Here is a 62432-nt window from a genome sequence, read left to right as displayed (position 1 = left end):
TAATAGATCTGAGTCCTTAGTTGCAATTTCAGTTAACCACTTCTCACACCACTTTGACTTGACTTTAGTGGTAGAGCACTTCTTGGCTTTGACTTGAAACTTGCGCTTTCAACACAGTCTAATAATTACGTTTGCTTGCAGTTGGCGGTTGTTATGCCGACAGCTTATCTGATGCTGGGTCTCCGACGCCGTTACGCTGCGCCGGCTGCGGTCTTCTCATCTCTCCTACCCGCGTAGAGCAGTCGAGTTTTCACTGTAGCTCTCTCCCCAACGATACACGGACACAGGTCGGTTCTTTTTGAAACAGGCGTTTATTGTCTTGGGCTCATCACCATCCTCGTCCCTCTCACGCCGTGAAAACTATATTTATTGGATGAACACAGACACAGTACAAAGGCAATAGTTACAATACAATTGCAATGGTTACAATAATACAACGGCGCATCAAAATGCATTTACTCAAAGAAATATAATACCTCGTTGGCCGCTTGTCAGGAAAAGAGTTTCTTGAATTCTTGTCCTATGGAATACCTTTGTTTTGACCGTCTGCTACAAGCGCTAGACGTCCATAGATATCAAACTAAACCGGTCGAGCAGCTCGTTGTCCATCAGAGCGCACCTGCTCTCTCTGTCTATTGAACACTTGCAACATGAGGTAGACATTTCCGGTTAAATGTGACGCTCGTGACCTTGTGCTTATCACGTTTTAACTTTTGACCAATGAATTTAGCTTTTTACAACAAATTATTTATGTATCACATTATTTATCTAATTATTACTTTATGCTTGAAAATAAGAAATAAATCATTAATCAATTAACTATAAAATATAGAATAGTTATGCAGCAGCACTTACACATTGCTTTACACAACATTATTTCTTGGCAGATGAAGCTAAATGAAAAATGTATGTGGAATAGGACTTTCCTTTTGAAATTACACTCATTGAATCATTTCAGATGATTAAATGCCTTTGCGCTGGCTCATAAAATACACTCTTTGAATATAGTAATGAATGCTTTGTTTACACGTCAATGCACCTGCGTACCACTGAATACATCCTATTACAATAAACCAATTTCAGCTATTTCAACCTCTAGTCCCATAGTTATAAATACTGTAGAGTATATAAACATCGAAACATAGAGCCTCCAGCCATAACATAACTTATATTATCGGAAGTACAGGCGGTTGACTTTCAGGCAGGGCCCCCTGTAAGAAGAATGATAGAGCGTGAGCTCAGACAGACAACTGCAATAGGCATTCACTCTCCATCAGGTCATTGCTATGACCGATACAGGCTAATACGCTGCTGCGACGGGTTGGTGGGATTCTGAATTGATTGGCAACTTTTATTGGTATTTGGTATTTGTGTTGGCGGTCTTCTTTTTCTGCATATTGGCATTCAGTGTGTGGTGTTCATGACTCAAGGTGCCATGATGTCACAATACTGTCACGGTTGAGTGGTGGGGACAGGACCCAAGTGCAGACAGGTGGATGAGGTTTTAGTCCAGGGGTATTTAACACTTTGATCGTCATGGGTTAAATTCATAATTTACCATCCCTCGCCAGCTCTATTTGTCTATGGAGAAGTTCCCCTTCTTTGCAGGGCTATAACTTTTTAAATTCTATTGCTACATTGCCATTATTATGGCCCATTCAATGTCCTATATGTATTGTTCAGGTTGTAGCAACGTTAAACCTTTTCATTCACATATTCATACTAAAATATGGTCTAAAGTATAAGTATGTTTTTATCGTTTTCTGCAGCTTTCTCCAGAACTTGATTTATAGCTCCAAATGCATTATATTGATGATGAAATACAGTTTGGTAGGAATCTGTGCGAGATAAAAAGTTTCAACTGGACGTGGTTCTAGACATTTCTACGCATCATCTGATGATGACCGGATGGGCGGGGGATCGTTTATAATTCCGTGGGCAACGTTAGATGATTCATCCAGAGTGGGTCATATGTTCATCAGATCAGTTAGTATAGAATACGTTAGAATATAACGCTGAATCTTACCGTGGCTTCCTCGCGCCGCTGGCAGATGAGCGTGGAACAGATTTTTTTCTATTATGGGATGTAGAAATGCCCGATCCATTTCCAGGTTGTATAATAGTATATACGTCCAAATAACGTTGTTTATTGAGTTAGGGCGAGCAATCTATTATCCAGTGTTTCAAGATGGAGTCGCGGGAGCTATAGAGAGTGGCCGGACCACATTTGGATGAGTACTACCGGTTCAAAGGTTAATATCCGGTTGGCGATCTGCCGATCGGCCACCAGATGGCGCTCTTGAACCGCTAGAGAGTTGAGAGGAGATCAGCACTGTGTCTCAGGGCGCTGGAAAGGAAATATGATTTCGATGACAGATTTTTGAAATATTGACATCAAAGACGAGTTACGGCGTCTTCGGCAGAATGAGCATGGCTCTGAATGACGTGAAAACTCGTTCCCGGCGATCATAGTGTTAATTACAAACAAACAAGGAATAAACGTAACATAAACATAAACTCAAACTAACATGCAGGTAACACTTACTAGACGAGGGAACAGACGGAACATGGCATGGCAAGGAATCCAGGAACAAGACGACATCCAGGGAACAGAACATCAAGACGACTAAAGACAGAGACCAGGGGCAAGACAGCGTGATTTTTCTTCGTAGCCTATGTGTGCGAAGACGCTCTCTGATTGGCTAGCGCGTACAGCAAAGACCCTCTCTGATTGGTTTAGCACCGAAGGGTCTCTTCTGCCTTGTACATATATATATTCTCTGCTTCAAAGTGGTTATGCGTTGGCCCTCTTTCGAAGTGGGTTATGCTTAGGGTTAGGGTTAAGGTTAAGGTTAGGGTTAGGGTTAAGGTTAAGGTTAGCGTTAGGGTTAGGGTTAGGCGGAAGAGACCCTTCGGCGCTTAACCAATCACAGAGGGTCTTCGCTGTACGCGGCTAGCCAATCAGAGAGCGTCTTCGCACACATAGGCTATGTTTAAAAATCACGCGGCAAGACAGAACTAATATACACAAGGCTAATTGACAAACGAGACACACAAGGGCTGATTATAACGAGGAACACCTGGGAGGGGGAAATAGACTGACAAAGACTACGAGAACTACAACAATGGCAGACAAGACACACAAGGAACAGAACATGCAGACTATAGACTATGATTAAACAGATAACACAACACAAGACAAGAAGTGTACTTATTAAAACAGACAGGGGAACATGAAGGGCAAGAGGCAGACCGGGAGACAAGGCGAGAGGGAGAGAACACAAAGGAACATGGATAAACTAAACAAACATAAATGTACAAGGAGAGACAGAACAGGTAAGGGTAGTCCAAGTCCATGATTTAGTGAGGGAAGTTGTCCATGAACTGGTGGGGCAAGAAGTCCATGTAAAGGTGAAGGGAGAAGTCCATGAACAGGTGGGGGGAAAGGAGCAGGGCCAGGTGGGATGTGACAAATACTGTCATATTGTTTGGCTGTATTGTGTATGATTCATCTGTGCCTGCCCCCTTATGCTCAGTGAGTTACAGCCATTTATTTGGACATTGTCCTGGGCGTTTCGTTTGCAGTCAATAGTGAAGAGGGAAAATAGCCCTATCCAGATTTCTCTAAATCCAAGCACGCCGTACAGCAGCCCCTGTATATTGTAACAACACCATTCCAAAACGGTCATAATCGACTCTCCTGTTTTAGATACTGTTGAAAGCTAATCTCTATTAGCCAGGAAGTCTATTATTCTCTCTCTGTAAAAAGATTAAAAAAAAAATTGGTGTCCTTGATGTGTCCTTGAGCGAGACAAAGTGGCCCCTTGGGAATGTGTTGAGGGCTGCATAGACTGGTGTGCTTGCCTTGGATCGGGTGTATGATTACTGTAACGGCCTGGAATAAACTGTCTTGTGCTAGATGTTACACCCCACCCCCTCCCCCTGGTGGTTGGGGTCACTGGTGTGGACCTAACTGCACCCAGGATAAGCAGGTTGGCACCTTGCATGGTCGCCTCCACTGTCGGTGTGTGAATGTGTGAGTGAATGGGTGAATGTGAGGCATAAGCTGTAAAGTACTTTGGATAAAAGTTTCTATATTATAAATGCAGTCCATTTACCATTTAACATTAGTAATGCAAAGTCAGTGGGGCCACACTCTAGTCTCTTCAAAGCCCTGAAATAAATTCTGAAACCTACTCTCCAGTTTATTGTACAGACTGAAACATGTATTTTTTATTATTATAATAGTATTATTATTTATATATTTCTTTATGCATATGTTTATACAATAGGTGGAGCAAAAGCACGGGCCGAGTTTTGTCAACAAATACAATAAATGACGGAAACCGTCTGCTATCGGCCTAGGGTTGATCGAGGAGCAGGGCATATAGCAGACGTTTTTAAAATGTGAGAAATAGTTATTACAGCTTTAAGTCAATTAATTTGTTAAGATTGTCTGGAGGTGCATGCATACATTGCAGATGGGGAGGGGAAGGGGCCCCAAAGACACATCATGTGCACAGGGCCTCAAATTCCCTGTCTCCGAGCCCTAGTCCCAGCAATGAGAGGATAGGAAGGCAGATACAGTACAGTCAAAAGAAACAGTGTACTGTATGTATACCAAAGTCTATACACTGGATATGGCAAATATGAAATAAAGAGAACGACAAAGTGAAATTCATGTCAGATTGACATTGAGACACTGGAGCAACAGTTGCTCAGGAGGTAGAGTGGTCATATGGTAACCGAAAGGTTCCCAGTTCAATTCCGTGTGTCAAGACACTTAACCCCTAATTGCTCCCGATGAGCAGGTTGGCACCTTGCATGGTTGCCTCCACCGCCGGTGTGTGAATGTGCGAGTGAATGGGTGAATGTGAGGAACAAAATTTGTAAGCGTTTTGGATAAAAGCTGCTATATAAATGCACCATTACCATTTACATTAAAGTGGCCCCTTGGGAATGTGTTGAGGGCTGCATAGACTGGTGCGCTTGCCTTGGATGATGTGTGTATGATTACTGTAACGGCCTGGAATAAACTGTCTTGTGCTAGATGTTACACCCCACCCCCTCCTCCTGGTGGTTGGGGTCACTGGTGTGGAAGATTGAGGGGTAAACAATGACGTGGGTTTACCTGCACGGTGGCACAGCGATGTCTATAAAAGTCTGGTGCAAGACTAGAGGAACCTGGGTGGACAGAGGAGGTCAGTCATGGGGGTCTCCACAGACGTGTGCCTGTTCTTGGTCTTCAGGTTGCTCTCCTCCTCTTCCTCCTCTTCCTCACCCGTCCCTTCCTCCCGGGCCTGTCAGCTACGGCAGCGGTTCCACCTGAACATGATGCACAGGGCCGGGGACGTGGTTCTGGGGGGGCTGTTCGAGATCCATTTCTTCTCCGCCTTTCCTGAGCTGTCCTTTACTTCAGAGCCACAGCAGCCCACCTGCCACGGGTAAGAGTCTCCCTCCTACAGCGCAGAGAGAGAGAGAGAGCAAAGAGAGGTATTGATTGATTGATTGATTGATTGATTGATTGATTGATTGAAAATTGTATTAACAGATTGCAGAATGGGTACAATACAGTACGGCTCAATACAAACAACTGCTAAGGGGATGCAGACCAGAAAAAGACTTTCGTCTTGTTTACATCAGGGTCCCCCCTTTTCAATTCATCATGACATTTATGACATACACGACATACAGTATTGTTACATCCAGACATTTATGACATACCAGATCTACAAATATACAGTACAGGTATGGTGCTGATCAATCTGGTCAGTTTAAAAGGTATTGTGAAATGTGTTCAAATGTTGTCTTATGATACTATGTTGCTCAGAGCTCTAACTATTTGTTTTTTAAACGGATTACATGGGTCGTGTGACTTGTGTCACAGTACAGAGACAGCGGTTTTAGGATACAATGCCAGTACGATTTCGTTATGAATCGTTTAAGGCGAGACAGCACCCCCAAAAAGAAATTCGACGATATTGAGATTTTGTTATATTTTGCTTCCTAGTTTCTTCTTCTATGAAACTAGTGACAATAAAACATCAATAACACACATTTTGTTGTTTATTTTACTTCATTTTGCCTGATTGCATCCATAAATGTGCACATATTTAATGGGGAAGTGCCTCATTTGCATATATAAACATAAAATTCAGAATACTTGCAATATATTTTATTTTTATTTTATAGTTTATATGTACATAACCATTTTTGCCAATTACAGGGTACTACACTGTTACTACACTGTTTGTTTGTTGTTTGTAGCCTGTGTGTATAGTTCTGTTCAGTTCAATAACATCATTATTATTATGTTATTCAGTTATCAGACATGTGTTTAGGTTGTCTATTACTAATGGTTTGATTGGGTGTTGTGTTTGTAAATAGCTGTTTCAAATAAAAATGAATGGCATTTTACAATACAAAACTTTGAGGTGGTTTTCTGAAAAACTAGTTTTTATGCATTTTACTTACACACAAAGCCTTGGAACTCCATTTCCCTAGTACCTACACACACCAAACTTTCCACATTTCTACACAGTCAGATTATTTTGGACAATATTGCATACTTCTTGATTGCAACTACATCTTCTCATCAAACAATCAGAGAGGGGGGGAAATGGGTCAAGCGACCCCTCCTCTCTCCACAACATGACAACTATTCTTTATTCCTAGCAGTGTTGAAATTGTGAATATTGAGTTGTTTGCTAGCATCTGTTAAGGATTTCAGTGATTTGTGCACGATGATCGACTCTTGACAGACAGCGGTTCGGACCAATCAGTGTCCTTTGAGGAACTACTGGCAGCTTATTCTTTTAACTTTTTTACTGTATGAAGCACATTCTCAGGGGGCTCATACAGAACCAAGCATGTCACTGTAATGTACATGTACCTTATGTGACAAATAAAACACTTGAAACTAGGGATGCTCGATATTGGCTTTTTTACCGATACCGATATACCGATATTGTCCAACTCTTAATTTCCGATACCGATATCAACCGATACCGATATATGCAGGGTTTCCCCCCCCAAAAAATGGAATAATTTCAGGTAATTAACATTACATATCTCTTGTTGTGGAATTAACACAACATTATGCATACTTTTGACAATAAATAAAATCAGAATTTGTTCTTACTTGCTTACCTGGGTAAATAAAGGTTATAGAAATGTACAAAAAATATATATATTATTATTATAATATATATTTTTTTAAACCGATACCGATATTTTCCGATATCACATTTTAATGTCAATATCGGTAGGCCGATAATATCGGACATCCCTACTTGAAACTTGAGCAATCAGTGTCCTAGCTGCTGGCCTTATTTCAAAACCGTTTCAAATTGATTACTTCCCAGATGGTTCTGTGTGACAGTCAGACCAGGTCCCGTTTCATTCTTCAGTCAGAATTTGCCCGTGAACATTATTTTGAATATTTTTCAATGCTGCCATTGCTCTGCTGAGGAGGTTATGATTTCACCCGGGTGGTTTAACAGAGAGTGCAGCATGGTGGGCGTTTGGTTATTACCAGATCATTTAGAATGAATGACTGCTTGATAAAACCAAAGGAAGCAGTACAGGGCAACATTTTATGTCATATTTGATCACCATCACAATGAATATGGTGACAGACTATGGTGAATTTCATTGAAAGAAAATTATATTAGTCATGAATTAATAAGTCGTGAATTAATAGGGGCTGAATAATAAAAACATGTATGAATGCTAAGCTGATTGATTGTACATTATCTATTGAGATCTATAGACAAATGCACTGTATTGGCATTTAAATACTATTTAAATTACTTATGTATGTCTTTTAGTTGTTTTGGAATAAGAATTCTACACGGTTCCTAATGTAATTGTGGGCTATCATTCTTTACAGTGTTTACAGTGATGTTTTGTTGTGTCAGTTTTGACATTCTAGGATTCAGACAGGCCCAGACCATGGCCTTCGCCATTGAGGAGATCAACAGCGACCCCAACCTGCTGCCTAATGTGACTCTCGGATTCAGTCTCTACGATAACTGCGGCAACCTAGCGGAGGGGTTCCGTGCCGCCTTGTCATTGGCCGCTGGCAGAGAGGAGCTATTCCTATTGGACGAGAACTGTTTAGGGCCGCCACCGGCACTGGGGATTGTGGGCGATTCTTCGTCAACAAATTCGATCGCCATCTCCAGTGTCCTAGGTTTGTACAGACTGCCCATGGTAAGTTTCCCTTTTCCCATCGTCCTTTGCTTTTTGAAATGCTTTTTGATGTTACTGAATTCTCAAAAGAATCTTAACCGACCTATCACAAGGTTATCATGTTCAGAATTTTGGAACTCTAGCTATATTTCTTACTTACCAATGATTTTTGTCAATCTGTAAAGGCCTTTCTCAGAACAATCCATGCCGTTCTTCATATTGGATACACATAGCCCCAGCTATACTTCCAGCTGGTTATGCACAAAACTAATGCAAAGTTGGGGCCTGTACAAGCCCTGGAATAAACTGTGGAGTTTCAAGTTTCAAGTTTTGTTTTATTTGTCACATAGAAGGTACTTGTACATTATAGTGAAATGCTTTGTTCTGAGTGACCCTCCTGGGTTTGTGCTTCATACAGTAAAAGATTAAAAGACTAAACACTATACAAAATATACAATATACAAAACTAAAATGTAGGGGAGAACGGGGGACGTTGTCACACTTTTTACTCTAGTGTGAATTGCTCATAATCAAAACATCTTTCAATAGTCATTCCTACATTAAATTGAAGCTTAAGATGTTGGCTTGAAATGAGTATCCCTCTCATTTTCCAACGTATTGTAACAAAAGGTTAATCACCTATCAAAGACACTCTGACACATTGTGACAACCAACCCCATCATGGGGATGGTTGTCACACACTATGGGGTTGGTTGTCACCATGTGTTTTAGAACTTTTAATGGAAAAATCTTAAAAAGAAGACAAGATTTAGATTTCAGATAATGATTGAAGAAGTGCGTCTTTAGTCGACGGCGAAAGATTGGACAGGTTTCGGCTGTCCTAACTGGGGTGGGTAGTTCATTCCACCATTGTGGGGCAAGGACTGAGAATAGACAAGAAGGCAGAACTAAATTTGAAAGTTTAATTGCATTGACAAGTTGACAAATACATAACTTAATGCATCTTAATGAACATAAACAGGAAACACATCTTTAGGCCATCCTATATAACAAAATAAGAACACAATAAATCGGCCTAACAATAATAGCCTACACAACATGTGACAACCAACCCCAAATCAAATGTGACGACCAACCCCAACTGGAATGGCTTGATAGCATCAAGGCTAACAGCCATCTAACAACTAGTTAGCTAGCTACAGTAACAACAATCTAAAAACTATAGCTATCCCTTCACACTTTTTAAGGGTAATAATTGTTTCATTATTATTCATTATCATAAAACTCTTTGCTCAAGCATTTCACTGTGGGGTAATGCAGGCAAATATCTGAAGATAGATATCTGCTACCACCTAGTGGCAAGGGGAAATATTATTATAGAAACATCAGGGATATCCTGACACAAATTGTACTTACCTGCACTATTCTTACCCTGCCTACTTTTATACACTGCCTATCAAATTCATGTGTCGGTTATCACACTTTTTACTTCTTACTGATGACTATTTTTAAACTGAATCATTTTAAACTATTTTTATTATTTGTATTACTGAATCAAACTGTAAACAGAGCTATATTCTTACCCTACCTACTTTCATACACGTCCAATGAAATTCATATGTATGTTAGAGTGATGCTCTGTTGTGAGGAGAAGATGACTTTTGACCTAAATCTAGCAAAGTTGTTTACCATTCCAGTTAGGTACATCGTGCCAAGGTTGATTCTCCTAACTGGGCCATTTTCATCTGCTTGAACAATCTTATCACACTTTTCACTGTAACCTTGCTATTTACACTTTTTATTTTTATGCTCGCTTATGCCTGTATTTTTTACTGTTGTTGTATGTCCGTTCTATTTTATAATTTTTAGACTATTTTTAAACTTAATCATTTTAAACTATTTTATTAATTGTATTGTATGAATAGAGAGCCTATTAGGATGTTAGATCCTAATGTGAAACACTGTGATTTACCATACCTTGCTATGCTCGCTCATGCCTGTATTTTTTACTGTTGTGAAGCACTTTGAACTGCAACCTCTGTATGAAAAGTGCTATACAAATAAAGTTATTATTATTATTATTATTATAAACCAATTGTGTAAAAGCCTAGAAGAAAAATACTGAGGAGCGGAATATTTACAAATGGACATGAAAAACACAAAAAGTCCTCTCACCTCAAATTCAGCTGTTATATGACAATGTAGGTGAACTCTGACCCGAATTCTGGACATTTAAATACCAAAGTATGGGATACAGAATCCTCTGGTGGTGAAATATAATGAATGTGACAACCTACCCGTGTGACAACGTCCCCCGTTCTCCCCTACTAAATAAAAAAAAAAAACGAAATGCAAAAATTTGGTAGAGAGGTAGTGCAAATGTGTATGAATAAATAGATAAAATATGGTGTAATTTAAAAAGTGTTTAAAGTGTCTAAAGTGAATGAATGTTTAAGGTGAATGTTTAAAGTGAGTGTGTGCATGTGGATGTTGTGTGCTGTGAATGTAGAATAGATGAGTGGATGAGTTGGATGAGTGGAGTGGATGGAGTAGATTTTAACATGTATTTCAGGGCTTGAACAGACTAGAGTGTGGCCCCATTGACTTTGCATTACTAAATGGTAAATGGAATGCATCGAAAACCTTCCGATTGCCAGGCGACCCGCTCTACCTCCTGAGCCACTGTCGCCCCACTAATGCAGGTATCCAGTGTGAAGAACAGCATGGATTGAGCTGAGAAAGGACTCTAGCCCTTCTGCCCCCTTAGCAAAGATTTTGTGTTTTTTGCCTATATTCATTTGTGTTTCTGTGTACAACGATGTCTGTGTTGATTATTATGTCATGAAATTGCGTCAGATTGGTCATCTTTGATATGTATTCAATATATCAAAGGCTCATCATTAGAATGCCTCTAAAAAAAAGGTTATTCACTTTAGGAGCGGACAAACCTTGGCAATCTTTTCATGTTCTCATTGACTTCAATGTTAAACTAAGAATTCATTCAATTGCCGCTGTGATTATCAAATACACGCTGTTTTAGTATCGCCGGGAGCCTGTTGCTCTGTCAGTATGTCCGTTACCGTTTATGACACACGGTGGCGCAGTTGCACTATGGCTGGTGCAACCAGCTCTTGGCTGGTGGGAGTACCCATCTCTCAGCGCTTCTGCCGCTTTGAAAGCTCACTGGCCGGCTTCGCTCTGTAGAGCCAGATGGCAGGAACGCGGAAGAGGGCTGGCTCTTCCAAAATCAGCGGCGAGCTTTCAGAATGTATCGGGGTCTCATATACTGTATCCCCGCGGGTATAATAGCCAACCAGCAGTGCTTACTAACGTTACTAATAACGCTAATAACTACAGTCATTCATTTGTAAATATGAATACATATTCTTTTTCACACGGACTCTGTGCATGTTTTCGACGCTGCACTCTGGCGTTGAAAACGTGTATAAATGTGAAGTAAATGCAGATGTCTGTGTTTTTTTTTGTCATAAAAAGGGATTTAATATCAAACAAACAGGAATATAAGTGGTTAAGATTTGGAAATAGTTGTACTCGTTTCCATATATATTGAGGTTAGGATGTTAATGCACTTCCTGGAAAGATTTTTTTTTGAAAAAATATTAAAGATTAAGAATTATATGGCCTTGAACTTGATGCAAACATTTCATGCTTACGAATACAACTCTCCTAACTTGTTAGGGGGGCATAAGTGCTAGACCACATCATTGGTGAAGTAGGAAATGGGGCTAGGGATCCAGAATTCTGAACTTAGCTTTTAATTTATAAATGAAAGCAATATCATATTTTCACATGCATATATACTCTGTGTCTTTTGCAGGTGAGTTACTTTGCCACCTGTTCCTGCCTGAGTGATCAGCGCCAGTTCCCGTCTTTCTTCAGAACCATCCCAAGCGACACCTTCCAGGTAAATGTCTTCTAGACTTCTATAAAGGGGGCACTTCACCCAAAAACAACAGCAAATTATTTTGCACACAATCTCGCACATATCCCAAGGCTCTAAACTGTTTGGCACATGTTCATTTAGTTTCACAGTCATTGCAGGTTGATGAGTTTGAATACCTCCTCCCGTGCTGTCACCAGAGGACACTGAATCCTTGTGTTGTGTTAATTGCGGCTCAATGAAATCACGTAGATGAAAGAATAGACATAAGGATTGCAATAGGGATTGCAATTCTTTTATCTACATCATTTCAGCAGTTTAGTGCAGGTGTAGCATCTATCTATGTGCCATTGGAATTGCGCTTTGTGTGCCATTACTGGAGGTGTTGTAGCAAATGTTTCGTAGAATTTAACTAAAAGTCAGTTAAATTTAAGGCACTAATCTACTTTCCACATCATCTCCTTGCAGGTGCGAGCGATGCTCCAGATTCTGAGACGGTTCGGTTGGACCTGGGTGGGTCTGCTGATCAGTGACGATGACTACGGAATCTACGCTGCCAGATCTTTCAAATCTGACCTGGCTGAGTCCGGTTGGGGTTGTCTGGCCTACCTAGAGATTCTGCCCATGGGCAGTAACCCAGCAGAATATCACAGGATCGTCGGCGTAATGAAGAGATCCACGGCTCGTGTCGTCATTGTGTTCGCACATGAGACCCAGATCATTTACCTCATGGACGAGGTTAGCGCTAATATACATGGTGGTTTAGAAAGTAAAAAGGATTAATTCCATTGTGAGAAGCAAGCACAGCATGTGTTTATGGTAACTGCAGTCATTCCTTCCCATGTCAAGATATGCATGTGATTGCAATAACATTACCTTAAAAGATCTTATAGACAAAATGGTTAAAACATGTAAAAAGCTTTTAAATCATAAAAAAGTTAATAAATAAGAAAAATCCCAAGTTGATAGGAGTGGAATTGATACTCAACATTCATACCCATCCAGATATAAAGATCCACCGCACAATAGGAACATAAATGCCAAAGCTTTGCCACCGTTTATATTATTTCAGTATTTTATCTTTTATTTGATTTGTTGTACCCCCCTTATTGTCCACAGGTGTTGCAGCAGAATGTGACAGGTCTACAGTGGTTGGCCAGTGAGGCCTGGACAGCAGCTACGGTGCTCCAGACCCCTCGTCTGATGCCCTACTTGGGAGGCACCCTGGGCATTGCCATCCGCCGTGGAGAGATACCAGGACTGAGAGAGTTCCTACTAAGAATCCGTCCTGAAATCAACCATAACTACAGCCATGGAAACAGTATAGTGAGAGTTTTGTTTCACCTGATAGAAATCAGTGTTTACAGCCTCCTCGTTGATCGTTATCACCTTCCATGAAGTCTCTGTGTTGTGTTTATTTGTTGTTGTTGAGGCAATCGTTCGGTGGAATTCTGTCCTCCCACGCACTGGCTGTAACACTGTTTCCCCCCCCCGTTAATGCATCCGGACAAAAATTTAACTGGAGTCGTCGTCTCATATCAGAAACGTACTTACTTACTTAGGCCCATCGCTCCCAATGGAGCATAGGCCATCTACGACTATTCTCCATCCAACACGGCTTTGGGCTGTCCTTTCTGCCTCCCCCCAGCTGGTTCCTTGTCTCTTGAGCTCTGCCTCAGTGTCCCGCCTCCAGGTGTTCTTAGGCTGCCCTCTCTTCCGCTTCCCCTGGGGATTCCAAGTCAGGGCCTGGCGTGTAGTACTGGTTGCCGGTTTCCTCAAAGTGTGGCCTATCCATCCCCACTTTCGTCTCAGGATCTGCTTCTCTACTGGTTCCTGTCTTCCTCAGCCATAGTTCCTCATTCTTGATTTTGTTTGCCACCTGATCCCAAAGATGCGTTTCAGACAGCTGTTTATAAAGGTCTGTATCTTCTGCAATGTTCTTTTCATCATTCTCCAAGTCTCTGAACCGTAGAGAAGGACGAATTTTACATTTGAATTGAAGAGCCGCACTTTGGTTGTCATGGCGATGTCCTTGGAGCACCAGATGTTCCTCAGAATGATGAAGGCTGCTCTGGCTTTGCCTACTCTGGCTGTGATGTTGCTTTCTGTGCTGCCCTTCTTATCCAAGATGCTGCCTAGGTAAGTGAAGGAGTTGACTTCCTGTATGGATTCATCACCTACTGTGACTTGTTGGTAGAGGTGTTGATCCTTATTAGTTTGGTTTTCTTCCTGTTTATTCTCAACCCAGTCTCAAGTCTTTTCAGTATCAGGCGCCCCCAAAATTGGCCATTTTAGTTTTAGTTTTTACTTTATACTTATACCACATGCATGAGCCTGGTCTCTTTTGAAAGATGACATTCTGAAGTTTCTGATACAATAAGGAAAACTCACCTTTAGTGCTAATGAAATAGAGTAACATAGGTCTGAAGTTGAGTTGTAGAAAAACGTGTTACTCAAGTTTTTCTGTAGTAGTTAGTAGTCCAGAAGTAGTATTTCCCCAGAAATTCGTGAGGCTTAAAAAACTTGTCCAAATGTCATAAAGATCCGTTCAGAAATGAGTGATTAGGAGTGATTTTGGTAAACTGTGTACAAAAGAAAAGCTCAGTTTTCTCATAGACTTCAATTCATTCTGCGGTTTTTCTCTTCCTGTTTTCGCTCATAACTTTTCACCTAGATCCCTGATTCGTACATCCCCAGGTGGGGTATCATTGGAAAGCCACACCAAAGCTACAACCCTGTACTTTGCGCAAGCCTCAAATATCGGCATGTAACTCGAGAACCGCTGAACGGATTTTGTCACCTGAAAGGGCTATGGACAGGCAACAAATGGCGCTTTAATATTGTATTAAACGCGAGCCACTAGATGTCGCCAAAGTGCCGGTAGGCAAATCGTCCTCAAAAGGGCCCACATGTGCCCTTGCAGCTTAAGAGGTTAAAGATTCTCATCTTTTTGCTTGTTTCCATTCTGCAGGTGAAGCAGTTTTGGGAGAACACGTTCCAGTGTAGATTTGCACCTCCACCATCAGAGTGGGTGGGTGCCAGGGGAAGCTTATGTACCGGACAGGAGGATGTAGTGAATGAAAATATTGGCTATTTGGACGTGTCAGATCTCAGATCAGAGTATAATGTGTACAAGGCTGTGTATGCCCTGGCCTACGCACTCCATGGCATGCTGCAGTGTGAATTAGGAAGAGGGCCTTTCAGCGGGCAGAGCTGTGCCAGTCTGCAGAGGATGGAGCCATGGCAGGTGTGGTATCACTTTACACTCACATCACATGGGCATGTTTTCATGATGAAAAGAAAATAAAAGTGAATGACGCTAAGCTAGGCTAACGGTGCAGGCGTTCCCGAAGCCTAATGCATGCACAGAGACGACAAAGGTATGCATCTTCTTGTCTAACTCCAGGGAAGATGTTAAATAAGCTAATTTCCCAAAATGTTGGAGTATTCCTTTAAGCTTGTAAATTCTGGAAGAGCATGCATCGTAAAACAGTGAGGTGGAATTAAGGTGTATATAAATGTATCTAAAATGCCCTTCAATAATTCATCTAAAATTGCAATATTCCACGTCTTAATTAGACTATTGCTTACTCCAATGATGACCTTACTCTGGTTAAGGTAATTAGAAAATGCTGTTTGCATGGCATTTCTTATTTAGATAAGGCAAGCTATAACACTGAAGAAGGAATACATATTTCCGAAACATGTTTGTTTCAGGCTGCCATTAAATTTTGAACCTGAGAGTGCTGGTCTGGCTTCACTGCTTCTTTTATATAATACTTAATGGGATTTCAGCACCCAGTGTCGTATCTTGAGAGCGCGGTCTAACTTGACATTTTATTTAGATATTAAACATATAATAAAAAAACTTTATTTATATAGCACCTTTCATACAAGAATTGCAACTCAAAGTGCTCCACATCAGTAAAAAAAGACTTAGGCATAAAATTTGCACAAAACTGGCAGATCAAGAGCAATTCATAAAGTGCAGACATAAAATTAGGCATAAATAAGCATAAAATAGGCTGCTGGGTAGTGCAGTGGACTAAGCACTCACCTACCACCTCAGAGACTCTGGGATCGAATCCAGTTGTCAGCGGTATACCTCAGATTTTGTCAGTCATCCCTACTAACACAATTGGAAGTGTTAGCGGGTGGGAAGCCGGTGGGTATGTGTCCTGGTCGTTGTAAACTGCGACTCCTACTGGTCGTTCAGCCTGCCTGTTCAGCAGGGAGGTGATCTGGGGGAAATAGTGTTAAGCTCTGCAAGCATTCCGTTCCCCCAGTGAAACACCTCACTGTCAGGTTAAAAGAAGCGGCTGGTGATGTATCGGAGGAGGCATGTGGTAGAATGAATGAATGAATGAAAACTTTATTTAACAGATTGCAGAATGGGTACAATACAGTACGGCTCAATACATACAATTGTTAAGGGGATGCAGACCTGAGAAAGACGTTTGTCTTGTTTCCATCAGGGTCCCCCATTTTCAATTCATATAGACATTTATGACATACATAACATACATGACATTTATGGCATAGGGTAATTCTACAAGTTCTACACCCTACCCACCCAGTGGGGCAATGTGCGCAATGACCAGGAAGGGAATTGGCATAACGACTAAATTGGGATGGGTGAAAAATACATTAGTAGAATTAAGCATGGTAATTCTGTGAGCATAGTTTTCATGTCTTTCTGCCCCCTATTCTCTGTCTCCCACATGTACAGCTTGTGTATTACTTGGACAGGGTCAACTTCACCACATCATTCGGTGACCAAGTGTCATTTGACGAAAACGGTGATGCTCTGCCAATCTATGACATCATGAACTGGGCTTGGCTTCCCGATGGACGTACAAAGGTTCAGAATGTGGGCGTGGTTAAGAAATTAGCGTCCACAGGTGAAGAACTCACACTCGACGAAGACAGAATCTTCTGGAACTTTGAATTAAAAAAGGTAAATTCGGTTTACTTCAGTTACATAATGTTGTTTGCCTGTTGAAAAAATAATCATATCACGATAATAGTGTAGAGATGTCATTTATAATTCATACTTTCCCCTGTAGCCTCCTCGGTCAGTGTGCAGTGAGAGCTGCCCCCCAGGAACCCGCATGGCCAGAAGGAAGGGGGAGCCTGTCTGCTGCTTCGACTGCATCTCTTGTTCTGAGGGAGAGATCAGCAATGAGACTGGTTGGTATATTGGTATTGTGATTATATTTGTCCTCTTTAACTCATTCACGGCCAACCACGACTATATTCGGGTTATCTCGCCAACCGTTGAGCGTCGGGACCCCCGAAAACCTGAGTATACTCGGGTTTTCATCGTTTTTTCTTTTAGTCGATTTTTTTATTCTATGCAGTCTCACGGACCTCGGTGTATCATTGGGACTCATTCTGAGACGCAGAGAGTGCAATACCGGCCAAATCCTGCTAGGTGGCAGTATCGCCTACCCTTTGAAACCTTATTTCACACTGTGTGTTACATTGTATATGGTCCGGGCGGAGAATGTAGATCAAGCCAAGTGAATCGCTTCATCCGAGCACTTTGTAACACGTTCAGCACACTGCATGCATATTTTGTGCCAGTTCATGTCAGGGCAATTGGAATATTCTTTTTGGGATACCTCCTAGTAAAGGTAAGGACTATATGACATCGATCCTACTTTGATCCAACAATGATTCCACATCGATCGCAACGATCAACGATGGAAGTATTAAAAAAAAATGCTGTTGCTGACGATCAGAGCATCAAACAACGATGCATTCATGATCAAACATAATACCTATTATATACCTTTGATTTGGAAATAGTAATGTGTCCAGGCAAGCAACGTGAACGCCTTTAGCAAAATTCACATAGCGCTTCATAACGCAGCTTCCAAGAATTAGCCAGGATCACTCTGAAACTATACAATATTCACCACGGGATAACACGCAAACGTATACATGAAAAAGTTAACTCTTTTTTACATGTTGGATGAGAGATAGTGACTGTCAAATGAGCCATAGTATTGTCTCCATAGCTATAATATAGAATATAGATATAGCCCTGCAAACATCGTGACGTACACTGAAAATCCCAATCTTTTAAAGCGTGGCCCATTGACTACAAGGATGGATAAAACGGCTGCCGCTGAAAGTGTTAAGGATACCGTATACTGCAGGCTACATATCCAGTATTTTAAGCACCCTTCTCTGTCAGACTCCACAGGGTGTAGCAGTTGTCCAGAGGACTTCTGGTCCAGTCCCCAACGTGACCGATGTGTCCCTAAGGTTGCAGAGTTCCTCTCCTACCACGAGCCTCTGGGTATCTCCTTAACAACAGCATCATTGATAGGTACACTCATCTGCTGCATTGTCTTTGGAATCTTCATCCGTCATCGCAGCACTCCTGTGGTACGCGCCAACAACTCAGAACTCAGCTTCCTGCTTCTGACGTCACTCAAACTATGCTTCCTGTGCTCCTTGCTGTTCATTGGTCGGCCTAGGCTGTGGACATGCCAGCTGAGACATGCAGCATTTGGGATCAGCTTTGTGCTGTGTGTCTCCTGTATCCTGGTGAAGACCATGGTGGTTCTGGCTGTGTTCAAGGCCTCCAAGCCTGGGGGTGGAACCAGTCTAAAGTGGTTTGGTGCTGGACAGCAGAGAGGGACAGTTCTGGCTCTCACTTCCATCCAGGCTTTGGTTTGCATAGCCTGGCTGGTATCTTCTTCACCAACTCCTCATCAAAACACACAGTACCACAGTAATAAGATTGTCTATGAGTGTGTGATAGGGTCCAGAGTCGGTTTTGCAGTGTTGCTGGGTTATATTGGCTTCCTGGCTATTCTCAGCTTCCTGCTGGCATTCCTGGCAAGGAATCTTCCTGATAACTTCAACGAGGCCAAGTTCATCACCTTCAGTATGCTGATCTTCTCTGCTGTGTGGGTGGCCTTCATCCCAGCTTATATCAGCTCCCCAGGAAAATATGCAGATGTGGTGGAGGTTTTTGCCATCCTGGCCTCCAGCTTTGGCCTGTTGGTGGCGCTGTTTGGACCAAAGTGTTACATTATCTTACTGAGACCGGAGAGAAACACTAAGAAGAATATTATGGGGCGCGGCAGCAAGACATAGAAGCGGCCTTGGTATCAAATTGTACACAGATTTTGACAATAAGCTAAAAGGGAAATTGTGTCTCTTCTGGTCTTTGATCTGATTATGTGAGTCAAAGTGAAAGTAAAGCTACAACACCTAATTTAGACAGTGATCATGTTACTATGTGCAGAGATCATGGCCAGCAGTTATCCAGCATTATTTATTATTTTAGATTAGATTATATTCACATTTATTGTCATTATCCAGCACAAGTACTGTACAACGAAAATAAGTTTGGCATCCAACCAGAGTGCAAATGTAGCAGTAAAGTGCAACAGCAATATACAATGTACAGGTGATTAAACTGGGTACAAAATATACAAATTAGTACTACTGAGTGTAGTGCTAATCAGGTGTATGTACAGAGTTGTAGTATAATATGTACAGTGATACAGGTATGGTAGTAGCAGTGGCGTCGCGTGGGTAAAATAACAGGGGAAGCCAAAAAAAAATTATTAAAAAAAAAATTATTCAATATTTTTATTAATACTTTTTTTTTTTTTTTTTTTTTTTTTTTTTTAAGTCAAGCAGTCACCATGTACACTACAGTATGGCTCGGCGGCCAGTCAAACGTTAGTTTTATTTATTTAACAGATTGCAGAATGGGTACAATACAGTACGGCTCAATACACATTTACGATGAATTGAAAATGGGGGACCCTGATGTAAACAAGACGAAAGTCTTTCTCTGGTCTGCATCCCCTTAACAATTGTATGTATTGAGCTGTACTGTACTGTACCCATTCTGCAATCTGTTAATAAAGTTTTCATTCATTCATTCATTCACACACAATTGTATAAGGGGATGCAGACCAGAGAAAGACGTTTGTCTTGTTTACATCAGGGTCATTAATACTGCTGGAGCATTGGTTAATTTTTGGTCCGATTTTTCCTTGCGCGATTTTGCGCGCCGCGTGGGAGCAAATTCGAGACACATATTCGGTTGCAAAAAGGTGTCCCACGGTCTCCTCTATGGCCGTGAATATTTTCACGCGGATCAGAATCACGGCGCGCCCGTGGGACACTTTTCCGTTTCGGCGAGTTTATTCCACGCTTTCTGTTTTCCTTTTCTAAGCATTTTAGGGGCTACATGTGAATCAGTAAAAGTTGCGGGACGCCCAGATGTTTCCACGATAGAAAGCTCGCGTGGATCCCATAATAGGCTCACTTAATACAGCGTTTTTAAAATCACGCGACATTTTCAGGGTCGCGAGCCGACCTTTTCCCCTCGTTTTCGATGATGGAAGTGATTTAGGAAAAGCTTCGGTACGCCGAGAGGTCCCCGTGGATTTAATCTCGCGAGGATCGGGGCAATATTCGGCCCGTGGGAACAGTTACGGGTTAATACAATGTTCAGAGTGCAGAGGGGAAAATATGGCACCTGCCCCGCCTCCAGGTGGAATATTATGCTGAACGTCTTCCTCCCAGCTCCGTTTTAAACTTTTAGGGTGTGGCCCAGTGGCAGTCAGCTCGAATCTGATTGGCTAGGATCGGATTTGGAGTTTGGACTCACTCTATAATGCTGGAAGCCTGGAGAAAGAGACCTACCCACTGCTTCTCTCCTATACTAGCTGCAGTAGTGAGCACAGTCTGACAGTGTGTTAGAGGGAGTGAGAAGGAGAAGAGGGAGACATTAAAAAAAAAAAAAAAAAAAAACACAGATGCACAGATGAAAATGAATGTAAACTATATTAAAAAAAAATTATATTTTAATTTTTTTTTTTTTTTCATATTTCATATTTCATAATTTGATATGAAATTTATAGGGAGGCATGGCTTCCGTTGGCTTCCACAAGGATTCGCCACTGGGTAGTAGTCATACTGTCCAGCAGCATAACTAGTAAGAGTAGGATATGTACAGATATAAATGTAGTATCTACAGATATGTAAAAGGAATATGTCCTGGTAAATACATACAGGTGTGGATAGATAGATATATGCAGTGAGAATAAATATATATATATATGGTATATACAGCATTTAGGAGGCGTCCCTCAACAAAAACAAGACAATTTCCCCTGAGCGAATTAAAAAAGAAAAAGTCATTATCTCATCTCAGCTTATTTATTGCCCTGAGGTCGCCGCCTTCAAATGTTAATAACTTTCACTTTTGCTATGACAACGGTTTGCTCTGGATTAAGCAGTAGGCCTTGCTGTTTACACACACCTGCAACTGTCACGCAGCTTTTCATTTGACTGTTCTGCTTCATGTATGCCCCTTTGTAATTTTATTTGGTTGTTTGATGTGTGTTTTAATTATTGAGAAACCATTATTGAAAATGTGTCAAGTATAATCATTCTAAATGAAGAAGATGAACCTTAAATAAAAACATCCACAGAGCTTTTAAAAAGATGCAGAATAAAAGTATTGCTTTTTCCCCCAAACAATGATTGATTCATATTTTTTTATTTGCGGGTCCAAAATGAATGTTGTTTTTTACTTGTTGCATGCATGTATCCCCTCCCTACTTCCAATTTCCCCACATGGAATGTACCTGATTGGATAATGATGGCGCTCTAGTGTGACATCAAGTGGCTGAATGTTATCTATAGCACCTCTAAGTGTGGTGTGTGGACACAATAGTTGACTAATGAATTGATAGCTCCGTGTTCAGGAGACTCAGGCATATAAAAGGCTATTGTCTATGTCTCCAGCACCCCCACAGCCGTAGCTACAACCACTTCATGATTTCAGAATACCGGATGTGTTGCGGTGGTCTATTGGGCTACACGGGGGGGGGGGGGCTGCACAACATCTCAAACCTGCCATCTTTAAATAGCCTCGCGACTACTAAACATTAGCATTCACATTATTTGTTTGCAGCGAGAACAAAGTGCAATAAACAAAAAAAGATGCATTCACAATATTCTGCCTCATTTATTTATGAAACAAAACCAACAGCAACACAATTTTTACCACCAAGAACAAAGAGTTTAGTCTCACAAAAAGATCGCAAATGTGTTTGTTAGCTTATGTGCTAATGTGACTGGGATTTCCCATTATAACCGTTAGCATTGCGGCTAACGTACATTAGCTAATAAGGCACTGGTTTCATAGCTGCATGAGCACTGCACGGTGCACCCCTGGGCATAAGTGCCTACTTCAGTGATATATCTGTAGACCTGCTTGTATGTATTATGGGTGAATGTTCCTTGTGTGTGTGTGGGGGGGGGGGGGTTATATAATTTAGCTTCTTGGAGAATCCCACATACAAGCCCCTAGAGGGTTTTTAGGCAATTCTCATTCACATTTCTTTGTGGATTATATTGTATTATATGTAATTGTTTTTGTATACGTGTAAATAAACTAAATAAAGAATGATGTTGTAGGGTGGATTTTCCCTAACTAATCAAACGTGTAGTCCACGCTCCACACTATTTCAGAGTAGGTCTGAACAATACATTGTCATATTGTGAGCACATGAATTAGTGACATCGCTGGAGGGCACAATGCAGTGTAAATATATATTATATGATCATTTTTGCTGATTAACATTAAACAAAACTTGCAAGTGTTGCATTTTCCATGTCAACTCTGGGGAAAAGATAAGTCTGGTCTGACAAATGATGACATTTGGTCAGCTGGTTACATTAAACTGGACTTGAAGAAGTCTTTATTCGTAGCACACATTGCAAGAAGTAGTCATGCAGCGACACACACACATGCGCTGAGCGACACATAGGGACACACAAATGCCTTTTGCTAATTTCTTCTCTGCGCTTGAACCATCCCGTCGCCATTCCCCCCAAAGGGCAGCTGGGAGCAGACACTGGTTGCGGCGTGGGGCCGCGCCCGGGGACCACTCCAAGAGCTTCTGTCTGTCTTCGTCAGGGTCGCGACAGCGCTAGCGATCTGTTCTGCATGTTTTTCCACTGGGGTTTATCTCTTTTTCCGGAGGGGAAACCCTTGCGAGCACGGGGGGAGAACACGCAAACTCCACACAGAAAGGCCTGGGAGATGCCCCACCTGGCTACCTGGCAACCCAGCAACCTGGTCCCCAAGCGGGAATCGAACCCAGGACCTTCTAGCTGTGAGGCGACACCTCAGCGATGCCACGGCACCACGGCACCGTCCTCGTTAGACGACACTCATCGTGGACCTTCTGCTTAGAATTCACCAAAGAATTTGAGTGCAAAGTGGCAGAATGCATTAAAATAGCAGCATAAACAACAATAATACAATACAATAATAACAGTGCGGATGTCTAAGTGGCAGAATGTATTAATTATGGTGAAGAGATGTGTTTTTAGCTTACTTTTGAAAATAGAAGCATGACAAACAAATAAAAAAGATGTTTAATTGATTGAAGATAAACATAATATTGTGCTTGATTGCAATGAAAACTATATAAAAACAATATGAGAGATATACGAGAGTACACAACATATTAAACAAAATACCATACAGGCAGTTATATATATATTGCAAGTTCAACATGGTGTGACAGAGTGGAAGCTATATGTGTAAATAATTTTTTTGCATAGCCTAACCATGTCATGATTTCTGGAAATAGAAATAGAAATATATCTGGATGGCACAACGGGTAAGAGGGGGACATTATTTTATGTCTTTTTTTTGGGGGGGGGGGGGGTGAACTGACCTTATGTATGTTTTTATTTTTATTGTTTTACTCAATGGTGAATCTACGCCGCAGGCACTGTATGCCCTCCATGAACAGACAGAGAGGAATGATAAGAGAGGTCAGCAACACAGAGCATCATTAGATGACTCAGTATAGCCTACTTGCACCACCTAGTGGATAAGATAAGAAAACTTGAAAGAGAAATAAAAAGATTTCCCACTGGGGTGTCATGGTGGCTCAGTGATGGAGGGCGCTTCCATGTGCTCTCAGTGATGGAGGATGTGTATTTTTGTATTGTATTTGTATTTATTTATTTATTAACACAGTTAAACAAAAGTAAAAATAAATACATAATAAGTTATAACCATTTTGTGAAGGAGAAGTTAGAAGCCTAGAGGCTTATCGAGAACTTCCCCTATTTTGTAAAATCAAACATACAAAAATACAAAAATATAAATGTTATGAAAATACCAGAATACATTCTAAAGATACGTGTTAATACAAACATACATACACACTGCTGCGGTCAGGCAAGCAATGCCGGAGACTCATGGCAAGCACAGAGACTCAGAAAGAGGTTCTATCCGATGCTCAATGACAATTAACACTATGTAACAAACCATCAAACACACTCACAGCACACACACCCACATGTACACACTCACTTTAAATGGACAGCTCACTGTAGCACCCACTTTACACACTTTAGACACTAACACACTTTATATTTATATATTATTGGCAACTCATTGAACATAGCCATGCCTTGCACCTTACCTGCCACAAGGTGGCACCACAAGCTACCTCATCCCATTTACCTCATCCCATTTATACTGTATTGTAACCTGCATTGTATATTGCACCACAAGCTACCTTATCCCATTTACCTCATCCCACTTATATTGTACTGTAACTACTCTGCATTGTATATTGTACATATGTATATTGAACATTTTTCAAAAAAATATTGAACATCCTTAGCCCAGTGTCGGCCATTCAGTAGGCCTGTATGTCCTTGTCAGTGGTCTGGTCGGCAGCCATGGCAGCATAGTCAAGTCCCAAGTGGATGGCCCCCACCACCGGCTGGGAGAGGCAGTCAGCGACAAAGTTGTCCTTGCCTACGACATGCTGTATGTCCGTGGTAAACTCGGAGATGGCGGAGAGTTGATGCTGCTGGCGCCCCGACCACGGCTCAGTGGCCATGGCGAAGGTGAGTGGCTTGTGGTCCACAAAGGCAGTGAGACGTCGGCCGCCCACCCACTGTTCGTACACTGCCGCCAATGCGTAGTCAGAGGCGTCAGTTGTGAGGGCGATAGGGGCAGTAGGAAATGGGTGCGCCAGTACCGCGCCATTGGCCAGTGCAGTTTTGGCACCCATAAAGGCCTTGTTGTCGGTACCCAGGGACCAGTTCACCTCGGCCTTGGGGTCCTTATAGAAGTTCACCATGCCTAGGAACTCCTGCAGGGACTTCACGGTGCAGAGGCATGGAAAACCGCCGACGGCATCCACCCTGGCAGGGAGCGGAACGGCTCCCTCTGCTGAGACTCGTGCCCAAGGAAATCGATGGACGACTGGGTGAGCTGGAACTTGGCTGGGTTGACAATGAGTCCATGTGCACTGAGCCGCTCGAATAACTGCCAGAGATGAGTCAGGCGCTGCTCTGCAGATGTGCTGTCTACGAGAATGTCATCCAAGTAGGCCTATACAAACAAGAACACCATGTGCCGCAGCACCGACACCATCAGCCATTGGAATGTCTGCGCTGTCCCCCTTGAGGCCGAAGGGCATACGCAGAAACTCGAAAAGTCTAAAAGGATTGATGACTGCTATCTTGGGTACATCCCATCGGTGAAACGATACCTGCATGGTGGTAGCCCCGCACCAAGTCTACCTTGGAAAAGATGGTGGTCCCTGCCAGGTGGGCGGAGAAGTCCTGTATATACGGGATGGGGTACCGGTCCGGGTCGTGGCGTTGTTTAGGCGTGGGAAATTTCAGCCGGGGCGCCACCCGCCGTCAGCCTTAGTGACCATATGCAGGGGGGAGGCCCACGAACGGTGCACAATGCAGAGGCGTTCCATGGTTGCAAATTCCTCCCTGGCAATGGAGAGCTTAGCTGGGTCAAGGCACCGAGCACATGCATAGACCGGGGGACGGCCATATAGTGCTCCACGCCGTGCTTGGCGACTGCTGAGGAAAATGTAGGCGTGGTGAGGATAGGGAACTCAGCGAGGACGCGTTGATGCACATCCCCGGCAGCAAACATGTTGGACAGGCCTAGTGTCCCTGCCTCTCCCAACGTGCACGGGTAGGTACAGTAACAAAGGAGACAGCATCGATTAACAGACAGTTGTCGGTCATAATGTCCACCAGCAGCCTGAGTGCACACAGGAAGTCCGCGCCCAGGAGAGGAACCGACACCGCGGCCATGGCGAACTCCCAGCCGAAACGCCGCCCGCCAAAACACACCTCTACATACCGGGTTCCGTAGGTACGTATAGGCGTGCCATTAGCAGCGTCCATGGGGGGGACCATGGTCCCCAGCCATAGTGTCCACAGCTGTAGCGGACAGGATGCTTCGTTGCGCACCCGAGTCGACCAGTAGCCGTCAGCCAAATAAGGTGTCCTTAATAAATAGCAGCCTGCTGTCAACGCTCATGGCTGTTAATGAGCACTGGCCCAGGCGTATCCCTGGTCGCTAAAATTGCATGGTAGGCTACACTGTTTGGCCTTGGCTCCAAACCGATTGTTAAAATCCACTGTTACCCTTCGCTTTTTTGGTCCGCACCAGAGTTTGAATGAGCTTTCACACCACCCCAAACCAAGCGGACTATCCGAGGAAACAAACTCTGGTGCGTTTAAAGCGGACCAAACAGCTCTGGTGTGAATGCGACCTAATAAAGGTGCCGGAGATCTCAAAGCTCACATGGACACAGAAAAACATTAAAAATAAAGCTGTGCGAGGTGAGAGTTTGATGGCAAAGTTGACCGAATTTATTGAAGTATGTAGCTATACAGAGAGAGAAAGAAAATCATTTAAAACCATTTTGATTATGTTTTGGTTTGATTTATGATGATATAAGATATGATACAATCATTCTAAGGATTATGTGTGTAATAAAAAAAAAATTACACAAATTTAAATGGTGCAAATTTGAACAAATCCGAATAGTGCACTTTTAAATTAGTATCTTTGTGAGGTTACTGTTTTATAATTTACATTACATTGAAAAAATACAAAGATATATATTTTTAAAGCCGGATTTTCTAATACAGAAGAGGTATTATTTAAGATTACTTTATGCATAATAAAGCATGTTGAGTAACTTTGGTTATAGAGAGATATTATTTTGTTATATAAAATAAAAATATTAATAATAATTTTCTATTCATACAGAGGAGGCATTCTTTAAATATATAAAAATGATAAAGCATCTTTGAGTAAACTTGGAGTATCATCTTGAGGCAGGTGGCAGAGTGTCCTCTTTTTTGGAAAACACAATATGGTCACCCTAGCAACTTAATTGCTGCAGCGTATATGGTAGCGCTAACATTAGCTTCTCCGTCCATGATCGAATCAAACTCACTTCAGGTCGCCAATGTGGGAGTGCAGGAAGGATGAGACAGCAGACGGTGGTCGAGTTCTTCCCTTTACTTCCCAACATACATGTATATACATAGAGACGTTCGATGTAGAAGTGACAGCGTTTCCCAGAATCCAGAGTCTTAAAGGAGCCCTCACGCCGCTCCTAAAGTCCAGTGAATGTCTGTACCATTGTGAGTGATAAGTGAGTCACCACAATATATTAATAATTAATCATTAATAATGAATAATTATCATTTTTAGCTGGGCGCAGTTTTTGGCGCCCCTCTCTAGGTGACGCTCTAGGCCAGTGGTTCTCAACCTGTGGTACACATACCACCGGTGGTACTTGGGCCCCCTGCTGGTGGTACTTAAAAAAACTTGAAAAAAATAATATTATAATTTGTGTTAGATAACCTAAGTGGGGAACAACCACGAGATCACTGTGACAGAGAGTAATGCAGTCTAAACAGTCATACATATTTTATTCAACAATTTCAAAAAAAATTAAAAAATTTGACTTTTATTTTTTTGTAATGTCAGATAAAAAATAAAATACTCCCACTTTTCTGAAAAGAGTTGTTGTTAAATCTGACATTACAAAAAACAAAATCCATCAAAATCAGTGTTGTTGCTAATCATTGACACATGCTAGCCTGTAATAATCCCCCCCAGAAAAATCGACTTTGCATTTGATATTGAAAATATTTCACTTTCTGTGTGTTTTTTTAACAATAATTTGTGATGCCATCACACAAACTGACATTTAAAGTGTTACAATTCGAAAATGTATTGAATATGTTGTGGTTATGACTTATGATCATGGACTGAAGTTTAATAAAAGATTTATGAAAGAAAAAGTGGAAAAAAATGTCAGCATATAATATTTTTATGGCGTTTTTGAAGAGGACAATTTAGTTCCCTAATGGTAAGAGTGAGTATTTTTTTCAATCTGACATTACATTTGTTTTTAAATCCATCAATATCAGTGTTGTTGCTAATCATTCACATTATGCTAGGCTGTAATAATCCCCCCCAGAAAAATCCACTTTGCATTTGATATATTGTAGATATTTACCTTTTTGTGTGTGTTTTAAATTTTTTTTACAATCATTTGTAAAACATACAAACACTGGCATTTAAAGGGTAAAATAAAAAAAATGCCTGCACCAGAAGGCAGGAAATTAAGGCCGTTTTCACACCTGTAGTTCGTTTGCTTTGTTCCGATTCAGGGAGACACAGGGACTATAATGATACAATGTTGCACTTGTCCCTTAGTTCGTTTGTGTTCACACGGCTGTGTTAACAGCGGACCAAAACAAACGCATGTCGCACGCGCGAGCAAACTGTCACTCATTGGTCAGATTTTGGGGTGCTGCCCCCCCCCCCCCCCCCCCCCCCCCTAACCCTGAATCTCCGCGTTACATTGAAATCGGGGAGGGGAGAGCGGGGGGAGCAAATGAATGAATGTGGATGAGAGCCGTGATGTAAGTGGTTGCAGATACGGCTGTGGGGGTGCTGGAGACATGATCGAATAGACTTGTATGCGCCAGAATCTCCTGAACACGGCGCAAGCCATTCCTAATCGATAGGAACTAAATCGGCAGCGAAAAAGCCCGTTTTTAAGCAGAGCATCCCCCATGCACATGCGCAGATTGCCCACGGATTGTGATGCAACGCACACCCGCCCTGGACTGTTCCATCAGAGGGGGGAGCTTCGGTGGCCAGTGTCCTTTCAGCCGAACAGGATAATGAAACAATGATCCCACTAAATGACCAGACGCCTTATGGCGACATCTACAATTACCTCATTGAGTCTCCAGGTAGACTAATGTTTATATTTAAGTGCAATGGTCTGTAGCCACTCACACTGGCCACCGAAGCTCGCCCCTCTGATGGAACAGTCCAGGGCGCGTGTGCGTTGCGTCATCATGCAGCGCGTATACAGTACGGCAAGTGAGTTGTGTCGGTTTGTTAAATCGATTGCATTCTCACAGTGTACGAGTCGCGTCGGGTTCGTTTGGAAGTGCGCCGAGACCACCCTCTCTAGGTGGTCTCGGCCCGCTTGTTTTGTTCCGCAACAGAATGTGATTGCTGTGTTCATATATGCCCAACTGAACCGAAATAGGGGGTAAACGCTCCAGGTTTCGGAACAACAGCTCCAAACGAGCTAGGTGTGAAAACGCCCTAAGTCTTTGTAACAAAAAAAATCCTGCTGGGGGACCCCCAGACCCCCGCTTAAAAAGTGGCCTGACTGGGGCTATATTTCACACTATATTTCCCAGCCTGAAAGAAAGAATTAAGTACATTTGCTGAAATACAGTTGTTCTTCATTTTCTCACTTGCTATGTGAGAATGTTAGTTATTATGTTCTCAATGCCCCTTGCATTGTGTGGAAGAGTTTGCTAGTTCTAGTGCTACCCCTTTGTAAATTGTGGCTGTGTCTGACAAAAGTTAACAATAAATAATGTTATTAGGAATACATTTGCCTCCTGCGTGAACTGTGCAGAGCTGAATAGACTGTATTTTAACGTCGGTCATATGGTGGTACTTGGAGAGCCAGCTACGTTCTCAGGTGGTACTTGGTGTAAAAAGGTTGAGAACCACTGCTCTAGGGCGGCAACCGCCTATGTCGCCTATAGGAAGCTCCGCCCTTGGTTTACACAGAGGATGACACACTGTTTGTCTATAAAATGATAAGCCCGGAGTGTGAGACAGAGGAAAGGGGAGGACAGAGGACAGCTATGATGGGTTTTGAGGACACGTGCCTGTTCTCCTGTTTAATGTTAATATTGTTTCCTTCTTCCTCCTCCTCCTCCTCCCCCATGTCCTCCACCCTTTCCTCCTGCCGGTTACAGCAACACTTCCATCTGAACGGGATGCACAGGGCCGGCGACGTGATCCTGGGGGGTCTGTTTACCGTCCATTTCTACTCCGTCTTTCCCCAGCTGTCCTTTACCTCTGAGCCACAGCAGCCCACCTGCCACGGGTAAGAGTCTCCCTCAGGTCGTCCTGATCTGTTCAGTAGGTAGGTATTCTGAAATCAAGGTATTCTGAAATCGCCCATCAAGAATTGTGGTGGTTTTAACAGTACAGCTTGAATCTCAAATGTCCTCTTACAGTTGAGATATTATTTAATTTGTTATTATTTATAGGCATGCACAGCTTTTTGGATTGGATTTTCTATCATATTAGTCATATTTGTATATTTCTACAAGCGACTGAGTGGTATTATTATTATGATTATTATGATAATTATGATCATTATTATTATTAGTAGTAGTAGTAGTAGTAGTAGTAGTAGTAGTAGTAGTAGTAGTAGTAGTAGTAGTAGTAGTAGTAGTAGTAGTAGTAGTAGTAGTAGTAGTAGTAGTAGTAGTAGTAGTAGTAGTAGTAGTAGTAGTAGTAGTAGTAGTAGTAGTAGTAGTAGTAGTAGTAGTAGTAGTAGTAGTAGTAGTAATCGTTTTCAGTGACATTTTGTTGTGTTAGTTTTGACATTCTAGGATTCAGACAGGCCCAGACCATGGCCTTCGCCATTGAGGAGATCAACAGCGACCCCAACCTGCTGCCTAATGTGACTCTGGGATATCATCTCTATGATAACTGTGCCAAGCTGCTTGTGGGATTCCGTGCTGCGATGTCACTGGCCAGTGGCAGAGAGGATGAGATTCTACTGGATGAGAGGTGCATGGGATCCCCACCGGTGCTGGGAATCGTGGGTGACTCCTCTTCAAGGCGCTCTATCGCCATCTCCAGGGTCCTAGGTTTGTACCGCCTGCCCATGGTAAGTTTCCCTGTTATTATCCATGATGATGAAGTCCACGATGGAGATAAATGATATGATCTTCATGGGATAAACGTTAACAACCCTATTTAGAGTTCAGAGTCTTGCCTGTCTTTTGCAGGTGAGTTACTTTGCTACCTGTTCCTGCCTGAGTGACCAGAGACAGTTCCCTTCCTTCTTCAGAACCATCCCAAGTGATGCTTTCCAAGTAAAACTCTATTATGCAATACTAAAACAAGCCTAGAAATACATACCAATTTTAATTAGCTACCTTTTCCGTATAAAGATAATATTTGGTATAAGCTTGCCAAATATTATCTCCACTGAACCAAAATAAAAGAATGGGGTGCAAATCATGTCCTTTGTTTTTGTCATAACTGGACCTGTATATGTTCTCAGATTAGATTCGATAAAAATGTATTGTCATTATACAGCACAAGTACCTTACAACGAAAATAAGTTTGGCATCCAACCAGAGTGCAAATGTAGCAGTAAGTGTAGTGCTAATCAGATGTATGTACAGAGTTGTAGTATAATAAATAAAGACAGTATGACTACTACTGGCCAGCAGAGTAACTAGTAAGAGTAGGATATGTACAAATATAGATATATAGTAAAGGACTATGTGCAGGTAAGTACAGACAGGTGTTAGGACTATGTGCAGGTAAGACAGTATATACAGCATTATTGTACATGCTATCATACAGAGCTATAGGTTATGTGCAGGTGTACAAGCAAGTATATAGAGAGGGGTTATATGCAGGTATATTCAGGCAAAAATGGGTATATATATTCCGTAAATATAAAGATATAAATGTAAATATGCAGAGTATATGGGTAGAAAGTGAAAGCAGTAGGTAGGTAGGTAGGTAGGTATAGGTATGAATAGACAACGACAGGATTGGATATTCTCCATTGTAGCAGAACTGCCGAGGAGATTTTCCACAGGGGAAGAAAAAAAAGATTCTATCTGAATCCCCGCGGCTCCCTTTCCCCGCAGGTGCGCGCGATGCTCCAGATTCTGAGGCGCTTCGGTTGGACCTGGGTGGGCCTGCTGATCAGCGACGACGACTACGGCTTCCACGCCGCCCGATCCTTCAAATCCGACCTGGCCGAGTCCGGTTGGGGTTGCCTGGCCTACGTGGAGGCTCTGCCGTGGGGTCACGACCCCGGGGAACTTCGGCGGATCGTCGGTGTGATGAGGAGCTCCACGGCCCGCGTGGTCATCGCGTTCACACACGAGAGAGGCATGCTTCCCCTCATGGACGAGGTTAGGGTCGAGACACCATACAAGTCGGTACACAGTGGCAGTGGTGGAAAGTAACTAAGAATTTTTTGTCAAGTACTGTACTGTAAAATTTCGAGCTACTTGCACTTTATGTGAGTATTTTCATTTTAGGGAACTTTATACTTTTACTCCACTACATTTCAAAAGAAATATTGTACTTTTTTACTCTGAACCCATCAGTTACGTTACTTTGAAGAAAAGGATTTTGCATAGAAAACATAATATATATATAAAATACAAAATGTATGACGATTATATACTTTCACACTTGAAGCCCGTCAACTTCAAGAGGACGTAATCAGAGCAGCATGACTGGACCACATACCACTTTAACATAACCTATAGAGGTCAATGGATACACAAACATCATGTAGAATGTGTACTTTTACTTTAGATACTTAAGTACATTCAATAGCAAATACTTCTCTACTTTTACTTAAGTCGAATTTGAAAGGAGGACTTTTACTTTTACCAAGAGTACTCATTTATCTGAGTATTTCTACTTTTACGTAAATTAACTGTGTACTTCTTCCACCACTGCACAGTGGGAAGCGTGAAGAATCACTGGCATTTTTATCTTCGAATGAAAAAGGAAGTGAAATTGACAAGCATTATGGTAGCAGTGACTGCAGCCATCTCGTCTTTATGTCATGATCTTTTGTGGTGACAATGGATTTCGTCGATAAAATGTGTACTATATAAATATGATGTCAGACACATTGTGTTTCTGGTTTATAATAAACACATTGTGTCTTTTTTTCTCTTCCCCTTAGAAGTTCACAGTAAACATCCATCTATCCAGACTGACCGATCTTTTATTAGATGATGTTTTCTTTTAATGATTCAGATGGCTATATAACTCCTCAGTCAATACATATTGCTTCCCTCTGGACATACTTTATAAAAGACAAATTTTACTGGATTTTTACTGGGCTTGTATCAAGATACTATATACAGTACACTATTTACCTACAATTCTATTGATGAAATCCTATCAGTGTCATAACTTTATTCTAGCTTTGTAAAGGCTCTGCCGTTACCGTTACTTCAAGTCATTCATTCATTATCTTTTGAAAAATGTTTATTCAAATGTTTGTGGATTAATTTCACTGGAGCCTGAATCGCTACACTTTACACAAAAACGTCCACAGGTGTTGCAGCAGAATGTGACAGGTCTACAGTGGTTGGCCAGTGAGGCTTGGACGGCCTCCACGGGGCTCCAGACCCCTCGTCTGATGCCCTACTTGGGAGGCACCCTGGGCATTGCCATCCGCCGTGGAGAGATACCAGGACTGAGAGAGTTCCTGCTAAGAATCCGTCCTGAAAGCAACCATAACGACAGCCATGGAAACAGTATAGTGAGTGTTTATAAATCAGTCTTTACAATTGTCCAAAGCTCCACTTTTATCTTGCGTCATCATAACTCAGGATACAGTATGTTAATTCAACAAGTGTGTGTGTGTGTGTTTTTTAAATTAAAATGCAGATTTTGCACATTTCCTGGTTAATGTGTACATTCGCCATCATGTTGTTAAATATGAGAAGAACACGGCTCAGCCATGCAAGGATCTCGCACAGTCCTTGAATGGTGAGTGTGCATAATAAAGTCTTGATGAATAATTGAAACAGCTTAGTGATATATCGGATATACCAAGTGGATATCAACCCCCTCTTACTTCCCATCAGGACCAAGCTCCGGACCTGGGGCGACAGGGCCTTTGCTGCAGGCTTCCCCCTCCCTCTGGAATACCCTCCCCAGCCACATCTACCATGCCAACGCCCTACTGTCCTTTAAATCAGCCCTCAAAATCCACCTACCAACACCCTACCGTCCTTTAAAACAGCCCTCGAAATCCTCCTTTTCACCCTTGCTTTTGACCCATGTGTTGTGTTGTTTTGCTTTGCTTGGTTTCTAAGCCATACTGTAAAGCATTTTTGAGCACTGTGAAATTATTATTATTATTATTATTATTATTATTATTATTATTATTATTATTATTATTATTATTATTATTATTAAGTGTTCACTATATTTCTCTATTATAAGTCAGTGTTAGGCAAGACATATCTCCAGATTAGGGATACGCTAAGGTTTATGTTTAAACAACTGCGCTTAAAAAAAGATGTGGAGGCAGAGGTGTAAAAACAAGAATGTTCCGTGATGTCACTCTGCATTGAGGCAATTAAAGGGCTAGTTCACCCAAAATATACATATATTTTTTGTCCCCTACCCGGAGTGCTATCTATCCATCCAGATAGTTTCAGTGTCCTTTGTCTAGTTTTGGAGGTATCTGCCATAGATGTCTGCAGTCACTCAAATACAATAGAAGTGCATGGTACTTGGTTTGTGGTGCTCAAAGCACCAAACAAATCTAAACCAATGTCTCTTTCCAGAAATCATGACCCAGTTACTTACTCAGACCTTACTGTGAGCAATTTCATGTAGGAAACTGAGTATGAAGAATATCTTGTTATTATTTTGGGTGAACTGCCCCTTTAAGGCTCTTCTGCAATTAACACATTCAGGGCCATTGGGGGCTGTCTAATATCACTCTAGACGGCCAGCATTTCTAAATAGACTTGCATAGTTTGTGAGGCTGTTTGTAGAGCTAAATCTATACTTTATAGTATTGCTATCTGTCCATTCTCATTGTCAATTAAGACCATAAACCGTCCCTTCAAAATGGCTTAAAGGAATAATTTTTTCATCAATACGTTCTCATTTTATAGCATCTTGAATATAAGCGTTATATGGGATTTGGGCTGGGATATTTCCTGGAAGGCGAGATACAGGGCGCTAAACTAATAACATTAAATCGAACAGCGTTTCGGCTATAGAGAAGCTAGAGCTAAAACGCAAAATGCATATTGTCGGTATTGATGGTCCACCATGAATGCATGAAGGGGGGGGGGGGGGGCGGGGGACGTCGTTTCTGATTATTGATTACCAATAACCGCGTTAGCCTCAGTAGCCACATTCGCTGATCGGGTGGATGGCTATCATAACAAGGCCCGATCAGCGTGTAATTTACGTGAAAAAGATCTTACTGTGGGCCGGTTGGATCCCCAAAATGATTTCCCAGTTATCGATCGACATCTGGTAGATCGATATGTCCATTGGCTGATGATATATTCCTTTACTGCATAGTGAATTCGGCGTCGCAAAAGGTATTCCAAGCTACAGGCTGCACATATAGAATCCAGCTAACTGGAAACTACATTGAAAGTAAAAAAAAATAGTGCACCGTTCTGCCACAGGGCACACTGCATTATCGAGACAGCGCCCCTAAGAGGATCTGGCCAGTAATGCACTTTTCAGAATTCTAAGAGTAGGGTACTTCTGCAGTGCAGCTCGGTGACATTGAGTAGGTTATTAAAATGGAATAAAAGCCAAAACAACCTTGCCACGGACATGTCCGTGGATGGCCCTCTAGCGTTGGATTCGAAACACGGACATATCCGTGGTCGGGCGCCAATGTGTTAACACTTGACTCAATTCTCCAAATCTTTCATATGCATTTCAGTGGAGACCCTAACCTATATCACCTGCTGAAACATGCCAACACTTGGTGATTGATATCCTAATGTGTTTCAATTAGTCATCAAAACAAAATGCGTTTGGTGTGTTTTCTACCAATATTTACGATTGAATGTGCACATTCACCACAGAGTTGTTGAATGTACATACCGCATTTCACCGTTTTCCCACATTCCCGTTTTCTGCCATTCTTCTGCAGGTGAAGCAGTTTTGGGAGAACACCTTCCAGTGTAGATTTGCACCTCCACCATCAGAGTGGGCGGACGCCGGGGGAAGGTTATGTACCGGAACGGAGGACGTAAGGAACGCAAAGACGGGCTATTTGGACGTGTCAGACCTCCGGCCAGAGTATAACGTGTACAAGGCTGTGTACGCCCTGGCCTACGCCCTCCATGACATGCTGCAGTGTGAACCAGGAAGAGGGCCTTTCAGCGGCCAGAGCTGTGCCAGTCTGCAGAGGATGGAGCCATGGCAGGTGAGAGATTAAGATTCAACTGGACTTGAAGAAGTCTTTATTCAGGCGGCCGGGTAGCACAGCGGACTAAGCGTCTGTCTACCGCCGCAGAGACACTGGTATCGAATCCGGCTGTCAGCGGTGCCTCCGGCTTGGCCGGCCGTCATACTGGCACAATTGGCGGTGTCAACGGGAGGGAAGCCGGTGGGTGGTAATCTGGTTGTTGTAAACAGCGACTCCTACAGGTCGGTCAGGGCGCCTGCACAGCGAGGGAGGGAAATGGTGAAGGTAGTGTGACCTCCCACGCGTTACACTTCACCAATGAGAGTCCTTGCTGCCAGGTGAAAAGAGGCTGCTGGCTGTCTCCTATGTATCGGAGGAAGCATGTGATAGACTTCAGGGCTCCCTAGACCGGCCAGTGGGGGGCACATGCGCGCAACGACCAGGAAGGGGAGGGGGGGATTGGCATAACGACTAAATTTGGATGGGAGGAAAATACAGAAAAATAGGAGGAGAAAAAGTAAAAAAATAAATAAAAGAAGTCTTTATTCATAGCACACATTGCAACGTAGTCATGCAGCGAACACACTCGTGTGACGGGCGACACATTGGAACACACACATGCATCTCTCTTTGGGTCGCCGTCGCCGATGACATTGCGTCTCTGCGCTTGATCCATCCCGCCGTCCTTTCCCCCCAAGGGCAGTCCGGGAGCAGACATGGGCTGAGGCGTGGGGCCGCAGCCCACGTGACACCGTTAGCGATCTGTTCTGCATGTTTTTCCGCTGGGTTTATCTCTTTTTCTGGAGCGGAAACCCTTGCGAGCAGGAGGAGAACATGCAAACTCCACACAGAAAGGCCCGGGAGATACCCCCACCTGGGTACCTGGCAACCCGGCAACCTGGTCCCCAAGCGGTGGTGAACCCAGGATCTTCTTGCTGTGAGGCGACAGTATCAATTTACACTCCCACCACTGGGCCTTTCCCACAGTCACTGAGTAACGGAAAGAAGGCAGAAGTAACTTAAAGGGACACTTCGCAGATTTTCAACCCTAATCCTATCCTTCTGATGTGAAGAGGACATGTGGTAATCAACGTGCTCTGTGTCTCGAGAGCTGCGCCCTGGGAAATTCCTCCAGGTGATGTCACAGAGAGGAGAGCAGACCTCTGGCGAACTGCAGACACTGTTCCCTCGACTGTTTTCGACTGTATTAGAGGCCCAACTCGAGGAACATTGAAGAAATGGTTGCGGAAAAGAGTGTCTGCAGTTCGCTCTCGGAGGCTTGCTCTCTTTGCCCGGAGGAATTTCTTGAGGTGCAGATGCAGCTGAGCTCTCGGGACGCAGAACGGTTTAGTCACATGTCTGATAAATCCACATTAACCTTCTGTAGTGTGGTTGTGAAAGGGTTAAATTAAATATAGTGACGTTGATGTGATAGCAATTGCTCAGCGTGACAATTTCTGTGAATGTAACATAATTCATCCATTCTGCATACATTGTACCTGCACACACTCACTTTAAACATGAATTTGAAACACTTTTAAACATTACACTGTATTTTATCTATTTATTCTTACACATTTCCACCTAATTTTAGCATTTTGCAATTTTGTAAATTTTAGTTTTGTATAATGTATATTTTGTATAGTGGTATTTTACTACTTTACTCTTTTACTGTATGAAGCACAATCTCATGAGGTTCATACAGAACCAAGCATTTCACTATAATGTACATGTACCTTATATGTGCCAAATAAAACAAAAGGTGAAACTTGAAACTTGAATATCGTTTTCAGACTCAGTATGTCTCTGTCTCGCTTTCTTTTGCTCTCTTTGTCTCCCACGTGTCCAGCTTGTGTATTACTTGGACAGGGTCAACTTCACCACGTCATTCGGTGACCAAGTGTCATTTGACGAGAACGGTGATGCATTGCCAATCTATGACATCATGAACTGGGCGTGGCTCCCAGACGGACGTACAAAAGTCCGGAATGTAGGTGTGGTCGAGAAGTCGGTCTCTGCAGGTGAAGAACTCGCACTCGACGAAGACAGAATCTTCTGGAATTCTGAATACAAAAAGGTCCACTTGGCTTACTCAGTCAGTTAAATACTTTGGCTTGTGGGAAAAAAATATTATATAATGTCAAAATAGTGGAGAACTGAAGTTGATAATTCATACTTTCCCCTGTAGCCTCCTCGGTCAGTGTGCAGTGAGAGCTGCCCCCCAGGAACCCGCATGGCCAGAAGGAAGGGGGAGCCTGTCTGCTGCTTCGACTGCATCTCTTGTTCTGAGGGAGAGATCAGCAATGAGACTGGTTGGTATATTGGTATTATGATTATATTTGTCATATTTAAGGATACCGTATACTGCAGGCTACATATCCAGCATTTTAAGCACCATTTCCTTCTCTGTCAGACTCCACAGGGTGTAGCAGTTGTCCAGAGGACTTCTGGTCCAGTCCCCAACGTGACCGATGTGTCCCTAAGGTTGCAGAGTTCCTCTCCTACCATGAGCCTCTGGGTATCTCCTTAACAACAGCCTCGTTGATGGGTACACTCATCTGCTGCATTGTCTTTGGAATCTTCATCCGTCATCGCAGCACTCCTGTGGTACGCGCCAACAACTCAGAACTCAGCTTCCTGCTCCTGCTGTCACTCAAACTATGCTTTCTGTGCTCCCTGCTTTTCATTGGTCGGCCTAGGCTGTGGACATGCCAGCTGAGACATGCAGCATTTGGGATCAGCTTTGTGCTGTGTGTCTCCTGTATCCTGGTGAAGACCATGGTGGTTCTGGCTGTGTTCAAGGCCTCCAAGCCTGGGGGTGGAACCAGTCTAAAGTGGTTTGGTGCTGGACAGCAGAGAGGGACAGTTCTGGCTCTCACTTCCATCCAGGCTGCAGTCTGCATCGCCTGGCTGGTATCCTCTTCACCAACTCCTCATAAAAACACACAGTACCACACTGATAAGATTGTTTATGAGTGTGTGATAGGGTCCAGAGTCGGTTTTGCAGTGTTGCTGGGTTATATTGGCTTCCTGGCTATTCTCAGCTTCCTGCTGGCATTCCTGGCAAGGAATCTTCCTGATAACTTCAACGAGGCCAAGTTCATCACCTTCAGCATGCTGATCTTCTGTGCTGTGTGGGTGGCCTTCATCCCTGCTTATATAAGCTCCCCAGGAAAATATGCAGATGTGGTGGAAATCTTTGCCATCCTGGCCTCTAGTTTTGGCCTGTTGGTGGCGCTGTTTGGACCAAAGTGTTACATTATCTTATTGAGACCGGAGAGGAACACTAAGAAGGCCATTATGGGGCGAAGTACCAACAAGACATAGATCACATAGCCCAGCTATGATATGTCAAAAAGTACTTCTTCATATCTATTTTCTTCAGCACATAAAAGTGGTGAAGTTGGCTACTAACATTTAATTTAGCTCAATAGCTACATTAAATGATGGTAATTAATCATGTTTCAATACTGCCACAAAAATAGCATGACAAGTTGTTGCTGGTGAGCAGGGAAAAGTGGTTGAGTTTCAGTAACCAGCACCTTACAGTAGCACTCATGCCGTTGGAGTGCCGTGGATATATATATATGCTTAGGATTTATTGCGTAACAGAGGCGCAACTATGAACCATTCGAACTGTTTGTTGCTTGATGCTTCCCCCACAGCTGTGCCCAGAACATTTGGACATTATTGACTTATTAATATGTGATTGGGCGCAGCTGTGGATGGAGATATTTTTTAAGAACGCACCACGCGTATTACTGTTGGGCCAGCGGGGCAGCTCTGGTCCAGCTCTGTACCCCGGGTGGTGGCATTGGCATTATCACTTTTCCATAAATGTTTTCTTTATCTTCCCCTTCCCCATCCTTAGCTGTCTCCCCACGTTTGTTTTCCTTCCCTACCCCTCCCCCAACCACGGACCCGCTCTCCCTGATTAGCTCGATAACTTTCATGCCCGCTTTGACAGGGACAACCAGGAGGCGCCCATCAAGGCTGCTCTCCCTGCTAACCTCCAACCCCTCACTCCAGACCCGGCGCCATGGGCGGGCATTGGGGGGCCTGGCCCGCCCACTGAGTCAGCTGTGCCCACCCTGAAAAAAAAAAAAAAAAAAAAAAAAAAATTCAATCAAAGTCGACTATCCAAATGCTTAGTCGGGGACAGCCCTAGTGGGCACTGATGTCAACAACAACACTACTGAAGCTAGCACAGCACTCTGTGAGAATTCGTTTTCTGCCCTCAAGAACATCTTTACAGAACATCGCCTTAGTATGCTTCATCGACGCAAGGCCAATTTAATTCAGTTGGCATTTGAGAAGGACTTAACAAAAAAGTTCAGGAATGAGTTAAGTGGAGGGGCAGTGTTTTAAGAAGATTTCACTCTGTCCCCAAACGATGGTGAGTAGCCTGTGGAGGAATTTTGTTTGCTTTTTTATGCACTTTATTTTTGTCAGTTCAGTTCAGTTTGTCAGTGAATTCAGACGTGTTGAATAAATGGAGACTTTTCAAAGATATAGAATAGAATAGAGTAGAAATGTATTATCCTGAGGGAAATTTGACACTCCAAATCACTCAACATTAAACATTTAGACAGAACAAGTCACGAATAAGAATAACAAAACAAATGGCCTAAGAATAGAATAAAATGAAATAAAATAAAAATAGAATAAAAGATACAGTAAATAAATACAGTAAAAATATACTGAAGTCTACAGTAGGTGTAATATTGCACAGTGCTGTTTAAAAAGTAAGAGTCCAGGAAGATGGTAACTGTCACTCTGTGCTCAGTGATGCAGTGAGGCACAGTGATGCGTTTTATAAAGTCTGATGGCTGTCGGAATGAAGGACTTCCTGTGCCGTTCAGTGCTGCATTTAGGTAGTGTGAGCCTATAACATGCTCCTCCTGTCAGCCAAGTCTGTGTATAGTGGGTGGGAGGGGTTTTCCCTGATGGCCTGGAGCTTAGCAAGGCTCCTCCTCTCCGCCACCCTCGCTAGGGCGTCCAGCTACACCCTAACCACGCTACTGGCCTTCCTGACCATCTTATCCAGCCTGTCTGTGTCCCCTGCTCTCAGTCCGCTGCCCCAGCAGGTCTGTTATATATATCCGTTCAGTCTGTTTTTGTATAAGTGAATGTTCTTAAGATAGAGAAATTAGATTTTTCAATTGCCTCTCTGCTGTTTAGTTCAGCACCGTGGGCAACGGCAAGCAAGCCACAGCGCCGTTGTCCCAGCTAAAACGTATAAAAGGGAACCTGTGTTGAAAAACCATTGTGCCCCCCCGAGAACATTTTATGCCCCCCCACTAATTTGTTTCTGCAGCCTGGTCTGCCTCACTCTCTCCCCCACCGACGTGTGTACTGCACAGAGCAGGACTTTAACACCGCAAACACACCAGGCAGTCGCACACACATGCACTCGAGTCCGACTTCAGAGCGCCGGGCGAAAGTGCACGGAGGAAGGCACATTTACATTGGAACAGCTGTAAATGCCTAGTCTATTGCGAAGTCAGTCCCTGTTTGAAGTTTTTTAAAGATTTCCAGTTCCAGTGTTCTATTGTCCATTTTGCATGTATAACCAGTTATTATATAATTAATTAGAATGTTAGAATTCATTTTAGAATGATGATCAGTGTCACTGGTACTCCTGAAAAAGTATAGTAATATGGTTTATTTGTATTGGGAAAGATACAGACACATTAGCTGGTTGAACAACATCTATATGTGTGGTAATAATGCAGATATTGAGTGTATTTCCGTGAAAATGCGCGTGGCGCACTCCTCTGAATCCAACCAAAGAGGAAACGATCGCTTCCACCCTGCGAGTTTGATTGATTGATTGATTGAAAACTTTATTAACAGATTGCAGAATGGGTACAATACAGTACAGCTCAATACACACAATTGTTAAGGGGATGCAGACCAGAGAAAGACTTTCGTCTTGTTTACATCAGGGTCCCCCATTTTCAATTCATCAGGACATATATGACATACAGATAGACAGTACCTACTGCTACATCTATACATTTATGACATATCAGATACAGTACTGTTTGTGATACAAAAAGAGTCCAGAAAAGGGAGTATATACATTTGACGTAGAAACTGTACATTGGAGGAGGTTGGGTAGGGAGGGATTGGGGGGGGGAACACTGTACAACTGAGTCGTGTGCCCGCTTGCCGCCGGTGGGCACAGCTACGTCCGTTAACATGGGAGCGAAAGTGAAGCGCTGGTCGCCCGCGACTGGTGTGTTTGCGCTGTTTTAATGTGGCTGGCCCTGATGGCATCCCCGGCCGTGTGGTCAGCAACTGTGCTAAGCAGCTGACTGAGGTCTTTTAACTGACATCTTCAACCTGTCATTAGACCAGGCAGTTTTCCCAGCATGCTTTAAAACCACCTCCATCGTGCCAGTTCCAAAAACACTCCTCTGCCACGAGCCTCAATGACTTCCGCCCTGTTGTACTCACCCCCATCATCATGAATTGCTTCGAGAGGCTGGTCCTGGCTCACCTCAAAACTCAACTTCTGGACAGGACAGACGCCAATTCGCCTCCCGTGAGAACGGGAGCACGGAAGATGCTATCTCCTCAACGCTACTTTCCGCCCTGTCCCACCTGGATGAGAGAAATACCCACGTGAGAATGCTGTTCATTGACTTCAGCTCGGCATTCAACATCATCATCCACTCCAAACTTGGTGACCTCGTGGAAACCAAGGACCTCAACATTAACCCTGCAACTGGATACTTGACTTCCTAACTAACAGACCCCAGTTTGAATATACCTGCATAATCCTTCTACCTACTTATACACCTGGATATAACCCATATAACTCTGTATGATAGCATGTACGATAATGCTGTATATACCGTATATATATATATATGTATTTATTCTTACCATCTATAATGTCTGTACATACCTGCATATAATAATTTTTACATATCTGTAGATACTATATCTATATCAGTACATATCTCTTACTAGTTACATTGCTGGCCAATATGACTTACCATAGTGTCTTTATACCTGTATCACTGTACATATTAATACTTCTACTTTGTACATATAGCACTATTACTCAGTAGTACAAATTTATATATTTTATACCCAGTTTAATCATTGTACATGTACTGTACATTGTATATTACTATTGCACTTTACTGTTATCTTGCACTCTGGTTGGATGCCAAAGTTATTTTCGTTGTACTGTATACTTGTGCTGTATGATGACAATAAATTTGAATCTAATCAAAGCTAACCTTGATGCCCCAGGACTACACCCAAACTCCATTTCCCAGCATTCTCTCAATGTCAAATCATCAGGCCTTCATGTACATTTACATTTACATTTAGTCATTTAGCTGACGCTTTTATCCAAAGCGACTTACAAGTTCTGTACGACAAGTCATCAGGAAGGGTACAACTCTATCAGCTGAGTAACAATGTTCATCAAAGTGTTGCGTGCTACAGTGTAGGTTAGTTTATTAGGACAAGTGCGTGACAGTAAGGTTAGTTAGGGTTAGATTTGTTTTATAAAATAAAAAAGAAATTTGACACGGCATATCACTGCCCTCAGATTTATTACTGGTGATAGCTATGGTACTCATCGCTGTTGCATCATGATGAAGTGGGTTAGCCTTGTCTGGCGGAGAGGCAAAATAAACACTGGTATCTGTTTATGAGGCCATTGTCGGTAAGCTACCACCTCATATAAACTACTACTAAGGTACTACTACTCCCTTATATCGCAATGAAATCACTAGATTGAAACTTTGGACCCTATCTGTTGTCCTCAAATGAATGGCTGATGCTTAGGGTCACTGAGCAGCACTGTCTGAATTTGGAAAGTCAGCATTTTATTTTAGTGCTCCAACTTCTTGGATAGATCTTCGATACACGCTCAAAATCAGTTCTCTACTAACCTGTGGACAATTTAAAACCATGATCACCATTCAACCTTAGAACCTATTCGCAATCTGTCTACCATGTACCTGACACATAGAGGAGTCATTCCACCAATCCAGTCCGATTTGGACTTTGGGATTATTTTTTTTTACCAAGAGGTATTACTTTTCTGAACACCCCTCAAGATGAATGACATATTTAACTTCCAGAAAAATATATTTTCCCATCTCAGGCATGAAATCTCTATTATTTTTGGTCATTATTGTATGATATGGACACCATTATTCTTCAACCCCGTTACGGACACTCTGGAAGCTCTCTGAATAAGATTAAAACATGTATTTGTGCTAAAGTCAACATTTCTATAATAATTATATGTCCTTCACACCATTTCTATAATTGCTCATCTAAAAATTACGTAAAATCCTACACTTTTGCTATTCTGAACCCTGAAATTTGCCTTTTTTTGACAGCGGCCGCAAGCTTTTTCATCAGAAATGTGATTTGACCTCAGATTTTGTACTAAAATCGATATTCTTATGTTTGCTCTAAACGTTTCAGACAAAATTATTCAAAAGTTGAATTTGTTTTTCATAAACTTAAAGAAATAATTAATAAACATGTAGCTGTAACAGGGTTGAATCTAGGGTAACGTGTGAGCACACACACACAGCAACATGCACATTACAATTAATATGTATGTGGCATAAGCATGTTGAAAAAGCTCAATAATTAATTGAACTATTATTGTATAAATTCAAAATCAGTGTTAAAATCACAACCCTGTTACAATCTCACAAACCTGTTACATTCAAACATTACATTCAAACGTAACGGGGTTGAGTGTAACAGGGTTGTGATTTTTTGCACAAAATGGTTGCTACTCCACATGTGGTGAATACCAGGAGAGCGCATGGCATGCATGATATTAACACTATGATCGCCGATGACGAGTTAAGACGTCATTCCTAGCCATGCTCATTCTGCCGAAGACGCCGTAACTCGTCTTTGATATCAATATTTCAAAAATCTGTGATCGAAATCATATTTCCCCTCCGGAGCCCTGAGACACACTGCAAAGCTCCACTCAACTCTCTAGCGGTTCAAGAGCGCCATCTGGTGGCCGATCGGCAGATCGCCAACCGGAAATGACCCTTTGAACCGGAAGTGCTCATCCATATGTGGTCCGGGCACTCGCTATCGTTAGAGAGACTCCGTCTTGACACAGTGAACATCGATCGGTGCAAATAACTCTAAAAAACAACATGATTTGGACGTATATACTATTATACAACCTGGAAATGGATCGGGCATTTCTCCATCCCATAATAGAAAAAATTCTGTTCCACGCTCATCTGCCAGCGGCGCGAGGAAGCCACGGTAAGATTCAGCGTTATATTCTAACGTGTTCCATATAAACTGCTATGATGAACATATGACCCACTCTGGATGAATCATCTAACGCTGCCCACGGAATTATAAACGATCCCCCGCCCATCCGGTCATCATCAGATGATACGTAGTAACTCCTAGAAGCACATCCAGTTGACATTTTTTATCTCGCACAGATTCCTACCAAACTGTATTTGATCATCAATATAATGCATTTAGGGCTATAAATCACATTCTGAAGAAAGCTGCAGAAAATGATAAAAACATACTTATACTTTAGACCGTATTTTAGTATGAATATGTGAATGAAAAAGTATAACATTGATACACCCTGAACAATACATATAGGACCTTGAATGGGCCATGATAATGTCAATTTAGCAATACAATTTAAAAAGTTATAGCCCTGCAAAGAATGGGAACTTCTCCATAGACAAATAGAGATGGCGAGGGATGGTAAATTATGAATTTTAACCATGGCGATCAAAGTGTTAAGAAAGCATCTACATTTTTTTAATAACAAAGATCATATTCACAAGTAATAGTTTGCTATATTTTTTTCAAGTAATGGTGTTGAGTAATTATGCTTGACTACCATAATATTACATGATAAATGACTGAAAACATAGTACAATGAGGTAGCTACTTGCCTGTTCCTGGTGTTGTGTTTTCCAACAGACTTCAAAGTTGTCACTTCCTGTTTCACATGCTTCTATGGATTGAACCATTATTTTTGTGGGGGGGAGAATGCTCAGTGTAACGGGGTTGAGGGTTACTGAGGGACAGACTGAATAATGTTATTTTAATGAATAATTATTCATTTATTTTGAAATAAATCATTACCAGCATTAACAGCACAGATGGATGTGTATGTTCATGGAAAAAAGTATGGACTTTTTACAAATCTTCTTGGTCATATCCCAAACACATTTTCATGAAATGCCACGAGGGACATGTCAAAATACATGGTGTCAACTGAAATAACAACATAATGCATAATAAAAAAAATTACATTCATGCAATGTTTTTACACTTTATTAAAGAGGACATTGCAACTGAAATAAATAGCATTTCAACGCACATTTTGGTAACTGATTAGATAAAAGACACTTAAAAACACCAGAGGGACTCAAATCGGACCGGATTGGTGGAATGACTCAGAGACCATCATTTCACTGATCAGTCCAGTATTGAGCTAGCTACAATTTCCCTGCAGGCTCAGAAATGTGCTTTTCTAAGACGGTAAGCTCAGGGTGTATTCTTATCGGTCTCAGTATGCTCTCCTGTGAAATGTATTGCAAGCCGAACATTTTTACGTGCTAACCTACAGGGCCGTAGCCAGGGTTTAGAAATTAGGGAGGTCCATTTATTTTTTTTGGCCCAGACCGGCCCACTATAATCGGTCGGACACCACCCAGCCAGGATTTAGAAATGAGGGAGGTCCATTTCTGGCTTGACTAGACATTAAGGAGAGAGAGATGATTACAATGAACTGGTACATTCAGGTCCAGAATTGTTGGAATTCCCTGACAAAGATGTGCAAAAAGCTGTACAATTTAAACAATACCATACTGGTAATGAGCAAATAGTTGTTTATTCAATTAATGCATGGAGCTGTTCCATTTTATACTAACTTCATTCATTCATTCATTCATTCATTCATTCATTCATTTGGTACTAACTACTCAGTTCATACAGATTTCAAGTATCCAAATATCAATGATGAATATTGCATAAGGTTTACACAGTTATCACCTGTTTGTTTTATATTCATGCTCAGAGAGGAGTAATAGTTAGATCTTTGTATGTGTGATTTATATGGCAATTAAATCAATGGTGTGCTTGTTTATTACAGCCGGCCACTAGGGGGCAGCGTCTCATTAGTAGTGCTGATCAGCTTAGATGTGACGGTCACTCACAGTAACGTGGGCTTATTTTAGCCAACGCGATGCTGACCAAATAACGTTATAATTAATATTATTATCGACATCACCATGGCAGAGATGGCACACACAAACTACCTCAGGTTCCTCCTCCAGCTCACCGTCCCTCCTCGGCCCTTCTGCCTGGCTGGCTACCTGAGGCTGTGTTGAACTTGTTGCTGCACCTGCACTAGTATTATTGTGGATGACGACGTTGAAGCAGCAAACATGTCTGTGATTTTATTATATTTTTCAGCATCCACCTCTAGTTTTCTGATTTTTTACCGCCGGCAATTTCTCCGCACCCCCTTTACGTTTGTTCTGTTTCTCCATTTTTCCTGTTTCCGCATCTGTTCTTCTCACACGAGAAACAGGTGAGAGAGGGGGGGGCTTATTAAGAGATGTGATTGGGCCGCAGCACGCATAATAGCCGCTGTTCCCAGCCTAGTGGGGGAGGGGCTTAGTAAGAGATGTGATTATTGGGCCGGCCCAGTGTCAGTCAGTACCAAATGGGCCGGTCGTTGACCAAACGGCCCATGCGCAAATAGTTACCGAGGTCCGGACCTCGGTGACCTTATAGCTGGCTACGGCCATGCTAACCTATAGCTAGCTAGAATGCAACCATACGCTGAATGGGCTATAATAAAAACTCAACTGATTGTTAGTGATCGTTACTCTACCCTCAGGTTTACGAGAGACATTGTGAAATAATTATGATTAAATTTCTTGTATAGCCATAACCTCTTAATAAGTAACTTACCTCTCAGAGACGTGGTATGCATCGTGAAGGAATGAATGATGTGTTCAGAGTCTGCACGGAAATTACACATGCAAACTTTCCCCCCAAAATGTCCCTATAGTTCTGGGGGGAAAGTTTGTTAGAAAGGGGGCTTAACAGTGAATGAGAACAGCCTGTCCCCCTAGTGGAGCAGCACAGTCCCTGCATAACTACTGACAGGACAGGACACAAAATTATTTAACTCCTACCGTCGGCATGGACATTAGCATTCCCTGGGGCTGGAGCTTGTTTTCACTGGTCCTGCATAGGGGGTCAGCCCCATGTTCCCTCAGCCCAATGGTCCCACAACCCTATGTTCCCACAGCCCCATGGTCCCACAGCCCAATGGTCCCACAACCCTATGTTCCCACAGCCCCATGGTCCCACAGCCCAATGGTCCCACAGCCCTATGTTCCCACAGCCCCATGTTCCCACAGCCCCATGGTCCCACAGCCCAATGGTCCCACAACCCTATGTTCCCACAGCCCCATGGTCCCACAGCCCAATGGTACCACAGCCCTATGTACCCACAGCCCAATGGTCCCACAACCCTATGTTCCCACAGCCCTATGTTCCCACAGCCCAATGGTCCCACAGCCCAATGGTCCCACAGCCCTATGTTCCCACAGCCCTATGTTCCCACAGCCCCATGGTCCCACAGCCCCATGGTCCCACAGCCCTATGTTCCCACATTTCTAAGATTTTTCAAAAGATTAGGCCCTATGTTCCAACAGCCCTATGTTCCCACATTTCTAAGATTTTTTAAGAAATTAGGCCCTATGTTCCCATTATTTCCCCACATTTCAGAATATTAGGCCCTATGTTCCCACAGCCCTATGTTCCCACATTTCTAAGATTCTTCTCAAAATGAAGCCCTATGTTCTCAATTTTAGGCCCTATTGTTTACACTGCTTGTGTTGTTTTTACTACCTGTACCACCCTTATCTTATGTACCCACAGCCCAATGGTCCCACAGCCCTATGTTCTCACATTTCTAAGATTCTTCTCAAAATGAAGCCCTATGTTCCCGGACAAACCCTCTACTACCAGAGGACAATTGGATAATAGGTTGGGTTTAATTGGCTACCAAATTAAGAATGAAAGGGGGATAAAATCAGATACAAATGTATGAAAAAAGGAAATGTGGGAACATAGGGCTGTGAACATAGGGCTGTGGGAACATAGGCACGCTCCCCTGCATAGCACTATGTGTCGGGTTGAAGGAGCGGGAAGGTGTGCTAGTTGTTTACAAAGCTGGATTTAAGCGAGCAGTATGTTTACCTGCAGCAAACAACTTGGATGATGGATTATAATAATGATTACAAAGACATAGAATTAGATTTAGACTTTGACAGCACTGGCTACAGGTTTGGGGCTAAAATACACGGACGCGGAGCACGGACACGGACAGTCCCCTCCCCATCATATGTATATACTCTGTCAGGATCTAGGGGTAACAGTACTGTATATTTGAATACCGTTATGTCACAAATGTATCAGTACTAAATACCTATTTGTCCCTATGCCATAAATGTCATGTATGTTGTGTATGTCATAAATGTCTATATGAATTGAAAATGGGGGACCCTGATGGAAACAAGACAAACGTCTTTCTCTGGTCTGCATCCCCTTAACAATTGTATGTATTGAGCCGTACTGTATTGTACCCATTCTGCAATCTGTTAAATAAAGTTTTCATTCATTCATTCAGAGAGAGGCTGAAGAAGGTGGATTGCGATACATTTCACAGGAGAGCATACTGAGACCGGTAAGAATACAGAATCCTGTCAATGAAATAGAGTTACCGAAGTTTGAACACACTGAAGTAACAGTTTTGTGTACTCACATTTCAGTTTACTTGTTGCCAGATTCCTGTTTTTAAGTTCCAGCTGAGAGGTAGGAGCTGGAAAACACAATGGTTCCATAGCCTGAAGTCTTATCTACAGTACAGGTCCAAAGTTTATAACAATCCCAGGGGAAAATGGTGTTTTACAAAGTTTTTTGTAATGTGTGTACCGGCGTTAATTCGGCATGATTATCCAAAATGGCTGTCCGCTTCCACTGATTCTGAAGCTCTAGTCAAAACAAAGGACTTCCCCGGCTTCTTCTACCCCTTTCTCGTTGCGATCAGCTCCCGCATGGGATAGCGTTGGCTCCAGAATTTCGTTTTGTAATTGTGTAGACACAATTAGGGGCCGGTGTAAGGGCCATATGAGTGTTTTGGTTATGGATTACTATTATTATTATTATTATTATTATTATTATTATTATTATTATTATTATTATTATTATTATTATTATTATTATTATTATTATTATTATTATTATTATTATATCAAATAGAAGGATATGATTTATGTGAATGTTATGATTTATCTGTGTAGCCAAAAGGGGAATGCTTGCCCAGTGTTGGCCTATTCTGAGGAAAATTGAATGAACTCAGTTGGTGGTTCACCTGTCGAGGCGGACCAGACACTGCGCAGCTGAGGGCATAAATTAGTGATGGGAATCAGCTGGGGGGTGTAGAACGGGGAAAGGGCACACAGTTTTCTGACCGCTTTGGATAGTTTTGGATGCTTAGGAACGCTTTGAACCACGCTTAGGAACGCTTTGGATCGCTTTGGATCGCTTTGGTCCCATCTTCCATGTAAAATACTTTTCTAAATAAATCGGATATCCACTTGATATCTGACAACAGAACTGAAAGTGTGGAGACTATTATTGATAAGAAAGCGCGTATGGAATACCTCCCCGACTGCCACTAGAAGCGGACCCAAGCAGAGGCCGCTACACTACAGTGTGGGTATGCAAGTTTGAACAGGTGGGTTTTGAGGTGGGACTTAATTAAGCATTACATCACGCGCAGGAGTGGTTTGTGAACAATAAACCATGCCTAGGGGTGGTCGTTAGACCCCCCTAGGCATGGTTTATTGTTCACAAATCACGACTGCAAGTGGTGTAATGCTTTTATACAACTGCCACATTCATCCAACCTTATTGCTATACAATAAACACACATTAATCGAAGATTTATTGAAAAAACCATCCGCCAGAAAAAGTAGTTCCCACAACTACATGTGGAAGCAGCTTGAAGTGCATACAACCAACTAACACATCCAACTGTGTGTTATTGGAATGATTGAGAGAAGTTGCCTCCATGTGGAAGCAGCTTGAAGTGCATCCAACCAACTAACACATCCAACTGTGTATTATTGCATCCAACTGCCTTTCAACTAAGGCATCCAACCAACTAACACATCCAACTGCCTTTCAACTAAGACATCGAACCAACTAACACATCCAACTGCCTTTCAACTAAGACATCCAACCAACTAACACAACCAACTTTTCTTTAGTTTTTAATTATGAAGTTAGTGGTTATTGGAATGATTGATTGATTGATTGAAAATTGTATTACCAGATGCAGAATGGGTACAATACAGTACGGCTCAATACACACAATTGTTAAGGGGATGCAGACCTACTTTCTATAGAACTTCATTCTTAGATGCTTCTATAGAAAGTAGGTAAAACAAATTAAAACGTTTTCTTTGCCCTATAGGAAAAAAAGGTTTTCTTCGCCCTATTTTTTTATTTATTTTTTTAAACCTACTGTAGAGGGCCTAAACTTAACCAGTTGGAAACCAAGCGTACAGTAATAAAATTAGCAATCAATCAATCAATCAATCAATCAACTCAATAGGCCATGCTCACTTGGAACAGCGCACCACCCAGCTCTCTCTCAGTCTGACTATCCCCCGCGTTGCAGACAGGAGTGTGTGTGTGTGTGTGCGTGCGGGTGTGTGTGTGCGTGTGTGTGTGTGTGGGGGTGTGTGGGGGTGTGTGGGGGTGGGTGGAGACTGAGCCAGCGTCGGACAGTGTGAGAGTGAGGGCTGCAGTCAGAGAGAAGGAAAAAGAAATTGAAAACAAAAATGCAAATTAATCAATCAATCAATCCGCGATTTTTCTTTTGTTCTATAATGACTCAAGACCCATCAATTACATCATCCAACATTGTTTAAAGGACTAAGACATTCGCCGTGACAGAATCGCTTCATATTTAGTTGTTATGACGCTATCAACATATCCATTTTGTTAAAGACTATTGTCCGCCATCTTGTTTTCTCCCGGAGTGAGCCGGTGGAGTGATATGTGATTCGGTTGTGGGCGGGTCCTGGGCCCAGGACCGTGGATTGTTCCCAATAAATACGTGTAAATGGACTGTTTCAGCCAATCAGAATCGAGAAATTTGCATGCCGTTGTATAAATGTTTCTACAGATGGGGCTTCTTTGATGTGTAATGGGAGTTGATTCCAGAGTCGGGGAGCAGCGGAGGAGAATGATTTGTTTTCTGTGGATTTAAGGCGGTAGTGTGGTGTGCTCAGAAGGGCTAAGTTGGATGAGCGGAGTGAGCGGGAGGGAGTGTAGTGTTGAAGAAGGTTGTAGATGTAATCAGGTGCTACTTGATATTTGCCATACTTTCTATATAAAACATTTTCTTCAAAGTAACTGATGGCTTCAGATAAATGTAGTGGAGTAAAAAGTACAACATTTCCTTTGAACTGTAGTGGAATAAAATTCATATTAATAATACACTGATCATTTTCCATATCAGCTACTGATAAAAATCTGTAAAGAATGGTTTAGGTGTTTAGCCAAGTGTCAAAGGTAGCAATGTGCTTGATGCCCAAGTTACGTATGAGGTCTGGTATTTAACAGTGTCACACATCCCACATCCTTGTAAGAAGATTCAGTCTTGCACAGTGGACACCCAGTTGTAAGTTCAGGACCAGAGGTTTCCCAAACACAGCTTCTGCCAGGTAAGACAAGGGCATGTCTGTATTTAGCATGGCCGTTTGGGCTCAGTATTTGGTTGTATGTCTCTATAATGGTTCATGTTTTTTTGCCAATTTTATAAAACAACATATATAAACTATTGTATTGCACTGCACTATTGCACTATTTTACTCTGTCTATTCTATTTTACTCTTTTTTATTATTGTCTATTTTAAAACGGCCATAGAATCAAACCATAAACAAGGTGGCCTATTGGGATGTTGGATCCTAATGTGAATTGTGATTGTATTGTGTTGTAATGTGGTTTTCTTTTTACATGTCTGCACTTTGTGTGCTCATTTTGTGCCTGTATTTTCTGCTGCTGTGAAGCACTTTGAGCTGCAATTCTTGTATGAAAGGTGCTTATTTATTTAAAGTTTATTATTATTATTATTATTGTTACAAAGGATCAGATTAAACCGAATATATATATTTATTGATTGATATATATTGCATAGTATTTGTATATCGTTTGATATCCCTTGTATATTCCTTGTACATATACACGGAATATCCCTTTAGACCAGACCATAATATTTCATTCTCCTATTGGACAGCGGTCCACAGGCGCCAGAGCCGTGCCTCCAGAGTCAGGTTCAAAGCCACCGTCAAGACATGTCTGTACATGCCCGGCCTTGCCTAGGGATACGAGACAGAAATGAGGTTGGCACTAGATTGTTCGCCGTGCATATAAATATGGCGTAGGTGAATACAGAAGTAGAGTTACCCAATAAGTTGAAGCCTCACCCACGATACTCCGTGCGGTGAAGTATGGCCTGTTTGGCCCCAAATAGAGCATTGAGACCGTGTGCGAATTAATAACTGAATTGTCAGAGTTTGGCGCTATACCGTCGAGTGCGACATATTTCTATTAAGTCAGTAATAGTCTATTTGTGTATAGTGTATCGTGCGGCTAAAGTTCTACAGTGACCAGCATCACCAACGCTTCCTCGTACCAGCTAGAGTGCTTATCCAGGCTGGGCTGCTTTCATGGCGCTTTCACCCGAGGAGACCTAGACGAGAACCGTGTGGACATGTACACTGGATTAATCTACCCGACGACTACATAGCCCTTTGCGGCTGGATTATATTTGTTTTGGTCCTGTGATTTATGGAGCGGAGAATCGCCGACGCCTACACGTGTGGGATTTACCGTGAGGAGCCACGTCGAGTCTGCGCCTCAGAGAGCCTGAGGCCAGCTAGCTTTCTTCACTGTGGAGCTACAGTCTACGGAGAACAGCTGTATTCGTCTGTGGATCAAGAGACTATTGCACCGTCTCCTGTACTTGGAGTCTCCTTAGTCATCGTTGACCAGACTCTCTACTACCGACAGATCCTCTACCCCTGCTGGCTTACAACCGGGGGGACCCTTCCAGTATCTCCCGCTATATATTACTAGTGTACCATAGATATAATTCCCTAAGATTCAGGTTGTATAATTACCTCCTGCGTAACCAGAGAATGGACATTCATTATTGATTTGCCTACGCACATTCCTTTGCCTTATAAGCGCATCCAAAGTATAATAGAGAAGTATATTATGTACCTTTTGCTGCAATAAATACTTAATTACACTTTGTGTGGAACCGATTCATTGTGGGAAGTGTTCATCATATTTATATATCATGTACTGTATGGCCAGTAATTAAAGTACATAAAGCGGTAGTGGTTTAATGATACCATACTTATCAATACAGTCAGGGAATTGTACCCCTCAGTTACAATTGGTCCTTCGAGCCGGATGGTAACTAGTGTAATATTAATATAGTGGTATTAATATTGACATGGCCTATGATGAACACTCCACAAAACGGTTCTCCTAAAGTAGATCGCCCGCAGCGTAGACGGCAGACACCTCAGTACTTAGAGGATTACGTTGCCAATATACTACCTAGCTTTCTACAGACGGTAAACGCGGAAAAAGTAGATAGTAAAATTATGTCCGACCCTATCGACCAGGCTACCCCGCCAATAGAGGCCCTAGTGGGTTCTAACGTAACTGACCAAGCTCACGGTAGGGACCAGGAGGGACCTGACATGACTTTACCCCCCGCCAAGACCGAAGAAGTAGTCCCCGGAGAGCTCCAGGATAAAGACAGCCCTCCAGGGATGGAACTCTACCCGCTACAAGAAGAGGAGAGCACCCCGGAGATGGATCTCCAGGACTCGCCACAGGAGAACAGATCTCCAACGAGTACTGCCAGGAGCGGATCACCTCAACCAGCGTCTTCCCCCAGCGAGGCGGACAAGATGCTGGCACAGGCATTCCTCGCCAGCCTAGCAGCCGCAACAGAGCGCGATCGACTCCAAGCACAGACGCTTAGTGAGCGCGAACATTCTTCCATGGAAAGAGAACGCCTTCAGGCGCAGCAACGGAGCGACGAAGATCGTATACGTCTAGAGATTAGACGCCTTCAGACGGAAGAGAATATGGTAAGGGACCGGGCCGAAGCCCAGCGCGCCGCCGCCGAAGCCCAGCGCGCCGCTGCCGGTGCCCAAAGAGAAGCAGAGCGCGACCTCGCTCTCACCAAGCGCGAAGCCGAGCGCGACCGATTACAAGCGCAGATAATGGAGCAGCTGATCACCAGGGCAACACCCCCTCCCTCCGCACGGGGTTCCAGGGCCTCGTCAAGACAAGGGTCAAGGGCACCCTCCCCTACCCGATCAAGCGACCCTGAGCCCGACCACCAGAGAGAGCCTATACCCCCCTCCGAACCCCTTCCCCGACCGGTCCAAGTGAGACCCAGCTACAAGGAAGAAACGGTCTACACCGCGGAGAGGCTAAATAGACGACTACAGGATCTAGAGGACCTGCCAGAGGAAGAAGAAGAGGGAGAGGAGGAGAGTCAAGCCCGACAGCAGCACAGTACTCCACAGGACCAGGAGGTCCAGTACAGCCCAGGCTCTACCCCCGCGGCTCTGCGCTACAGACCCCAGACTCAATTCACGGGTGAGCTTGACGCACGACCAGCCCCGAGGAACAGCACCTGGATACGCGGGCCATGGTACCCAGCAGGTACCAGCCCACCAAGAGGCGTAAGAGGAGACTCGCCTAGGAGGCCTCTCTTCCAACGCTCACCGATGTGCCAGCCATCCATGGCATCATACATTGGCACACCGACGTTTCCGGACTTCACCCACGAGAACAGAGCACAGTACACGGAGCTACGAATGTGCTTAGAGACAATGATGTCCGATGTAGCTGATGAACCGTACAAGTATGCTATCCTACTGAAGCACCTCAAGGTGCCCCGAGCGCACAATATAGCGCTGGCCTATGCCACCTCTACTACCCCATACAAAGCGGCTCTAGCAGCACTCGACCAAAGATATGGACGCATATGGGACTACGTAATACAAGAGATAAGGCATATTGACCGCCTACCCCCAGCCACAGACAATCGCTCCCTAGATGACCTGTCTATCAAGGTACAATCCCTGGTAGGGATGCTGGGGGCGCAAAGAGAAAAGGGTATGCACGAACTGTACGCGAACTCTAATGTCGAGAGGATTTTAGAGAAGCTTCCGCCCGCCCGACAAGAGCGCTTCAGGCGGCAAAGAGACCACCGTGATCCTAACGGTCCCGAGCCATCCCTCCTAGACCTAGCCGACTTCCTGGCGAGAGAAGTCAACAGCCTACGGTTGGATACGTTCATGCGGAGCACCCCAAGCTCCAGAGAGGGACCTAGGAGAGCAAACGATGGCCGAAGATTGGTGACCGTCATGCACCAATCAGAATCAGTACCGAGCAGCAAGAACCACAGTACCCCCTCGATGAAAGAGAAGTGGAAGATGGTGTGCCCGTACTGCGAAAAGGAACACTGGTTGTCACAATGTGACACGTTGAAGAAGATGACCGCCGACGAGGTGAGTCAATGGATAAAGTCCAACCGACGCTGTTACCGATGTGCGCGCTGTCACATGGCAGCCGATTGCCGCTTAAAGAAGAGGTGTAGTCGGTGTGACGGAGCCCACCTAGATGTCCTACACGACAGTAACAGAAGAAAGCCTGCACCCTCAAGCAGCACAAAGGCAAGTGTTATGTACATTGACCCCGCCAGCAGCGGGGGCGCCCGGGTGTTCCTAAAGGTGGTCCGCGTAACACTGAGTTACCAAGACAAGGTCATGGACACTTACGCCGTCCTTGACGACGGGTCAGAGAAGACCCTTCTCCTCGCGTCCGCTGCGGCCCAGCTGGGGCTGCGGGGGAGCGAAAACCAGATGACGATTCGGACAATAAGAAGAGATCTAAAGACGATAAAGGGCGAGAATGTCTCCTTCACTATCGCAGCAAGCGGGCAGCCAGAGAGACGGTATAGGATTACTAATGCTTTCACCAGCCAAGAAATAGGCCTGTCGCAGTACACCTACCCCATCGCCAAGCTGATGGATAAATATGTGCACCTGCGTCAACTACCTATACCGCTCATAGACGGTGCCACCCCGACCCTGCTGATAGGCTCCGACCATGCAGACCTCATCGTCCCGATAGACCGGGTCCACACAGGGCCCAGAGGCTGTCCTGCAGCAGTCGAGACCCGCCTAGGATGGACATTACAAGGCCCCCTCGCTAAGTCTCTTAACCGAACAGCAGCCACTAACTGCCCCCACTCCAGAGTGACAGAAGAAGACACCACCCTCCTACAGCATGTCGAGAGGCTATGGACACTAGAGACAATGCCCTTTAAGAACGAAAAGAAAGACATTCGTTCCAAGGAAGACATTTACGCTATAGCCCTCCTCGAGCAGGGGACAAAGAGAGTCAAAGTCAACGGAGTGATGAGATACGCAACTCCACTCCTGAGGCGAGAGGGTATGCCTACCTTCCACGCCCCAAAAGAAGCGACGGAGCGGTATCTATTGAACACAGAGCGGCGCCTAGCCAGAGACCCCGCTCAAGAGACGGTGTACCGCGCTGAGATTAACAAGCTAATCACAGCGGGACACATAAAGAAAATTGACATTAAAGAGGCCGATCAGACGACCGAATCATGGTACGTGCCGCACCACAAAGTCCACCACAACGGCAAGGATCGTATTGTGTTCAACTGCAGCTACCAGATCGGATCACAAAATCTGAATAAAGAGCTCTTGCCCGGCCCAACACTCGGCCCCTCTCTACTAGGCGTGTTACTACGTTTCCGCCAAGACAAGGTGGCCATCAGCGGCGACATCAAAGGGATGTTCCTGCAGGTGAGACTAGTGGAGGAGGACAAGCCCCTGCTGCGGTTCCTATGGAGAGAGAGGATCGGGGATGAGCAACCAGCCATCTATCAATGGGAAGTCCTCCCTTTCGGAACCACATGCAGCCCATGCTGTGCTACGTTTGCACTGCAAAAACACGTCGCAGAGGACCCAGCAGCTGATGAAGAGGTCCGACAAAGTGTAGGAAATAGTTTCTACGTGGACAACTGTCTGCAAAGCGTCTCGACGCCAGAAGAAGCCGAGGCCCTTCTACTCAAGCTCCGCGCCTCCCTGATCAAAGGCGGCTTTGATCTCAGGCAGTGGGCCAGCAGCGACCCGCAAGTATTGCGCAGCCTCTCCCCCGAGGACAAGGCAGCAAGCAGCGAGACCTGGATGGCGACCATCCCAGGAGAAGCCCAAGAAATGACATTAGGACTAGTCTGGCGCTTCAAAACAGACTCGCTCCATTATAAACACACACCCCTGACCAAGGAGCAGGGAAGGTCGACTGCACTACCGACCACCAGACGGAGTGTATACAGAACACTCGCCAGACAATATGACCCGTTGGGATGTATTCTACCTTACACCACCAGGGCAAAGATGATTGTAAGAGCGTTATGGGACAAGGACCAGGGCTGGGACGACCCCATACCCGAACACCTTGCATCCACATGGAGAGAGTGGGAGACGGAACTCAGCTCACTCCCAGGTGTCAACATACGCCGCAGCTACTTCCCACCCACAGTGAGGCCGGAGACGTGCCAGATGGACCTGCACGTCTTCAGCGACGCCTCCGAAGTAGCCTACGGTTCGGTGGCCTACTTGCGTGCCCGAGAGGAGGGAGGAGAAATACATACTGCTTTCATCCTGGCTCGCTCAAGAATAGCCCCACGAAAGCAACAATCTATCCCGCGTCTAGAGCTCTGCGCAGCCCTAGCAGGAGCGCAACTCGCCACGTTAATCCAACGTGAACTCACCATTCCGGTGCAAAGAACAATCTTGTGGTCAGACTCCACGACAGTACTCACATGGATCCGGTCTGATTCGTGCAGATACAAGGTCTTCGTGGGAGTCAGAGTCACAGAGATTCAAGATTTAACAGAAGTAGCAAGCTGGAGGTATGTGGACACAAAACACAACCCAGCTGACGTCATCACCCGGGGAATGTCCCTGGATGACCTCACCCGTCACAACCTATACAGTGACGGGCCAGAGTTCCTCAAGCTCCCGGAAGAAGAGTGGCCTACACCCACCCCACGGGAAGCGAGTAAAGAGGAGGCCGAAAACAAGAAATCTATGTTCTGTGGATTGAACACACTCGTCTCCACAGACCCCGACATAGACGATTGCCTCACCCTAGAGAGTGCGCAGCTAAAGACATTCCTGTGGCACCACCCAGAGGTTCAGCTCACTACTGACATTACAGCAGCTGACTACGAAGAAGCAGAACTTCTTCTACTACAACGAGCCCAGAGAGACTCGTTCCCCGATGAGCTAGACTGTCTACAGGGAGCAAAGCCCGTCCCATCAGACAGCAGACTGCTCCACCTAGCCCCCGAGAGCGACGCCCATGGTCTCATCAGAGTGGGTGGTCGTCTGCGGAGAGCTCCAGACTTACCGGATGACGTCAAGTACCCGATAGTCTTAAACAGCCGACACAAGGTCACAGAGCTGATCATAAAGAAATACGACGAGGATGTGCACCACGCCGGGGCAGAGAGAGTCTTCGCGGAGATCAGACGTCGTTATTGGATACTGCAAGGGAGAGAAGCAGTGCGGCGCTTCCAGCGAACCTGTCTAGACTGTCGTAAATGGCGAGCGCAGCCCAGTATACCCCGGATGGCTGACCTACCTCCCTGTCGCCTCCGACTCGGCGACAAGCCTTTTCACTCCACCGGTATGGACTGTTTCGGCCCGCTGTATATAAAGAAAGGAAGAGGAACCGAGAAGCGGTGGGGTATTGTATTCAAATGCATGACCACCCGAGCGATGCATATAGAACTCCTTCCAACCATGAGCACAGACTCATTCCTTATGGCCTTCCGAAGATTCACATCGCGGAAAGGCAAACCGTCTATATTATTGTCTGATCACGGGACAAACTTCAAAGGCGGAGAAAGAGAGCTGAGAGAGAGCTTCCAAGCTATGGGCCCAGAACTTAAGACCCACCTCGCTCCATCCCAGATTGACTTCCAGTTTAATCCCCCGAACGCACCTCACTTCGGTGGAACTTGGGAACGAGAAGTACGTTCAATAAAGACAGCCCTGTACGCCGTGCTTGGGGCCCAGACCGTGGCGGAAGAAGTCCTAATGACAGTCCTCACGGAGATCGAGGGAGTATTGAACTCAAAGCCCCTCGGTTACGTCTCAAGTGATGTAGCAGATGTCGACCCAGTCACCCCCAACACACTCTTGATGGGGCGGCTGGACCCCGCGCTACCACAGACAATGTACAGGCCTGAAGAAGCGAACGGCCGAAGAATGTGGAGGTACAGTCAAGTATTGGCTGACAAGTTTTGGAACAGCTTCCTACTCCACTATCTACCGTCTCTACAGACCCGCCAGAAATGGGTGAAAGAGAGAGACAATTTGACAGAAGGAACAGTCGTCATGATTATCGACCAGTCACTACCCCGAGCTATGTGGCCGGCTGGCCGCGTAAGCAAAGTGATCACCGGTGCCGACGGAAAGGTCCGAGCAGCCGAAGTGCTCGTCCAAGGACGGATCTACACCTGACCCGTGGCGAGGCTAATAGAACTGCCAAGGCTCCCCGATACTATCGATGACGACCATGACCCCCTGCTTAGCTAATTAGGTGGGACTAATTAGGAGGCGGCTGTTACAAAGGATCAGATTAAACCGAATATATATATTTATTGATTGATATATATTGCATAGTATTTGTATATCGTTTGATATCCCTTGTATATTCCTTGTACATATACACGGAATATCCCTTTAGACCAGACCATAATATTTCATTCTCCTATTGGACAGCGGTCCACAGGCGCCAGAGCCGTGCCTCCAGAGTCAGTCAAAGCCACCGTCAAGACATGTCTGTACATGCCCGGCCTTGCCCAGGGATACGAGACAGAAATGAGGTTGGCACTAGATTGTTCGCCGTGCATATAAATATGGCGTAGGTGAATACAGAAGTAGAGTTACCCAATAAGTTGAAGCCTCACCCACGATACTCCGTGCGGTGAAGTATGGCCTGTTTGGCCCCAAATAGAGCATTGAGACCGCGTGCGAATTAATAACTGAATTGTCAGAGTTTGGCGCTATACCGTCGAGTGCGACATATTTCTATTAAGTCAGTAATAGTCTATTTGTGTATAGTGTATCGTGCGGCTAAAGTTCTACAGTGACCAGCATCACCAACGCTTCCTCGTACCAGCTAGAGTGCTTATCCAGGCTGGGCTGCTTTCATGGCGCTTTCACCCGAGGAGACCTAGACGAGAACCGTGTGGACATGTACACTGGATTAATCTACCCGACGACTACATAGCCCTTTGCGGCTGGATTATATTTGTTTTGGTCCTGTGATTTATGGAGCGGAGAATCGCCGACGCCTACACGTGTGGGATTTACCGTGAGGAGCCACGTCGAGTCTGCGCCTCAGAGAGCCTGAGGCCGGCTAGCTTTCTTCACTGTGGAGCTACAGTCTATGGAGAACAGCTGTATTCGTCTGTGGATCAAGAGACTATTTTCCTTAGTCATCGTTGACCAGACTCTCTACTACCGACAGATCCTCTACCCCTGCTGGCTTACAACCGGGGGGACCCTTCCAGTATCTCCCGCTATATATTACTAGTGTACCATAGATATAATTCCCTAAGATTCAGGTTGTATAATTACCTCCTGCGTAACCAGAGAATGGACATTCATTATTGATTTGCCTACGCACATTCCTTTGCCTTATAAGCGCATCCAAAGTATAATAGAGAAGTATATTATGCACCTTTTGCTGCAATAAATACTTAATTACACTTTGT

At 43.6% G+C, this 62432-nt stretch overlaps 1 protein-coding gene across 1 annotated transcript; it reads left to right on the top strand.

Moving 5' to 3' along the window:
• Positions 1 to 5325: 5325 nt before the first annotated feature.
• On the top strand, positions 5326 to 39747 carry LOC311225730 (uncharacterized protein; the record flags this gene model as incomplete). Its single annotated transcript, XM_084311124.1, has 18 exons — positions 5326 to 5444; positions 7920 to 8214; positions 11993 to 12079; positions 12524 to 12793; positions 13175 to 13381; positions 15027 to 15302; positions 16785 to 17012; positions 17122 to 17245; positions 18258 to 19157; positions 30021 to 30342; positions 30843 to 31137; positions 31259 to 31345; positions 32138 to 32407; positions 33577 to 33783; positions 36163 to 36438; positions 38270 to 38497; positions 38609 to 38732; positions 38834 to 39747. Exons 1-18 carry the CDS (start codon positions 5332 to 5334, stop codon positions 39745 to 39747), a joined length of 5223 nt encoding a protein of 1740 aa, XP_084167250.1. The 5' UTR covers positions 5326 to 5331.
• Between the last annotated feature and the right edge of the window lie 22685 nt (positions 39748 to 62432).

Source organism: Notolepis coatsorum (genome assembly GCF_963971535.1).
Source record: "Notolepis coatsorum genome assembly, chromosome: 1".
In the NCBI taxonomy this organism is placed as follows: domain Eukaryota; kingdom Metazoa; phylum Chordata; class Actinopteri; order Aulopiformes; family Paralepididae; genus Notolepis; species Notolepis coatsorum.
Note: the sequence above shows the minus strand (reverse complement) of the source record. Positions and strands in the feature narration are given on the sequence as shown.